This window comes from Myotis lucifugus, unplaced genomic scaffold (assembly GCF_000147115.1).
Source record: "Myotis lucifugus unplaced genomic scaffold, Myoluc2.0 scaffold_18, whole genome shotgun sequence".
NCBI lineage: Eukaryota > Metazoa > Chordata > Mammalia > Chiroptera > Vespertilionidae > Myotis > Myotis lucifugus.
Genome location: NW_005871066.1, coordinates 7,743,059 through 7,807,756, shown reverse-complemented (window position 1 = coordinate 7,807,756; position 64,698 = coordinate 7,743,059). Strand labels below are relative to the sequence as shown.

General features: G+C 38.9%; 1 protein-coding gene across 2 annotated transcripts; it reads right to left on the bottom strand.

Moving 5' to 3' along the window:
* Positions 1–18,385: 18,385 nt before the first annotated feature.
* Positions 18,386–49,533, bottom strand: PNPLA8 (patatin like phospholipase domain containing 8). Of its 2 annotated transcripts, none has more exons than XM_014452790.2 (10): positions 49,404–49,533; positions 40,314–41,325; positions 40,014–40,163; positions 36,505–36,656; positions 33,805–33,899; positions 32,022–32,193; positions 29,141–29,198; positions 28,248–28,442; positions 22,721–22,916; positions 18,386–19,397 (listed from the first exon to the last, which is right to left on the bottom strand). In XM_014452790.2, the coding sequence occupies exons 2-10, from the start codon at positions 41,070–41,072 to the stop codon at positions 19,123–19,125; spliced, it is 2,052 nt and encodes a 683-aa protein (XP_014308276.1). In that variant the 5' UTR covers positions 41,073–41,325; positions 49,404–49,533; the 3' UTR covers positions 18,386–19,122. The 2 variants fall into 2 exon arrangements, with proteins under 2 accessions (XP_014308276.1, XP_014308275.1); XM_014452789.2 differs by having other exon boundaries at positions 40,314–41,460; positions 49,404–49,516.
* Positions 49,534–64,698: the final 15,165 nt, after the last annotated feature.

Here is a 64,698-nt window from a genome sequence, read left to right as displayed (position 1 = left end):
CCCCGCGTCGCTCCCCCTCCTCCCGGCTCCCGCACTCCCTGGCGTCCCCCGCCCCTTCCCCTCCGGGCCAGCACCCTCCCACCCTGCTGGGCTGGTGACAGTCGCCAGTGGATTCTGGCCGCCTGCGCCCTTGGGGGGCTGGGGAGTCCTCACCTGAGCGGCCACGCAACTACCAGCAACGTCATCCCGCGAGCCTGTGAGGTGGTGGGGCGGGCGGTGAGGGGTTGTGGGGGCGGGGATGGAGGGTAGGAAGGTTCGGGGGAGGAAGGTTCGGGGGGATGAGAGCGGTTGGGATTTGGCTGCCAGAGATGTTCCAGAAATTAAATGGCTGGTTTTTAAATGCCACGGTCCTGGGTTTCCATTTCTGTGCAACGTCTGTGGTCTTTTTCTTTTTTTTAAATTCTTTTTCTTCTAAAACATTTGATTTCTTGGAAACTCACCAGTTGGGACGATTGAGACGATTTCCTTTTCTTTTGTTTGTTTGTTTGCTAGCGTTATTTCCAAACAGCCCCCAGAAAGGGAGCCTTCAGGGGAAGGTATATGTTGTCTATTCGTGGTAGGAATTGGCTTTCCTAGTCCTAGAGAACAGGATTAGTTCAAGTTTGCTTTTTTTTTTTTTTTTTTTCCATTTTAAGAGCCTTATGGAGAACGAATTGAAATGTAAAAAGAGAGTTCAGATTTTCTAAATATGTAGTATTTTAGCAAACACACTGCAGGCTGCATAGGTCAGGTCCGGAGACTTCTCTCCCCGGGATCCTAGATGGTGTCCAAGACCCTGGGCCTGGCACTCAGGTCCTCAGGACTCTCCTCTGCTACCTGCTCTCCCAGAGGTTCCTCCCAGCTGCCAGGTGTCCCTGACTGGCCATTTGACCATTTACTGCAGGCTCCGCGCTCACTCCGCTTAACCTGAGCTGTTTCCCTCCGTTCTCTACTTTTAAAAAAACATTTAATCAGTTGTTTTGTCATATGAATATATACTCCAATAAAAAGAACAAAGAAGAGGAGGGAAGCTTTAGAAGAAATGGGACCACAGTGACAGCACCAAAAAATAAAATTAAATAATTTTGATACTACATGATACTTATATAAAATTATTATGTAGTTCGAATTGCATTGCAGCGCTACATGCTGGGGATTAGTTCCTGAGAGGATGAGTGACAGGAAGAACCAAAGAGCTGCTGCATGAGGAGCTGAAAAGAAGAGAGCATGGGGGGAACAAGGAATGATCCGGAAAAGGATTAGAAAGATGCCCGAGTGGGCCAAAGGACTATCCATTTGATTTGCTTGGTGATGCACAAGGCATTCTGATTTGACGACTTATGGGCACGCCTCCTTACCTAAATTGCCACTCTTTATTGCATCCCTAAGCCTTACCTGTCCTCCACTCCAAGCTTCCCTCCATCCTCGAACCCAGTTTAGGGCAGAGAATAACATTAGTCTGTTTTCCCCATCGGTTGATAATAAAAGAATTTTCCATGTGCCCAGCACTATCGTCAGCACTTACATTGATGAACTCGCTTAATCCCAGGGCAACCCTGTGCATTGTATACTAGTAGTACCCCCATTTTAGAAAACAAGGAAAGAGGGGTTAAGTGACTTGCAGAGGCCACACAAGCCAGTGGCAGGGCTGGGACGCAGGCCTGGGCATTCTGGCTCCAGAGTTCACAGTCTTACCCACTGTGCTCTGCTGCCTTCCTGTGACAGTACACTCAGTGTGTGTGTGTGTGTGTGTGTGTGTGTGTGTGTGTGTGTGTGTGGTGCCTCAGAATGTCATCGCATGAAAGCTGCTGTATCAGAAAGTCATGGAGCCCTCCAGTGGCACCTGCAGTGAATGTCTTGAGCCTTTCTCCTTTCCTCTGCGTTTGCAGCCCTGTTTGTTTCTTCCTCGGAATGTTCCCGCTCCTCTTTTTCTCTTTCACTTTTTTCTTCCCTCACCTTATTTATTTATGTCATTTTATTTTTAATCCTCACCTGAGGACATGCTTATTGATTTTTAAAGAGAAAGGAAGAGAGAGAGTATGTGCCCCAACCGGGGATCAAACCCACAACCTAGGTATGTGTCCTGACCAGCAATTGAACCCTCGACCTTGTTTTCTCCATTCTTGTTTTCTCCTTTTTTAAATTTAGCATATCCTATCTAATAATAGACAAATAGGGTAATTAACCGTACCTCTGCTACGCTTCCCATTAGCTAATCGGGGCGATATGGAAATTAACTGCCAACCAAGATGGCGGCTGGCAGTCACGCAGCTGAAGTGAACATGAGGCTTGCTTGCTCTAGTGATGGGGGAAGCCAAGGTTCCCGGCCTGCCACGGCCCGGCTCTGAGCTCCTGAAGCAACAGCTCCAAAAGCAACAATGTGTCAATTATAGAAGCTAAACAAACCCCAGATACCTGCTTTCAGCCAGCCATAGCCTCAGAGCTGGAGCCGGGCCTCAGAGCTGGAGCCGGCTCTCAGCTCCAGTGACAGCTATAGAAGGTAAATAAATCCCAGAATAAAAAGAAAAAGAAAAAAGGAGAGGCTGGGAGCTTTAGTCGCCCGCCAGCCTGAAAACGGCCCTCAGCCCCTCACCCAAACTGGCCAGGCACCCCAGTGGGGACCCCCACCCTGAAGGGGGTGTGACCAGCGGCAAACAGCCATCAGCCCCTCACCCAGGCTGGCCAGGCACCCCAGTGGGACCCCCACCCTGATCCGGGACACCCTTCAGGACAAACCAGCCGGCCCCCACCCGTGCACCAGGCCTCTATCCTATATAGTAAAAGGGTAATATGCAAACTGACCCTAACAGCAGAAAGACTGGGAATGACTGGTCACTATGACACACACTGACCACCAGGGGGCAGATGCTCAATGCAGGAGCTGCCCTCTGGTAGTCAGTGTGCTCCCACATGGGGGAGCTCTGCTCAGCCACAAGCCAGGCTGATGGCTACCAGTACAGCGGTGGTGGTGGGAGCCTCTCCTGCCTCCTCAGCAGCGCTAAGGATGTCCGACTGCAACTTAGGTCTGCTCCCCGCTGGCAAGTGGACATCCCCCGAGGGCTGCCGGGCTGCCAGAGGGATGTCTGATTGCCATCTTAGGCCCAATCCCCCGGGGAGCAGGCCTAAGCCAGCAAGTGGTCATCCCCCGAGGGGTCCCAGACTGCAAGAGGGCACAGGCCGGGCTGAGGGAGCCCCCCCCGGACCCCTCCCCCCCGAGTGCAAAAATTTTTGTTTACCGGGCCTCTAGTATGTATGTATATGTATGTATGTATGTATGTATGAATATATATATATATATATATATATATATATATATATACATAATTTGATTTTTAGAGAGAGAGGAAGGGAGAGGGATAGAGAAAAACAATGATGATAGAAAAGCATCACCAATTGGCCCCCTCCTGCACGCCCCCTACTTAGGATTGAGACTGCAACCCCAGCATGTGCCCTGACTGGAAATCAAACCAGGGACCTCTTGGTTTCTGGGCTGAAGCTTAATCACTGAGCCATGCCAGTTGGGGATCCATCCTAGTTTTCTTGATCTTCATCCATGGTCAGGCCAACCAGGGAAGGCAGTGCCATAGGCCCTGCCCTAAAACTAATGTTTAGTTTACCAAAATCTACCACGGACCCAGCCACGCTAGTACCAAGCTGTGTGTCCATGAGCAAGTTATTTTCCTCCTCTTAGTGTTTCATACTGTGAAAGGAAGGAGTTAGGCTAGTTGAAAACAAAGGGTTTTTTAGCTGTGTACTTTATGATTCTGATGTACAGAGCTTTTTTTTTTTTTACTGCTATAGTAAAACTCATATGAAAGCTGGCTGAATTCTAGGTAAGAAAGAGTAGATCACTAAAAAAAAAAAAAAATGTTCTATAGTAGTATAACAAGGTTGCCTGCTATACGTGGCTCACATTACTGTCATCGTTGTCATAAGATAATATTCCATAGCTGGGCAACATGCATTAGGTTTCTGACAGGGATGTGGTAAAGACAGTAATTTTTAAAACCCTTCTATTTGAAAGGACTTGATAATAACCCAATGTTATGAAAAGGCATAGTTGTTATGGTGGGCAGCTTCTGAGGTGGCTCCCAGCAGTCCCCTCTTCTGGGTGTTCATTCCCTAACCCTCCCCTTCAGTACAGACCAGAGCTAGTGACTCACTTCTAATGAGTATAATACGGAAAGAGTACTGGGATGTCAATTCTGATTTTATTACAAAAACTAGAGGCCCGGTGCACAAAAATTTGTGCACTCGGGGGGGGGGGGGGGTCCCTCAGCCAGGCCTATGCCCTCTTGCAGTCTGGGACCCCTCGGAGGATGGGGCCCAAGCTGACAGTAGACATCCCTCTGGCAGCCCAGCAACCCTTGGGGGATGTCCACTTGCCAGCGGGGAGCAGGCCTAAGCTGCAGTCGGACATCCTTAGCGCTGCTGAGGAGGCAGGAGAGGCTCCCACCACCACCGCTGTACTGGCAGCCATCAGCCTGGCTTGTGGCTGAGCAGAGCTCCCCCATGTGGGAGCACACTGACAACCAGGGGGCAGCTCCTGCATTGAGCGTCTGCCCCCTGGTGGTCAGTGTGTGTCATAGTGACCAGTCATTCCCAGTCTTTCTGCTGTTAGGGTCAGTTTGCATATTACCCTTTTATTATACGGGATAGAGGCCTGGTGCATGGGTGGGGGCCAGCTGGTTTGCCCTGAAGGGTGTCCCGGATCAGGGTGGGGGTCCCGCTGGGGTGCCTGGCCAGCCTGGGTGAGGGGCTGATGGGTGTTTGTAGGCTGGTCACACCCCCTTCAGGGTGGGAGTCCCCACTGGGGTGCCTGGATAGCCTGGGTGAGGGGCTGATGGCTGTGTGCAGGCTGGTCAAGCCCCCCCAGTGGGGACCCTCACCCCATGGAGGTTTGGCCAGCCTGGGTGAGGGGCTGATGGCTGTTTTCAGGCTGGCCACATACCCTTTAGGGTGGGAGGTCCCCACTGGGGTGCCTGGCCAGTCTGGGTGAGGGGCTGATGGCCGTTTTCAGGTTGGCCAAGCCACGGAAGCTCCCAGCCTCTCCGTTTTTTCTTTTTTTTTTATTCTGGGATTTATTTACCTTCTATAATTGAAACTTTGTAGCCTTTAGTGGAGCTCAGAGCCAGTCATTGCAGGCGGGAAGCTTGGCTTCTTCCATCGCCAGGGGCAACCAAGCCTCCTGCTATCTCCAGCTCCGTGGCCACGGCCGGCTGAAAGCAGGTATCTGGGATTTATTTATCTTCTATAATTGAAACTTTGTTGCTGTGAGTGGAGTTCAGAGCCACTGCGACAGGCGGAAGCTTGGCTTCTTCCATCACAGGGGCAATCAAGCCTCCTGCTTGCTCCAGGTCCGTGGCTGCCAGCTGCCATCTTGGTTGGGTTAATTTGCATATAGTCGCTCTGATTGGCTGGTGGGCATGGCTTAAGGTATAGCAAAGGTACGGTCAATTTGCATGTTTGTCTTTTATTAGTGTAGATACTCTGGCTTCGTCTGTTTTGCAGTCTTGCTCCTTTGCTAGCTCAGAGGGTAGCCAGCAGCCATGTTGTAAGCTTTCCCAATGAGTGGCCCTCACGTCACAGAAATGGGGGATGCCTCTGGCCCATGGCCTGTAAGGAAAGAGGCCCTCAGTTCAACAGCCATGAGGAGCTGAATCCTGCCTCAGTCACCTAAGGGAGCGTGGAAGCAGAGTGCCCCTCAGTCGAGCCTTGAGATGACTCCAGTCCAGGCTGACTCCCTGACTGCAGCCTTTTGAGAGACCCTGAGCCAGAGCACCCAGCTCATCTGTGTTGGAAGATAACTAATGTTTCCAGTTTTAAGCTGTTAAATCCATCACTGATACAGTTATGTAAGTGCGTCTCAGAACTCTAAATTTGCATCTGATCACACAAATTGTATCTATTTTCTGGATGGGAAAGGAGAAAATTGATTAAATGGTGGTTGTCATAAGATGCAGATATGGTGCTGATTAAAGAAGCACTTGTGGAAAACAGATGAGACATCAGAATGACCTGTCCAAGGTTAACCTCAGCAGCTCCTGGTTCCAAACCCCAAAGATATATTCCGCTCAGACAGCCAAGCCTGGGGTTGCCCATCCACTGTGCCCACCCAGACCTGCTCCTTTCTTCTGGATGCCAGCCACAGGTTCAGCTGGCCCACACCTCCTGAAGTTTCATAGTTGGTGATTAATACCCACCATGGATAATCATAGGATGTGCAGTTATAGATAATATGTCAATAATAAAATGTGCAGCTTCCTACATTGCCTGACCAGTGAGCAGAGGAATGTTACCACTGATGCAAAATATCAATTGTTCTCTCATGCCTCCCCTCGCTGTCTGCCAAATAACCACAGAATTCTGGTGCCTGTCTGGTGCCACTTGGGCATGTGTCAAATAGAAACCAAAAATTGCAACCCATTCCTTGCCTGATGCTTAGCAAGACAGTATCCCTACATCTATCTAAAGAATGTAATGCTCAAGCAATTGGAGGGAGATGCGATTTTAGTGGTTGCCATATGTGGATTTCTTCTCTAGAAGCCATGAGTCACCAGGACCTTCTGCCCACCCCCGTGCTTGGGGAACCAAGCTGGGAGGAGGCGGGACATAATAAGCATATTCCTTGCAGCCAATTCCTCCATCTGTTCCTACAGTTTCAATCTATAAGGATATATAAATCCATTCTGCTGAATGGATTTCACACTAGCCAAGGTCAATGTGCAATCAGCTGTTTCAGTTGGGGTCATCAGGGACAGAAAACTGTTGCTCTGCAAAACGGAGATGCTGAGCAACACTCTTGCTATGTGCCTTTTGTTTCTGGCTTAAGAGGGAACAGGTACAGTGAAGATGAACTCACTGTGGAGAAAAGAAAGGAAATGACTCAGATACAATACTCTGAGGTCTAAATGAATGGTTGACTTAAAGTCTTTCTTGTTTTTGTCACATTTTTAAAAGAACAACAAAGGTATTAAGTAAATAGACACTGACATTGTACTTCTGTTTACATTTTCTTTTAAGACTTGACTTAAATTTTACTAGGAGGTCTTCCAATATTTTATATTTTTAAATGGCAAATTTGTATAGGACACAAGTCCAGCTACCCCGGGCCTTGTGCTTTAGAAAGCCCTGCTCTGGTTTGCCAGTAGCCCATGCCACCTGGGTACCACATCTGGGTACCCAGGATCCCAGAATCCCATTAGGAACTGCAAAGGCCTCCTCCTCATTCTCCCAACAGGGGACTGTTCTCCCAGTGTGCAAAACTGGGTGCCTGAAGAGAGTACATCTTAAAAGTTCTCTTCGGTCAAGATAGCAAAGTAGGTAAACTGTGCTCACTTCCTCCCACGACTACATCAAAATGACAACTAAATTATAGAACCACCACCCTTGAGAACCACCTGAAGACTAGCTTAACAGTACACCTATAACTAAGGAGATAAAGGAGCCATGTCCAGACTGGTAGGAGGCGTGGAGACGTGAAACAAGTTGGTCCCACACCCACATGTGGGGGTTAAGAATATCTCAGCTGTGGAGGTCCCCCTGAGGAGCAAGGGGTCCCAGCCCCACGTCAGCCTCCCCAGCCTGGAGCACCAGTACCAGGAAGAGGAGTCCCCACATCTAGTTGTGAAAACCAGCAGGGACTCTGTCCAGGTGAGATGAGAGCTGTGAACCTAAGTGACCTCTTAAGGAGCCCAAGCACATTTCCACTCACTCACAAACTCTCGCTCGGAGCACCAGTGAATGGACAGCAGCTCAAAAAGCACCAGGGACATATGGGGAGGAACTAAACTGAGTGACTTCAGACCAAGGGTCGGGGGGCAGCTCTGTCCCAGGCAGAGTGCTGGCAGGCACCATCGATCCTTTGTTGAACCCTTTCTACACATTCCTGGCAGGTACATGTAGGTGCCCAATCTGAGTCTTCATCAACCTGGCTAAGACCAGTGGACCCATCCTGGTGATTACCTGAGACTCTGCCCCACCCACTCAGTGCACCATCTTAAACCTCCTTCAGTGGCTGTTCTCCACAAGCAGCCAGCCTCTGCTTGTGCTGCAACTTGCCCAAACTCTCTGAAAGGACCACAAACCCCAAAAAAGCAGTGAGCACAAAACAGGATGTGCACTATTTCTGCAACTCTAAAATGCACACAAGAGAAAGACAATATGCAAATGAAAATAGTTCTATTAAGATGACAGAAATATGGGGAATTTTAACCATTTGTACGCCATCAGCGTCTATAGATGTAAGCGGTGGACCTTTTTTTTAATTGAATTCAAAATATCGTGGCAGTTAACTGGTTAAAATCATTTGTCTAAAGTTTGACAAGACTTATATTTCCAATAAAATACTTTAAATCAAAATCTTGGTCTATTTTCTAATTTATCTTTTCTTCCCTTTTCTACTGTCAGACCGTGGTACCTGGTGGGCTCCTGGGCAATGGTTGGTCTTGGCACTGAAACTTGGAGCTGAGGTTGCTAATGTTCATGCTCCCATGTCCAGGAGTAGAGGGGCCTTTGCATGCTGGTGATCTTCAAAAGAGGGTCCAGAAATATAGTACATCACCATCCTTCAAGCTTACAATAAGGGAGGCCCACATGGGCAAGGCAAAGACTATGTACTTGCTTAAAGAACTCCTGGACTTTGGCCCTTTAATGATTCTCTTTGGAAATGTATATTTTGAAAGAGAAAAACTTAAAGGCAGAAATAAAAGCCAAATATGCTGGAGACGTTAACATACTGTTGCTCACCAATGCATGCTTCTATGTAAGTGCACAAAAGTTCTATGGGATCTAGAAGGTATTTCTGATTAAAAAGCAATATTGAGGCTTATTTAATTTTTTAAGTGTCTAGATAAATTTTTGTCAAGTAAGATGGGCGTTCAATGTCACTGATACCATTTTGGATTAATTAAATAATAACAAAAAATCCTCATGACCATATGATTTTCCATTGTTAATACAGCCTTACAGACCAAGAAACCGAAACGTGGAAGGTTTAAATAAATTCCTGAAAGGTTGTGTGTTCTCAAACTCAAGTTTGTTTTGTTTCAAAGTTTCAGTTATTTCCACCACAGTGTTAGTAAAGAAATTATATAAAATTAAACATATGCATAGTTATTTTATATATATAAACATATACGTGTCCTGGCTCAGGAATACAGTTCCAAGGGAGGTCTCAATGGGAAAACCACTGATAAAACTACAAAGCTTAGCAGAGCTTGGCCTGCTTTCAAGACCAAGAAACTCTCTTTTGGATGCACATGGTCTGGTGCTTTGGTGCTTTCACCACTCCGCCTAACTGTTCTATTGTAATTTCTTGAATATGTCTGGCACATATTAGACTGTTAATAAATATTCACTCAAGGAACAAATGAAATGTGAGTACAGAGAACTCATCGGGCTCAGGAACTACGGTCATGGCATGTGTATGTCAAGGGGAGAGAGACTGTTTAGTGTGAGCCACAAGGAGAACACTCTATTAAAAAACAGTGAGTTTAACCCAGCTGGCATGGCTTAGTGGTTGATTGTCGACCTATGAACCAGGAGGTCACAGTTCTATCCTAGGTCAGGGCACATGCCCAGTGTGGGGCATGCAGGAGGCAGCCGATCAATAATTCTCTCTCATCACTGATGTTTCTATCTCCCTCTTCCTTCCTCCCTGAAGTCAATAAAAATGTATTTTTTAAAATAAAAATAAATAACAATGAGTTTAAAAACACAGGAGACACCAAGACAGTACATCTTTTTTCTTCAGATACAAAGGAAGATTAAATCCCCAGATCCAGGACAACAAAAGCCAATGTGGACTCTGGAAACTGTTCCTTCCCTGCCTGCCAAAGCTCCTGCCAGGTAAGGTGGACCAAGCTGGAAGTGCCCCACTCTTCCCCATTTTCTGATGGAGCAGTTAGTCTCTGAGGGAAGGAAGTAGACTCTGAGGTCAGCAGTCTCCATCTGAGGTGGTAACAACAGTAAGGCTGTGATACATTTCTTCACAGCTAACTGGTTTCATTTCACATAGCATGACCTGCACAGTTAGTAACTTCTGCAACCTAAGGGAAATATAATTTGCCGAATATCTTACAACTAGTAGCCCTGAGCACGAATCCATGAGCCAGTAGCTGGCCAGTAGCTCGCTGTCGTCCTCCAGTAGCTCTCCGCCCACTGCCCTGCCCTCCTGTAGTTCCCCCCGTCTCCCCCTCATAGCTTGCTGCCCTGCCCCTTCCTGTAGCTCTCTGCAGTCCACTTGTAGCTTGCTGCCCCCACCCTCCTGCTGATCCATGATCTGGTTGTTATGCAGTCGGTCGTTCTGCTTCATGGCGTAACGACCATTTGCATATTACATCTTTATTATATAGGGTATCTTTTTAGGCATAAATAAAACATTTAAGGTTTACACTCTAAGTTTGTACTTGTTGTTTTATTTTAAAATCAATTTCAGAAACAAGGGCATTGAAAATTGTTTAAAATAATTTGGAAGTAAATAACATGGAATGCATTAATTCATGTTCAACAAGAGCATTTGTCTCCAAGATCTATAACATTATCTTCACATCGACAAGAGTGGGCATCATTTATATCCTCAATTTATATCTAATACTAGTACTAATGTTTTTAGCAATGCACCATATGATACAATATAACAATAATAAAAGATAATGCAGAAAAATACAAAGAGGTCCTATCAAGTGATCCCATGCTCCTTTCAAGGATTGGGGGGGAGGACTGTGGCACAACTTAGAACTGTGACATTGTATTTGAGAAACACACACTTTGATTTTAGAAGAATACATTGCAGTAAAAATTAATGTACTTCCCTCAGTGTTTCAATTGCCCAGAACACAAAAATAACAGCTATTATTTACTGACTACCTACTACATCCCAGGTACTTTAACCTCCACTATTCTTAATGCTCACAGCAACTGTGCATTTTTCAAATGAGGTAACACTCAGGGATGTGAAGTAACTTGTCTAAGACTTCACTTTGAACAAAAACCATCGTCTTAAACACAAAACCTACTGCCTCCTGTGGGCTAGGACCGCAGGAGGGACTTTAGAGAAAGTAAGTACAAAACGGGATAACCCTACTCCAACCTTGTTCCATTTGTGTACTTCCAAAGTGGATAGGATTACTCACTGTACTCTTATTCCATCCAGATCGTCACAGAATCTTTAGAGGTGAAATCCTATAGAGGTCATTCAAATTAAGGTTGATGATACAAACAGGCACTTACCAAATGTTATTTAGATGATGAGGTACTCCCATTTTAGAACTATAAAATCAAATCTCACAGAAATACAACTCTTGTGCAATATTGGGAAAGAATACAAATCACCACCATGATCAAACATATTTACTAGTATTGCATCCAATCTCCTTACTCCAAACTATTATTTGGAAAGCAGTGGAAAGAGCCCTGGGCTGGGAACCCACTGGCTCCAGCCATCTTATTTAACAGGCTGAGGTCATACAAGCCTTTGGATATTTCAATGCAATGCTTTCTATATATTCCTTGTGGGATAACAATGCAGGCCTTGCCAAACCCACAGAATGGCTGTTAGAATAAAATGAAGAAGTATGTTTAAAGGTGTTTTGGAAAGTAAATAAATGCTGTATGCAACTATAAATGTTATATACAAATTATTATTTATTGAAGGTACAGAGTTCCTTACCTATAAACTTACAAAATTAAGGTGTATCTTTAAGGGTTTAGGCAACAAGGTAGCCCAAAAAAAAAGCCTCAATGTGACAAAATGAAGAAGACCCCAAGGTAGGGGGCAGTTATGAGGAAAAGGAATATGCTTTTAGAATGAACAGATACTGATCAGAAAGAGGTAGGAAAAAGAAAAAGTTCACATTTCAAAAAAAAACAACAACCCTTTTTTTTTTTTTTTTTGCCCAGAGGGTTGTGTTTGAGTCCCTGTCAACATCTTAAGACATGCAAACAGTGTGAACAATGTTTAGCTCAGGTGCTGGGTGGGATGAAATTACTGGCTTTGTAAACTGCAACTTTTATTGTCTGGAAAGGGTCTCACTCAACGTGGAGGAAAATGACCCAGCCGTGATTCTACAACCAGCATAGAGAACAAACCCCTTTTTCAGATTTTAAAAGTAAAGTGTTTCAGAAAGTACCTTTTAAAGCATTTTCATTTTGCCAATCTCCCCATAGTGGTATAAGGCAGATCATTCAATTAAGCCTAACTTAAGAAAAATATTTATTAAGGACCTATAATGCACTTAACAGGGTGCTAGACGTTATATTCTCAAGAAGCATATGAGTTGGGAATGCATAATATAATTAGATAAAATAAAGAAAGCTACATTATTTCAATTAGTTGTTACCCGATGACTGTTTTCCTTTATTTTCTCTAATGCTTCATAAAGAAGCACATATAATAGTTTTATCTACATGTTTTAAAATTGTAATCATGACTTTTGCAAATGTTTTCAAATGATTGCAGTGCATTCAAGATACTTATTTTTAAAGTAACTCTGGTTCTGAAAATTACTCTAAAGAGCATTGTGGTTGAGTTATTATTTGAGCTGATTATTATGCTTGTGATGAGATGGATGTAAGAGTACTTTCCCACTTTTCCAGACACATAGGATACTGTCTGAATATCAGGACATAGCCACTTATCCGTGCTTCTAAAAAAAATGATACTGGTATAAGCCGTGTACCATGAGAAAGAAGATGCCTTCCCAGAAGGGCTTCTGGTGCCAACTGTGCTAAAATTTAAAACAAACAAAAAGCAAACAAACAAAACAGCCTAGCAGCCATTTCTAGACAGGGGCCTCAGGTAAACCACACTTGAGGGAGAAGCCTGCAATGCAGTTGTCTGCCTCCTCCATTGAACGGCCTTCCTGCACTGTGTTTCTGTCATCTGAGTCACTTCTTACAAAGGAATTCCTGGAATAGTCTTTCAACTAATAGGACTGAGGATCCCTCCCCACTCCCCACAATTGGATCTGCACACCTTTATCCCCATTTGCACCGACCAATTAGAGCAGCTCCATTCTGACCAATCAGGACAGTGCCTTTTGGACCAATCAAGCTGGGATTTGGACTCCTCATCTGCTTGAGAACAGACCAATCAGGAACCAGGTCCAGGAACTTCTGTTTATACTAGTGACCCGGTGCATGGATTCGTGCACATTGAAAGGAAATTAATTAGAAGGTGCTGGTGGGGTGGGACTGGGTGAGATGGGCGGGACACGCCCTGGAGCCAACCTCCTGAAGTCCCTCCCCAGCATCTGTGGAGTGAGTGGGGTCCCTCTGGCAGGTGGGGTCCCTTGGCATGGCCTGCAGGGATCAGGCCAAAACTGGCTCTCCTACATCCCCTAAGGGGTCCCGGAGTGTGAGAGGGCACTCTGAAAGTTGCCGTGGCACAGGGTGTGGAACGCAAACACAAGTGTGGAGTAAACCTCAGGGCTGACAGTGCCCCAGTTACAATGTAATCCATGGCCAAAGGCAGAACTGTGCAGCCTTGCGAGGAATCAGGCTCCCTCCTCTCTGTTTTCGGGGTGTGTCAACTGAGAACCGCCACTGCCAAGTCACTGCAGCTTGGCAGCTCCTGCGTTGAGTGTCTGCCCCCTGGTGGTCAGTGAGTGTCATAGTGACTGGTCAGATGGTTGGACACTTAGCATATTAGCCTTTTATATATATATAGATAAGTCCCCCTGGCTCAGAAAGTACACTTTCCTTTTCCCCCAAAGACTGATGACTAGATTTCCTTTGCTGGAGCTGAGGCATCTTGGAGCAGACTGGCATAGGAAGAGAGCAGTAGAGACCAGCACAGGGCAGAGCAGAGCTGTCTAGCAGGAGGGCTGCCTCACAGCTATGCTGTTTCACAGCCATGCTACTTCATAATCGAGTTGTAATGCTACTGAGCTGTTCCTCAGCCTTGCTGTTTTCATACCCATGTGTCATAATTGAGCTGTTTGCACTAAAAGTTTTCTTCACTGTGCCCCAACTTGAAGATTCCTGTTGGTATTGAACTGCCAATAACTGTTAGTTGACAAAGCCTGTATTAAAATTCTAAGTATCTAAACTTCATTAAAACCTTAAAGCATATATCTCATTGTTTTATTCTATATGCATAAACACATTATTTTCATTATATACTAATTATAAAGTTCCATTGCTTCTACAGTGTTTGAGTGTCAGCATTGGGTACTTTCCCCATAATTCAAATTGGAAATGAATGCCTAAAGGCATGTTTAGATGTGTATGGATTAACTGTATCCTGATACCAAATGTGTTAATCAAAATAAGCAACATAAGAGCACCTGTGATTTATAAGAATGTGGCTTTAATGACTGACTCAGGGGAAAAAAGCTATTTTAAAAGACTCTCATTCTACTAGTTTTATAAAAACTTATTTTTTTAAACAAATCTGAAAGGCAGAGAAGAGTGTAAGTTACACTGATTTTTAACAAAATAAATTGATGAATAGAAACAGAGGCATGGATACATGGAACGGACTGACAGCTGTCAGAGGAGGGGAATTGAGAGACTGGATGAAAGGTGAAGGAATTGGCCAAAGAACATATATACATAACCCACAGACACAGACAACAGTGGGGTGATGGCCAGAAGTAAGGGGGGAGGGAGGATGTGGGGTGGGAGCTGTGTGGGGATGGGCAAAGGAGGGGGGATGGGGACAACTGTGATCGTGTCAATCATAAAAATAAAGTTAAAAAATAAATCTGAAAGGCAAAGCAAGGTTTAAGTTACACTTGCTTTAACTTTTCCTATTTGAGAAAATTCTGATGAAGAATTCCTTATTGTTCAAATGTTACTACACACACATAATTGGAGTGACTATGTATGTTATCCTAGAACATGTTTTCAAAAATTTGATCCAATTGGACAAAACATAATGAAAGGTGAGACTTTCTTTTGCAAGACTGCTATAGTGAGTCCTAAGAACTGTGGATCTTGGCATAGAACATTTGGTGACTTATATTTTTCTCTTTTAATATTATTCTGTTTGGTCAGGTATCAGTTTTTAATTAAATCTTTATTGTTGAGAATATTACAGACTCCCTCTTTAACCTCTCCATCCAGTCCCTGCCACCTCCAGGCCTTCACCAAGCTATTGTCTGTGTCCATAGGTCAGTGATGACGAACCTTTTGAGCTCGGCGTGTCAGCATTTTGAAAAACCCTAACTTAACTCTGGTGCCGTGTCACATATAGAAATTTTTTGATATTTGCAACCATAGTAAAATAGACTTATATGTTTGATATTTATTTTATATATTTAAATGCCATTTAACAAAGAAAAATCAACCAAAAAAATGAGTTCACGTGTCACCTCTGATATGCGTGTCATAGGTTCGCCATCACTGCCATAGGTAATGCATATGTGCATATAAGATCTCTGGTTAATCTCTTCCCGCCCCCAACCCCCTTCCATCTGAGATTCATCAGTCTGTTCCATGTTTGCATGCCTCTGATTCTATTTTATTCATTAGTTTACTTTATTCATTAGATTTTTTGTTCATTTGATTTTTCGATTTAATTGTTGATAGGTATGTATTTATTGCTCATATTTTTTATTGTTTTCTCCTTCTTCTTAAAGAATGCCCTTTAACATTTCATGTAATATTGGTGTGGTGGCGGTGAACTCCTTTAGCTTTTTCTTGTCTGTGAAGCTCTTTATCTGACCTTCAATTCTAAATAATAGCTTTGCTGGGTAATCTTGGTTGTAGTCATTGCTATTCATCACTTTTGAGTATTTCTTGCCACTCACTTCTGGCCTGCAGTTTTTGTTGAGAAATCAGCTGATAATCATATGGGCACTCCCTTGTAGGCAACTGCTTTTCTCTTGCTTTTAAAGTTATCTGTCATTAACCCTTGGCATTTTAATTATGATGTCTTGGTGTGGGCCTCCTTGGCTTCCTCTTGTCTGGGCCTCTGCACTTCCTGGACTTGTAAGTCTATTTCACCAGGTAGGGCAAGTTTTCTATCATTATTTCTTCAAATAGGTTTTCAATATCTTGCTCTCTCTCTTCTTTCTGGCACCTCCATAATGAGAATGTTGGTACATTTGAAGTTGTCCCAGAGGCTCCTTATACTATTTTCATATTTTTGGATTTTTTCTTTTTGCTCTTCTGATTGGATGTTTTTATGCTTCCTCATATTCCAAATCATTGATTTGATTTTTTGAATCCTTTACTCTGTTGAATCCCTGTAATATTCATTTCAGTTAGTGTATGCTAAATTCCTGACTGCTCCTTTTCCATGTCTTTGACATTCTAAGATCCTTGGAAGTCTTACTAATCCCTCGATGCTCTCATTAATTCATTTGAAGTCTCATTAAGATCCTTGAGTAACCTTAAAACCATTTGTTGAACTCTGTATGCAGTGGTCTGCATGCTTCCATTTCTTTCATTTGTAACATGTATCTTTGTCTACACATTTTGGCTGCTTCCCTGTGTTTGTTTCTATGTATTAGGGCAGAGCTGCTATGTTTCCTGGAATTGGTAGCATGGCCTTGTGTAGTAGGTGACCAGTGGCTCAGTCTTCCCAGTCACTTAAGCTGGGTGTGCAGCCCAGGTATCAGTTTTTAATTGCATTGTTTTTAATAATTATTTTGATGGTAATTTAAATAAAATGCTGCATTAAGTACTACTTTTAAAATTTTTACTATTTTTAAAATATATTTTTATTGTTGAAGTATTACAGCTGTCCCCCCCCCCCCTGCCCCCAGGTCTTCACTCCCTTATTGCCCGTGTCCATGGGCTATGTATACAAGTTCTTTGGTTTACTCTCCTTGTCCCTCCAATCCCACATCGAGGTATCTCAGTCTGTTCCATGCCTCCATGCTTTGGATCTTATTTTGTTGGTCAATACATTTTGTTCATCAAATTCCATCAATAAGTGAGATTATGTAATATTTGACTTTCTCAGTTTTTCTAGCTCTAATACTTGTGTAATATTCAAAACTGTGACTAGGATTATTTCTAGAGCATAGCAAGTTAGGTAAAATTTTGATCTTTGAACTCTAGAGGTCCTAGCTACTTCAGTAATTAGCAGCTCTATAATAAGTGAAAAGGAGAGGCAGTTGACAGGCACTGTGCTGGGAGGGCGCGGGAGCGGAAAGGGAGTCCTTCCAGCATACTACCAAAACAAAGCTGTAAGATCCTCCTCTATCCCTTCAGACGGCAGGCAGACATTTTGTGACTTCCTTCTCCACTCAGAAGATCCTTTGATATCTATTTTATCCTGAATAAAATGAGGCTTGGGAGGGGAAGAAACACACAGTGTAATTATAATCCCCAGGGGAAATCCCAGTCAGCCCATATGCCTCTAGGGACAACTCTATCTGAGATACTATTAATAAAGAATAATATCTGCAGCAAAAACAGAACTGAAATATCACCAGCATGCCATTTATTACAGAAATAAGAATTCTGAGACATCCAAGAAGGCCTAAGCAACAAAACAATTTTTATACTCTTTATTTTTATATAATTGATGAGTTGGAGAATTTAATCACATTTTATTTCTAAGATAGACTCTTCTTGGTTTCTTTAAAAAGAACAGATCTTTTACTTGTGTAGGACTGAAAATTCATTTTTACAACTCTTCCTATCTTTTGCTTGTACATTTGCAGAATTTACTTTTTAGGTTACCATCAAGAAAAGTAAGTAAAATTTTAGAGCTAGCTTTCCTCACTTTACAAATAAAGTATCTGAAACCGAGAAGCTGTCTGCCCTCCTCCAGGTCACAAATGGGTCTCTCCTCCAGGTCACAAATGGGTCTCTGCATCAGAGCCTGAGCCAGGAGCACCCCCTGAACCACACCATATCCTGTGAATCAGCAAAGAGCAACATGACAACCTGGGAAACTGTAGTTTTAGTTTATATGTACAAAGCAAAGGACACTTACCTTTTTTTTAATTTTCTTGACAAATCTAAACATGATATAAGGATTAACAAGGCAGATAATACAACAAAGATGAATTTGATTGGTATAAACAATGATCTGAGTTGGTTTGTTATTAACCTCTGTGAAATCCAGTTAAAGGAGTTAATATGGTAAAACAAGCCTAACTTATTTTTTAAAATACATATTTTATTGATTTCAGAGAGGAAAGTAGAGGGAGAGAGAGAGAGAGAAACATCAATGATGAGAGAGAATCATTGATTGGCTGCCTCCTGCATCCCCCCTACTGGGGATCAAGCCTGCAACCCAGGCATGTGCCCTTGACTGGAATTGAACCCGGGACCCTTTAGCCTGCAGGTCGACACTCTATCTGCTGAGCCAAACCAGCTAGGGCAAGCCTAACATATTTTTTAAAGCATACTCTTGATAGGTATAATCAAATGCTACAAAGAAATGGGGAACTACATTACGAATAATAAATAATCTTAAAATGACTTTAGCCTTTTAACAATAAATTATTTCAATAGTTTATTTTTGTTAAGAATATTTTTTAGTAAAGTAAAGTAATTAATTTTATGACATTGAATAATAAGCTAGAGCTAGAAAAGTTAACATACAGCATTATCTTGAAATTTCAAGGGTGAAAAGTGATTAACTGGAATCTCACCTATGATTTTGAATCAATTAAGTTTGAATAGAAAACTGTATCTGGTTCTTACATATTTCCAATGTAAAAGTCCTTTGACAGAAAAAATTCCACTTTTTTGTATGTGTTTAAATGATATTACAGTAAAAGGCAACATTTGGATAGCAGAATGTAGCTCGTGAATACATGTGATGTAAATTTAAAAAGAAATTAGCTTTTCCACATGGAAGAAAATCAATGATCAAATAAATTCAACATGATTATGGTGACTAAAGCAAAAATATCAAGTACGATATTTTTTCAGTTGTTTGGCATATATTAATATATTTTCAAACATCAAACAATATTAACACCGATATCTACTACAACCAACTAGCACAATAAGATCCTTAAAATATAGCTAATTATTAACATCATAAAAACCTAATTCCCTTATAAATTCTGCCTCTGTGCTGTGCAAGCTAGTCCAAGCACCATCTTTTTCAGGATTCCCCAGAATTCATAAGTATTTCAAAGTTAACTCATGTTGAACCCTATGATTTCTCACTGGGTCTGCGGATCTTCTGAACAGGCCTTCATTTATGGGAATATACGCACACACTCATCACAATTTTGAAAAGAATGAAAGGCCTTCATACATGTCAGATTTTAATTTTATCCAGTCATTAATTTTCTGCAGAGTTGTTTTTTCTTGACGTAAAATTTTTGCAAGTTTGTTCATTTTTTCTTCATTTCTTTCTATGTATCTCAACCCTTCCAACTGCAGTTGATCCAGCTTTTCATTGCGACTTTCATCTAGAGGTATGTTTTCACACATTACAGGATTGAATCTAAAATAGGTGTCAGGAGGTAACAGACCATCAAGCATTACATGGACTTCTGTTAAAACAAACAGAGACAATAGGGTGGTTAAGAAAAGTTATTCTACGGTGATCCAACGTTATATTTAAAAAAATATATATATTTTATTGATTTTTCACAGACAGGAAGGGAGAGGGATAGAGAGCTAGAAACATCGATGAGAGAGAAACATCGATCAGCTGCCTCCTGCACACCTCCCACTGGAGATGTGCCCACAACCAAGGTACATGCCCTTGACCGGAATTGAACCTGGGACCTTCCAGTCTGCAAGCCGATGCTCTATCCACTGAGCCAAATCGGCCAGGGCTCCAATGTTATCTTTTTAAAAAATTATATTCTTTTAGGAAAATTATAAAGCCTTGCTTATTTTATCATTCCAGCTAATTAACCTTAGAAAAGGAATCCGTAATAATAAATATACTATAAAATAAAATTCACCTATCAGAATTCTTCATATAATTCTGTTAAATTAGGATACTTGCTCTAGTACTTTCTTCTGTTTTTGGTCATACTGTTAGCCACTGCTGAAACGCCTTTTCAACCTCCATTTAAAAAAAAAAATTTCTGGAGTTATCTTAATTGAGGCATAATTTACTCACAATAAAATTCACCAATTAAGAAAAAGCCAAGTTCTGACACATATACAATGTAACCACAACAATCATGACACAGGACATTTCCATCACTTAAAAACTTCCATCATGCTTCTTTATAGTTGGTTCCTCTTACCATTATCTCTTCTAGAATTTCACATAAAATCATAAGGATATAGCCCTTGTATGCCTAGCTTTTTTTACTTAGCAAAATGCTTTTGAAATTCATCTATGTTGTAGCATATATATATAAATATATATATGTATATATATATATGTATATATATATATATATATATATATATATATATATATAATTCCTTTCTTTTTACTGCTGACTAGTATTCCATTATACAATTCTATATAATAAAAGGCTAATATGCAAATCGACCAAACATCAGAATGTTGCTATGACATCCACTGACCACCAGGGGGCAGACACTCAACGCAGGAGCTGCCCCTAGGTGGTCAGTGTGCTCCTGTGGGAGCGCCGCTCAGCCAGAAGCTGGGTTCAGGGGCTAGCAAGTGCAGTGGAGGTGGTGGGAGCCTCTCCCGCCAATGCGGCAGGCAGACATCCCCCAAGGGGTCTTGGACTGTGAGAGGGCGCAGGCTGGGATGAGGGGACCTCACTCCCGGCCCCTAGTGCACGAATGTTGTGCACCGGGCCTCTAGTATAGCATAATTTGTTCTCTCCTGTCTAGTTCTCTTCAGTTTTTAGATATTAGTAATAATCCTCCTAGAAATATTTATACCTAAGTATTTTTGTGGATCGATGATTCCATTTCTCCTGGGGATGAAATTGCTGGGCATAAGGTAAAAGTATGTTTTTTGTTTTTTAAAAGAACTACAGTACTGTTTTCCAAACCATTTTCTATACCATTTTGCATGCCAACCATCAATACACCAGAGTTCCCACTACTTCACATTTTTGCCAAAACTTGGGATTATCAGTCTTAATTTTAGCCATGCCAAAGGATGTGTGGTGGTACCTTGTGGCTTTAATATTCATTTCCCTAATGACTCAGGATGTTGAGAAGTCTTTCATCTGACTTCATGAAATGTCTGTTCAAATATTTAGCTCATTTTTTTTTTTTACTTAATTTTTTTCTTCTTTTATAGATAAGAATTCTCTCTATATTTTGGATATGATTATATATTTCTGGTAATGGATCAGATACATGGTTTACTAATATTTATTTCAATTTGTAGCTTGTCTTTTCATTATTCAAAGTATCTTTGAAATATCAAAATTTGTCTTAATTTTTCTTTTTTGGTTCATGCTTTTTGTGTTCTATCTAAAAAATCTTCACGTACGTCAAGGCCATTTCTTAATTTTTCTCCAGGGTATTTTTTCTAGTAGTTTTACAGTTTTAGCTGTTATAATTAGGTCTATGGTCCATTCAAGTTAACTTCTGTATATAGAATGGTCAAGGTTCAATTTTTTGAATATAGTTATCTGGCTGTCCGAGTACCATTTGTTGTAAAGAATATCCTTTACTCATTGAGTTACCTTTACCAAAAGTCTTTTGAGCTTACGTGTATAGATCTATTTCTGTATTCTCTTATTATGTACCACTGACCTATGCCTATTTTTATGCAAATAACATAGTCCCTTGCTTACTGTATTTGTATAGTTTTGAAGTCAAAGGGTGTAAGTACTCCAACTTTGTTCTTTTTATTTTTTTAATATATTTTATTGATTTTTTTACAGAGAGGAAGGGAGAGAGATAGAGTTAGAAACATCGATGAGAGAAAAACATCGATCAGCCGCCTCCTGCACACTCCCTACTGGGGATGTACCCGCAACCAAGGTACATGCCCTTGACGGGAATCGAACCCGGGACCCTTCAGTCCACAGGCCGACGCTCTATCCATTGAGCCAAACCGGTCAGGGCATTGGGTTATCATTTAATAGATGAAAGTCCTCAGTGGGTTGTTTAAGATCCTCCCATAGGCTAAGGACTTAATAAGATGGTAATATGGAAAAAGTGAGATTCAAAAGCAAGGAGCTAAGTGGTAACATTCTTTGTAAAAATTTAACTGACTTCACATAAGACTTAAAAATAAAACAATAAAGAGATCTAGCAAGTTTGGGGAACAGAAAAAATGAAAGTGTAGCCAGCTACACTTTATAAAAGGGACACATTTTGAGGGGGGAAGGGGAGGAATAGATATATTCGAAAGCTGGGTCTTACAGGGCCTGTAAATTTCAGTGAATAATATTTCTGGATTTGGTTCTAGGTGTGATAGGAAGCCTGGAGGGTTTTGAGCAGGGTAAAAAACATGATTAATGTTTTAAAAAAATCACTTCAGCTTTTATATGAAGACTAGATTATTGGGGCAGAAGAGTGAAGAACTTATTCTAATTCCAGTTTGCCTCCACATTACTAAATAATCGAATTCTGTAAGTATTCTAATTCTCTCACTGTTATGTGTATATTTGAACCACCCTGACTCCTTTTCTTTTCCGTTTCGCAACTGGCAGAATAGTCCCCAACCAAGCCTTTGTGCTAATCCAACTGTAAGTAGGCAAAGGTAGCACTAACTCCCGCATGGAGAATAGCCTCTATCCTAGGGTCATTTAGAAGAAATGAATGAGGAGAAATAAAAACAGAGGACTTGCTCCCATGTGCTTCCTAAGCCTACACAAATACAGACATAATACACTCTTTTGCAGTTAGCATGAGCATATTCTACTAAAAGCTGAATTTCAGAAGTTAAAGTGCTCTAAAATAGCAAACAACTAACCTTCTGTATCTGTTGCACTGTTGATAACATTAGACAGTTTGGCTTTCAAGCTTGTAGATGTCATGGTGTTTTTCACATCACTCTCATAACGTCCAGTGCCTAAGGACACTATACACTCTAGGGGGACGTCTGGCCAAAGACATTTACATTCATGCATTGCTAAGGCTGAAGGGTTATTCAGAAGCAAACCTCCATCCTGCAAAATATAAGTTAAGAAAATATAATACAGAACTCTTAAAAGTGAAATGCTATTTTACAAATATGAAAAGAAAAATTATATTTTAAACAGGTTGAAATTTACTCATAGGAAAAGCTGGATTATATAATAAATTCAACAACATATTACTTAAAAACAAAAGGTTCCTTTAAGGTGAACTGAGTTTATATATCACAGATACAAAGAAGTCATGCAAAAACTCACAAGCCTCACTGGCCTTATTAAGCTTTCATTTCTTATTATGAAAGTTCTTTGAACTTCTTGGATTGCTTTGCACATTTTGCTCAAAACTACTAAAATGAATTAAATTACTTTTTAAAGATATATTATCCTTGTTTAATGGTTAATATAGCTCCTATATAAAACCTAAGAAAAGAATTATGGCTCTGCCCAGCTGGTGTGGCTCAGTGGTTGAGCATCAGCCTATAAATCAGGAGGTCACAGTTAGAGTCCTGATTAGGGCATATGCTGGGGTTGTGGGCTCGATCCCCAGTATGGGGTGTGCTGGAGGCAACGGATCAATGAATTTCTTTCATCATTTATGTTTCTATCTAGCTCTCTTTCTCTCCCCTCCTCTCTGAAATAAAAATAATTTAAAAAAAAGAATTATGGTTCTCCTAAACAATTAAAGCTAATAATTCTTTCACAAGTCAAATATAACCAAATTAATTCAATGAAATTTAAGCTGAAATTTTGTTAACAGTATAATTTCAAAGTTATCACATTCATTATAATGCAGACATAACCTAAATAAAGCAGGCAAATTTTGTACTTCTAAGCATTTATCAATTATCAATATTATTTTGAAGAATTCAAAAGAGGGTAAAAAATGCTGATAGAGTACTATAAAAATGTAGTAGAATGTAGTGCAAATTTCTCTCTGTAACTTTTTTTTTATTGCTTAAAGTATTACAAAGAGTATTACATATGTCTCCTTTCCCCCCGCCTCCCCTTGACATTCCCCCGGCCTCCCCTACCCCCCAGTGGCTTGTGTCCATTGGTTATGCTTATATGCATGCATACAAGTCCTGTAACTTTTACCTATTAATTCTAGAATTTGCATTTTGAAGTTTCACAGAACTGGTCATCTTCTACTCCCACAATGTAGCCATTTGTGAATTATTTGCAGTTTTCTGAATGAGCCACCTTCTCTGGCCTTCATGCCTTTGCTCATGTTGTCATCTCAAAACACACTTTCCCTGGCCTTCTTCTTTGCTCAACTAACCCCCACTTATTCTTGAAAATATGGCCCAAGAGTCATTTATTCTATTAAGAACCTAACTGAAATAATACTAACATACTGAGTAGAAAACAATCCATTTCTACTGAAAGATAAGACATTACTGAATTCTATAGTATATTGAAAAAGAAATTTGAAATATCTTACCCAATAATAGGAAGAGAAATATAACCTTAAATTGTCATTCAATAAGGCAGCTATGCTCACCACTATACCACCAACGCCAACGCAACACATATTTTAAATGAAGGTCCTGTTATCAAAGGGGAGCGTGGCTCGTCTCCCCCAGATGCTGGTGGAAGATGGAATAGCATTTCCAAAGGCCCAGGTGAGTGCTGGAATATGTACACAGAGCTCTGGCTGATCACAGGATTTCAGTTCTCTCTCCAGGACCAGCTGCCCTGAGTGTTATCGATCTCGTAATTTGTTGTCTGTCTCTGGCACCAGAGCTTCCCAGTACCATATACCTTCGATCATCCACACATTCTCATTGCTTCAGAGATATAAGCACATGATCTGAGGGGAACTATTTCGTCTTGTTACTGCCAGGACTGTGTTTCTGTGTAAAAGTTCCCTATTAAACTCTTTAACTTACAAGCTGGACTTATCTGCCTTGTTCTTTGAACTCTCAGCTCCTTCGGCATTTGGGGGCTACTTTTCCATACACAGCTCTTCCAAAACACACCTCTCATACTTCCTAATTATAGCCCTACTTGCAATAACTGCTTAAACAGAATATTAATCTATAACACTCTACTAATTCCAGAAAGGATATAAAGTAATTTACATTAAAACACATGTCAGACATGACAGTCAAAGGGGTTTTAAAAATGAGAATGAAAATAACTGAATATTCCAAGAACTTATCAAATAAGATTTTAAGTTCCACATTTTAGTTTTAAACTTCTTGGCAACTACTGAAAGATTGGAAAGAAACTTGCTTGAATGTTTTCTTTGTTTAAGCAACCAAGATCATTCACACCTTAGAATATGCTAATCAACCTTTCACAGTGTCTTTTGAAGAAAAAAATACCCCATTTCTTCCTCAAATATTGGGAGAATATGCACTAAAAAATATGTACTTAAGGTTTGTGTATACTCTAGATTCCATTTGAATATCCTTATTAAATTCGATGTGCCAATCTTTCTAAAGTCAAGTCAATGTTTTACATGAAAACATATTCTTTGTACACATAGTCATGTGCTTTACACAAAATTTATAGAAGTTATTTCAACCTAAATTCAAAGATTATGGGCATCAATACAAAAATGGCTAAGCATGAAAAGAAGTATCATTGATCTATCTCAGTGGTTCTCAACCTTCCTAATGCCGCGACCCTTTAATACAGTTCCTCATGATGTGGTGATCCACAACCATAAAATTATTTTCGTTGCTACTTCACAACTGTAATTTTGCTACTGTTATGAATCATAATGTAAATATCTGATATGCAATATGTATTTTCATTGTTACAAATTGAACATAATTAAAGCATAGTGATCAATCACAAAAACAATATGTAATTATATATGTGTTTTCCGATGGTCTTAGGCGACCCCTGTGAAAAGGTCGTTCGACCCCCAAAGGGGTCGCGACCCACAGGTTGAGAACTGCTGATCTATCTGAAACGGAAAAAGAACCACTAAATTACTTTGGTTTATTATGTGTATTCTACAAGGTTGAATTAAACTTTATAACTACTACTTCTTAGATAGATAGCAAATTAGGTCACTTCTTTTGAAGTCTGGGAACAAACATATGACCCTGAAATGCACTGATTTACCATTTGAGACTTTCACTAATATTTGTCATAACAGCAATTTTGTAGCATGACAATCATCTTAAAGTTGTAAGACTTAACTATTACATTTTGAATACGCTGTTACTTCTCATATATGACATGGCAAGAATGTGGAGAAACAGTTGTTAAAAAGAGCAAGCTACATCTATATATATAAAACCCTAATATGCAAATAGACCAAACGGTGGAACAACCGAACAACCAGTTGCTATGATGTGCACTGACCACCAGAGGGTGCATGCAGAACATGGCAGGTGTCAGCCACAGTGGGATGGTGGGGCAGGTAAGCCAGGGCGCCAGACCAAGGCGGGGCACCGGTTGCTGTCACAGGGTGAGCCTCTGGTGGTTGCTGAAAATTCTTTGCTCCCGTGTGTGCCGTGGTCCCGCCCAGCACTCGCACCTGCTGCCAGCCCCGATTGCCCCTCAGGGGTTCTCCACCTCCCCCTGGCTCCTGAGGGGCGATCAGGTTGGCAGCCGCCTCTTGCACCTGCTGCCGGCGACAGCCCCGCTCACACCTGCTGATGGCGCAGAGCGATTGGGGCCGGTGCTGGCAGTGTGTGGGAGCGGCAGTGGTGGGAGCAGGGCTGCTGGTAGAGAGGGGACCGAGGGCCACAGCAGGCAGGGCTGGGCAGGGGTGTGGTGAATGGCACGAGACCTGCCCCTGTGCTCATTGCAGCCTTGCGGCCCACAGTTCCTTTCAAGGTGCATGAATTCATGCACTGGGCCCTTAGTATTAAAATAAAAACTTTATTTTGACCAATAAGGCCTGAAATCAATGTGAGAAAACCTTTATAGCTAGCACCTTTTGTCCTGAGTGGGGGTAAAAGAAAAAAGAGAAAGGAGAGAAGGGTGTCTTACATAATCAACAATGACTGGTTTGACAAAGAAAGTCTGAATTTACTCCAAAGACAAAAGAAATCCTACTGTAATCTCTTAACTACAAAGATAGAAAGTGAGATAGCTGACAGTAACATTTTAAAATATATTTAAGCTAATATAAAAATATAGGAAAAGATAAAATTGATAAAAATGCTGTAACATTAACACATATAAATTAAAATTACATAGTTACTATATAATTTATATATGATATTTTGAATAACACCTGAAAATTCTTTCAAAATATTAGTGTTTTTCTTAACATATATCTGAATAACAAATAAGAAAACATACCATACATCAGTGACTAAAGAGGAAAGGCTACAGACTGGATCAAATGAGACTAATATTAAGTGGGATATCATATAAAAAATTAAGCATATATAAAAATATATGTATTTCAGAAGTATCAGCTCAAAACCTTTATTGCCTTAATACTTACTATAAGTTATGAGTTAAAATTTCCATAGTGGGAAAAACTTAACAGAGAAAAAAATTTGTAAGTAAATGAGTCTATATAATAGAAAAATAATAATATTCAACTTTATATATCATTTAGTCCTAAATTTTAAAACAGTATAATTATTGAAAGCATCTTGTCACTTAACGGTTGTGATCCTAGTCGATACTTACCCTTTATTAAGATACAAATTTTTAATTTGTAAAATGGAACTAACTCTATTTCATAAGCAGTGATGGTTAAATGAGATAATACATGCAAAGAACTATACAAGTGTCTAGAACATAGCTAATTTAAGTGTTTATTAATATTTTATTATATCCTCTCTTTCAAAATATGACCACTAAATGTAAGGTATAGCGTAGGGAATAGAATCAATAATATTACATGACTATGTATGGTGTCAAATGGGTTTTACACTTATCAGGGTATCATTTTGTAAATTATGTAGTTGTCTATATATAAATTACTAAATTACTTTTACGCGTGAAACAAATATAATATATGTCAATGATAACTGAAACAAAAGTTATTTTAAAAAATCACCCAAACTGTCAAACAGATTGTATTCTGCATTTCCAGGGACTGGGCTTCATTTGTAATTTTTACCACACTTAGAAAGCCAATCAGATGTACTACTTCATTTTTTCTAACAATAAGACTATCATAATTGGCTATGTCAATCACTTTATATGAAATACTGAAAAAAAAAAATCTTTCCTAAAATATGCTCTTCAAGCCAGGCAGCTTGTTAAAGAAAACCAACAATTAAACATAGCTTCTACTGCACATCTTCTGCCACATGGAGACATAAATAAGAAAGTCTCCTTGGTTGATGCCTCTAGTCTATAAGGACAGTGACATTTAGTAAGTGCTAATTCCTTTTAGTCACGTAAAGGTTTACAAGATAGGCCATAGACTCAACTTACCTGATGAAGATCACTTCCCAATGCATACTCTGCGAAGTAGCCGGGGGCAGCCGACGAGGCTCTAATGGCTTGCCACATTTTGTACTGACAGCCTCCCAAATAGTGAGAGTTGATTCCAGGAAAATGACCATAGTTTCTGAACACAAAAGCTTTTGGAATGACTCCTCTGTTTACGATGGTACTTACTGCAGCTACCTAGTAAATTAAAAAGTGAACAATATCCATTTTAAGTAGCAATATTTGGAATTTGTAAAAATTAAATATTATTTAGTAGTATGAAAGAAAATATAAATAAGCAAGAGTGAAAGAGCACTAGAGGGAGCTGTATTTGATTTTTCATGGTTTCAGCTTGTTATCCAAAAATAAATACAAATTGCATGGAATTCCTAGGTGCAGAAATCCTACTCCTTAATCAAATAAGTATTATCAAAGAACATGGAACTTAAGCAATACTCAGATCACTGTGTTTCAAACAAAATCAAAAGAGAAGCCATGCTGAGACTTATCCTAGAAACAACTACATTTTGAAAATTGGGATTTCATTTGTATACAATATATATCTAAGATATATATATATATTTCTTTTTAAAAATCTAGGAGAGAAAATGACACAATTTTTCTTAAGTCACTGGATTTGATTAACCCTTATGATAAGTCTTCCTTATCTTTAGTCTTGGTTTTCCATGTTTTTAAGCTTTTGTTGTACTTTTACTATACACAGAAAAGGTCTAATGATCACATCCCACATCTTCATAGACTAACTCAATATATAAGGAACAATACAATCCTTAAAAAGAGGTTCCTAAGAAATTTTTCATTTAATAAAGGGCCTTCAGCGTAATTATTTTCACCTAACCTTCAATTCCAACAGGTGTTAAATACTTGAAACTTACCTTAGGACATGTGGGGTCTCTTGCTGTTTCAATCATTAGTGAAGAACCCATTTTATCCCTTTATTAAAGGAGAAAAAATAAATTATATCAAAATTATCTCCTAACATTAGGGAATATATGCTATGCAATCACTGCTTGCTCATGGCTTTATCAAAGTGCTATGAGGGAACAAATTAAAAAAAAGTATATGACTCTCCTCTAGGAGGCTTATCATCCAATTAATGTACATGAAACAATATGTGGTTAGTATTTATTAACTGATTACTCAAACTACAAGTATCTACTGTAGTATCTGGGAAAGATGCATGGAGGTGTAGCTTGAAAAAGACTCCAAAACATGGCAAGTAACACATTCAAAGTCAGGACCTGAGAGGGGAAAGGCACAGAGGCAGAATCAGTTTGTTGTTTTCAGAGTCCCCCCGACAGAATAAAGCTGCTGTGCTGAGATTAGACCGTAGAATGGGTAGGCTAGTTACAGAGTAGTCCAAAAACCAGATCAGGACAGTCAGCCTTTAAACTTGTATTAGCAATACAGAGTCGCCGAAACCGGTTTGGCTCAGTGGATAGAGCATCGGCCTGCGGATTGAAGGGTCCCAGGTTCGATTCTGGTCAAGGGCATGTACCTGGGTTGCGGGCACATCCCCAGTAGGAGATGTGCAGGAGGCAGCTGATCGATGTTTCTCTCTATCTCTATCTCTTTCCCTTCCTCTCTGTAAAAAATCAATAAAATATATTTTAAAAAAAATACAGAGTCAATGTCACCCCACAAAAAATGTTTGTTAAGTCCTCTGAGTTGGCATTTGAATTACTGCAACATTACAGAAATTGTGCTTTGGGCAGCAATTTTTACAAGTTCATTATAGGGGAATTTTATTTCAGTGCAGATTATTTCCTGACTTAAAAATTATGTTTTTCCCTTGTATCCTATATAATAAAAGGGTAATATGCAAATTGACCCTAACAGCAGAATGACCAGAACGACCAGAATGACCGCTGGACCAGTCACTATGAGGCTCACTGACCATCTCTTGGTCCCTTTCCCCAGCCAGCAGGCTCCGATCACCTGATGGCCACCTGAGGCAGGGGCAGGGCCAAGGAGCGGGCGGTAACAGCCTACCTCTTGGTCCCTTCCCCCGGCCATCAGGCACCTATCTCCTGATGGTGACGGGGAAACCAGGGGTGGATGGGGGCGAGGGGTGAGTCTAACTGCAGGCAGCTGGGGAAGATGGCCCTGATTGCAGGCCAGGCCTAGGGACTGTACCCGCACATGAATTTTGTGTGCTGAGCCTCTAGTTGAATATAAAAACTATGTTTTTTACCAACCTGCCTCCATAAGACAACTACATTTTTCTCAAAAGATACTCATATTTTTCAACTAGAATGTTAGTGAATTCACCTAAGGGTAGTATTTACAAATTAGGTAGTGACCTACCCTTCACAATCTTTTAAAGACATCAAAGTAAAATACTTTCTAAAATGGACAAGATCTTTGTCTTTCCCAACTTGACCTATGATCTTCTGCATGAAGATCAATGTAATTTTATCCTTTATCTTTTCATAGAAATTTAGAAGCTGCTTTCACAGTTTAAGCAAAATTCGCATTTGCTTTTTGTTTAAACCTTGATTTATTAACTGAACTGAAATGCTTAGTGAATTAAGTTATAAATATAAATTCAAAAATAAAGTCAGGAACATTGTTTATTTCACAGAGATGTCAAAACACAAAAGAAGTTTCAACATTTCTAGATTTTACTGATGCTATAATTAAAAATAATGTCCCTAAAATAAAATAATCACAGAAAACACCGATAAAAATAAACAATGAGAGAAAAAAAGAAAAAGTCCAGAGAGTAGGTGTGGCAGATTATAATAATAATGGTCTCCAATGAATCACACTTCCCGATATCTATATCCCTGTATATAGTTCCTTTCCACATAACCCTGAGTTAGAGTGACTTTGGTCAACTGAACATCAGTAGGCATACCATTAGCAAAAGCTTTTAATTTTTACAATCTCTACTACTAATTTTAATTGGTTCATGTAAGGTAAAAGTTGAATCATACACAGCCAAGTGTAGGAGGATTTGTTTTAATGAACCCAATGATAGTTTTGATTATGAAGTTTAAACTGTTAACTAACCATTTTAGACTTGTGGCTTTCTTTCTATGGTTTGTTTGTTTTTGCTTTTACTTCTATACTACACTAGTTTGCCATGTAGCAATTGTACTGTGCAATATTACAAAAAGAAGTGGGAAAATTTTTATGGATATCATGTCCATTATAGTTTGCCATAGTATTTTTCTCTAGTTCTCTGTGATTTAATATTACCAAGCTTTCTGTACTTTGTTACAAAACGCCGGTTTACCAGGTAACAATTTTGGTGAGTGTCAAAAAGAATTTATGGTGTATTTCTGTCAATTCACTTTGAATTTAAATAAATAAATAAATAAATAAATAAATAAATAAAATAAACGGAGGCTTGATAAGTACTTTTACACTGGAGCTTTTATTTTTGGAAAGTGAGTATAATGCTTTGTTGTGTTTTGGGGAAAAAATGTTTAAAAATTAATATTTTAGAAGAATATCTGTTAATGACTCTGGAGAAAGACTAATGTGGTAAGTAAAAACAATAGGATGCAAAACATGGTGTATATACAATATGGTCTCAAATTTTAAAAAGGCAATTGCAACTTTTACATGAAAATCTCACATGCATGAACCCAAGAAAATAGTGACTACAATAGATTCACCAAAATATTAAGAGTGATTATATCTAACTAGTACGATCAATAATTTAATATTTTTCAGCATTTTTTCAAATTAATATGCACGTTACCTAGATCATCAAAATGTTTTTTAAAAAGAATAATTATAACTTACTTAAGAATATTTTCCCATGTTTGACTGTCATAAAATGCATGGCTCCAACTCATTTTGACTGTCCCAACAATGACATTTTGTGAAAATACATCTGTTCCTAATTTTCGATAAAGTTCTTCACACTCATCCAGGGGCATATGAAAGAATCCCAGCATGAATGCTAATATAGCACCTGAAAGAAAAAATCTTTTGTTTTTGTCAGTGTTGATGATATAATACTGTAAGATATTCTGAATCACAGACTTGGTTAAAACTCTGCCTTTGATACTTTCAAACTGTGTCACCTGGGACAAACTACTTAACCTATCAGAGTCCTACTTTTTTCATCTAAAAAATAAGGGTAATTACAACAACTAAAATTTATAAATTTCTTAAATTAGGATAACAGATGTAAAGGGCTTTATTTACTAGGCCTCAATAAGGATACATAAATGGCAACCAATGATGATAATGCAATTTAAAAACATATAAAAATGTGTTATTTTACATTACATTAATTAAGATATATAATTAAGATACTGTGGTACAGAATATCCTTTCTAACCTTAATAAATTCCTTAGTTTTGGTCACAGAATACAGTATATTTAACAATTTACCAATTCATTAAAAAAATTGCTTCTTCAGATTGGTCCCGGGAACCAATGTAATTAAAGAAATTAGGTCTCTGGATGTCCTTTTAAATAGCAGATTTCATATCCTAGCTGCAATTGGTAGGACACACTGCCACCTAGTGTACATAATTAGCCTAATCCTGAACTAACAAGAAACTGGAGAAAGGTTAAGGGAATGGGAAGAGGGTAGGGCAAAGCAAAGACCTGTATAGCATCACTGCTTACTTTGAGATTGCAAAGAAAGAAAAAACACAAAACAAAACAAAAAAACCCCAGAAAATTATTATCATAATGTATTTTAAATATTTTATATGTTTTATTACAGTAAAAGTCTTATTCTAATAAAGGTAAGATAGCATGCACTGTATGGCATAAGTATATAATAGAAATTGCTACTTTTCAATTTGTGGAAAAGTTGTAATTAACATAAGAAATAACTTGCCAAAAATTTAAGTTCCTTTCCTTTTAAGCAGAACTACTATGAAGATGAGCAGACATTTAAAAAACTGAATTTTATCGAACTGGTAAGTACGTTACCCTTGAATTAAGTATAAATTTATTAACTTTTCAGAAATTATGAAACCAAATTTCTATATTAGAATATACAAAATGGAAAAAAGAAAAGTACTGTATTATAAATTAAATTTTAACATAAACTAGAAAACAATGGAAAAGATATATTGTGGTTAAAACAGAAATGTACGTATTTCATAAACTGATATTCTATGCCATGAGTAAATCTTTGTGATTTAAAATTCTCTTTCATGAGCACCCACCTACTAAGAATAGTGCCTCACAGAGGGACACCTCTCAAAAATAAGTACAATCTTATCCATCTTTAATATCCTATTGGTTCAAGTACAACTTAAGTACCTACTTTCCTTACATTTCATCACTGAAGGTGACTATACCATAAGGCAATAATTCATAACTCATAACTGGTCACTGTGACTTTTTAAAAAATATTAGACAACGCAGTACAAACTATTCTCTTAGTGTTAATTTATTCCCAATAAATATTTTTAAAAGTTAATTAGGTAAACCAAGGGATTATTCGTCAAAACATGAAATTAATACCCATTATTTCAAAGAATGATCTTGAATATAAGTGCTTAATGTTCTTTTTCTTAATGCACTGCTGGGGATGCAGCATTCCCATAATGATAATTACCTGTGCTTACACCACAGATGTAATCAAACAGCTGGTGAACTGGCTTCTGAGTAAGCTCAACTAATTTTCTCAGTGTCTGAAGAGCAACCAAACCCCTACAGAAAAGATAAAGACAAAATGAGAATTCATGTTTCAAGGAAAGCTAAGTTATTGAACAAAACAATCCTAAAAATGGCATTTCTAGCTTATATGCAAACTTGAAAACTAATAATATAATTTAGCATCAGTAAAAGTTGCTTAAGTTTTTAAGGTAACTTTTGAATATCTGATATTTCCATTTTTTTTTTAAATCCTCACCCAAGGATATGCTTTTATTAACTTTGCAAGAGGAAGGGAGAGAGAGAAAAAAACATTGATGTGAGAAAGAAACATTGACTGGTTGGCTCCCACACACGCTTGGACTGGGGATTGAACCTGAAACCTAGGCATGTGCCTTGACCAGGAATCAAACCCACCACCATTTCGTGTTTGTGAGTATGCTCCAACCAACTGAGCCACACTGGCCAGGGCTGAATATCCAATAGCTAAGTAATGGTACAAAACCTGTGCTATAGCTGCACGTCTTTAAATTTATACTAAGTATTTAGACTACAACGATATGCCAATGTAAGATTAACAAAATATACCCCAACTGGGAAAATACCTAAAGCCTCCACTCACCAGTTTTGGGAGGCCATATATTGGTTTCTTCTCTCACCAATGTAGCTGGTCACTGATGCTTCTATATGGCTTTGTTTTATATATTTTGTCTTATTTTTTAATCTTTTATTCATTTTTTAAAACTTAACAATATTAGGACAATACTCTACATTAAGGATGTATTAATTTATGCTACTGACTTTATTCATTTCTGGATTCTTGCCAAAGGTGGCAAATAGCTTCATAATGAATATGAAAGATGAAATAGTCTAGGAAGTGTAGGCAAATTCAGGGTTAATGTAACAAGTTGATAATTTTTTTTATTTTAAAAAATTTATTCTTCAATTATAGTTGATGTATAATATTATGTTAGTGTCCTGTGTAAAAACAGTGATTAGATATTATGTAACTTACAAAGTGCTCACCCTGATAAATCTAGTAACCTACCTGACACCATAGTTACTACAGTATTTTTTACTATATTTCCTATGCTGTATTTTACATCCCTGTGACTGTTTTTAACTACCAATTTGTACTTGTAAATCCTTTTACCTTTTCACCCATTCCCCTAACCACCTCCCATTCAGCAACCATCAGTTTGTTTTGTGTGTTCATTGTGTTTTTTAGATTCCACATGTAATTGAAATCACATGGTATTTGTCTTTGTCTGACTTATTTCACTTAGCACAATGCTCTCTAGAATGCAGATAATTCTTAATACTAGGAGAATATACAGAAATAATTAAGCATTATAATCCCAACACAAGGTGTGAGGTAGAGAAGTCCTGGAACACAATGGTAGCCAGACACCACAAAATAAAATTTGGAGTGCCAAACTGTGCTTTGATACTGTGAAAAGGAAGTCACCAGAGAATATTGTAAGATTCAAGTAAAAAACCAAAAACATTGATTTTTTTAATTGCAAGAATGTGGATTTGAAGAGTAATATGAGTACATAAGATGGCTTATAAGAGAGATACGTTATGAATTCAAGGTGAGACATGAAGAATTAAAGGTAATGCTGAAGAAAAATATATTTAATAATGTGACCTCCATTACTTATAAAAATGAAATAAAACATGTATATATATATCATAGAAAAATATTTGAACAAAAATATTAAAAATAATCTTGAAATTCTGAGCTATGATTTCTTCATTTATATATTTTTTTCCCAAGTTTTACTTGTATAATGAGGAGAAACTATTTTAAAATGCTATATTTAGCCCAGTAGTGTCGCTCAGTGACTGAGCGTCAACCTATGAACCAGGCAGGAGGTCACGCTTCTATTCCTGGTCAAGGTATGTGACCGGGTTGCAGGCTGGATCCCCAATGTGGGCATGCAGGAGGGAGCCGTTCAATGATTCTTTTTCATCATTGATGTTTTTATCTCTCCCTTCCTCTCTGAAATCAATAAAAATATATTTAAAAAAAATTCTTTTATAAACATTACTTTACCAAATGACTAGATGACATATGGGTAAGACAAATATAAGAAAGCAAACATTGTAAAACACTGCCAAGATTTTAAGAGAATCTTGGTTGATAAACTGTCCTAAACTGCCCAAAATGTCTGAAAAGACCAAATAAAATATAAATACTGGTCAAATTAAAGAAATTCAGATATGTTAAAGAAGCTTTGAGATTGATAAAGAAGTAAATTTAAAAAAAACTATTTCATCTTTTATTTTAAAAATCTGATTTTGTAATGATATAATTATACCAAATTAGTTTAAAAAAATTACTTTGACTGAATTGGAACTATAGTTTTTTTGTGTTATTTTTTTGTTGATCCTCAAATGAGGATATTTTTTTCCCATTGAATTTCCGAGAGTAGAAGGGGGACAGAGAGGGAAACATCAATGTGAGAGGGACACATCGACTAGTTGCTTCCCACACTCACCCTGACCAGGGCCAGGGATTGAACCTGCAACCTAGGTACATGACCTTGACCAGGCATTGACCCCTGACCCTTTGGTGCACAGGCCTACGCTCTAACCAGTGAGCAACAACAGCCAGGTTGGAGCTATTAGTTTTTAAAAATCATTTTTCTATTCTTACCTTGTTCCTCCACCGTCAATTGTGAGAATTCGGATTCCTCTTCCTTTCACTGGATCCACATAGCCAATTAAAGCCAAAATTTCTCTGACTGCAGCTTGAAGAGTTTCATCCTTAATTTGTCGCAATCGTAATAAATATGGAATAATTTTCTCCTGGATTGAGAAAAAAAGACTTTTTGTTGCTTTTGTGAAATCAAATGTGAAAATGTATGACTATTTTTAACCAACATGTGTAGACCTCCACAATCAAGGTGCAAGTGTTTATTATTTTCTAAGTAATCTTAAATGATACATTAATTTTTGACATTTTAATGTCAATTACTATCTAGAATATATCTGTCCTAATATCTAGGTAAAAAATTAACCTATATCCAAATATTTCTTTTAAAAAATGGAACGCTTAAGAATTAGAGAAAATGTAATTTGCTTAACACAAATTTATAAACTATTAATGTTACAACAAAAGGTTACTATAAATTTTATACAATATTTTGTCTAAATTCCAAAGTTAAGAAGAAACTGCTTCATAGTAATTATTAAACTTGCTATTAAAAGAAAAAAAAACATCTCGTGTACACTGCACATGGGACACAAGGGTACCTCACTATGAAATATATAAATAAAATTAAAGTAGAAGGCAAAAGCTGACCATTACAATTAAAAAATTAGTTTAAACAAATCTGGGAATTCAAGATTTTAAGCATTCAACTTCAGACTATTGATCAGAGGCAAGAACTTAAATCCTAGGGTGCTATGTTGAGTTTCTCAAAGACGTTCTAGGTTCTGTGCACTGAAGTATCTTACCTGGTCAGTACCCCAGATTTAAAGTTTAAAGGAATAAGTTGAGTGGCAGCTACACTTGTGCTGTGTAACCTCCAGTAAATCAAATAACTTCCCAATGTAGCATTCATTTTGTTTCTTTTTTATAATAAATCATATCTAAGATACATACTATTGTTCTAATTTTTTTCAATTTTTTTGCTTTATTTACTCTGGCTTAAAGGCCCCACTAGAGCAGTGGTCGGCAAACTGGGGCTCCCGAGCCACATGCAGCTCTTTGGCACCTTGAGTGTGGCTCTTCCACAAAATACCACATGCGGGCGCGCATGTACAGTGCGATTGAAACTTTGTGGCCCATGCGCAGAACAAAGGACCAGGGGGCGGCATGGAACAAAGCAAGGCCCCGGCCAGCGGCCAGCAGCCAGTAGCCAGCAGCCAGGGGAAGGAAGGCCCCAGCCAGTAGCTGGGGGAAGGAAGGCCCCGATTGGCCCTCATTGCCAGCCAGGCCTAGGGACCCTACTCATGCATGAATGTTGTGCACCAGGCCTCTAGAGTGTGAGTGTGTGCGTGTGCGTGCGTGTGTGTGTGTGTGTGTGTGTGTGTGTGTGTGTGTAACAATTTCTGAAATATTGTGGTAAATTATTACTGACGTTCACTAATACCCAGTTCACTTCCCCTTCCAGACACACAAAGCAAGTACTTCTCAAGTCAGTACAACTGGGCAGGACAAGAAAGTTTTGAGAAGAAACCTGTAGCATTTTCTGCTGAAATACTCTTACCCTGATATAGAAATGACATAGGAGATATAGGAACAGGATCAAAGTAGCCACCAGATGGAAGTACACCTGTACTACTGGGATTATTTGTAATATTTAATAAACAATTTAAAAACATAATGAATAGATGATGTTGATATTTCATTGGAGTCACCCACAACCACCGCCAACTTTGCATGAGTGACAAATAAACTCCTGTTGTGTTAAGCCACTGAATTTTTGGTATTGTTTGATATTAGAGCCTAACTCAACTCAATCTGACTAATATGAACAGGCACTAATACATTAATTACAGTGGTAATCTCAGGGTAGTAAAAATATGTTCTTATTTTTGCGTTTCTTTTTAAATTTTCTACAATGTTCATGTGCTGTCCTTTTGTAAAATAATAAAAGGTTACTTTTTTATTTAAAAAAAATCATGAAAGGAAATAACCTCCACCACCAACAGTGAAAAAATCATCAAAGGTAATTTCCTAGACATGGCTGCCAAAGTGCAGTACACAAAATACATATACACAAAAAAACCTAGTTTCTTTTAGGGCATTAGATACCAAAGACAACTTCCTAGATTCGGCCACCATAAATATGGTACACACACAAAAATAAAACTCATATAAATGTCTTTTAACAAACAATTCTAACATTTTTAAAAGCTCAATTCTTGCTAATAATTAAAAATTTAGTTGGGAAAGTTCACATGAAAGTGTACATGCTAACATGTCTTAAGCAATTTATCAAATTCAATAAGATGCTCATTATTTAGGGAAAGAGAGCTTTCTTTAGACTACTTACATTTTCATTTATAACTGGTCTGAATATACATTCCTATAATCACATTTCTCCTGGATATTGAAGGGTCCTTAGTTATGCAAAATAAGAATCCTCAAAATTGCTATTAGCAAGACTATTCATAATAGACTAAAACTGAAAACTACTCTGAAATCCATCAATAGTACAATAAAGAAATAAATTATGGTACATTCGAACCATGAAATATAAAAGCAAAAAGAATGATATACAACTACCCACAACAATATGAATGATTTCTACCAATATGCTGAATGAAAGAAGCCAATCACAATATTTCATATAATACATAACATCAGGTAAAACTAACCTGTGATTACTTTTTGGGGAGAATGTGATTTGGGGCACAAGTAAAATCTATTCTTCAACTGGGTGTTTGGTTACATGATGTGTTCAGTTTGTAAAATTCAGTGAACTTTATAATCACAATTTACTACAATAAAATGTTTTTAAAGAGTTCTTTAAAATACAGAATTCTGTTTTAGGTCTCTGCTTTCAGTATATCACTGCAATGTTAAATGGACTTAGAGGCATATCTATCTTTATTTAGAAAATTTATCTTTTGGGTAAGAGATCACATCTATGTGAAAGATAAACCCAAATTTTATGAACATGATTTATACACTGTAAAATTACATTACTAAAAGACTTAGATTAACATACAATTTTCTGAATGGCAAGTTAAAAATAAGCACTACAGATCTCCAATGAAATGTCAACATCATCTATTCATTGTTTTCAAATTGTTTGTTAAATATTACAAATAATTCTAGTAGTGCAGATGTACAGAGACTCAGCCCAGACACATCATTCATATTTTATAGTACTTCTCTAAAAACAGACTATTTAAATGGGTATAAATTCTTTTGACTATTTTATATTTGACAAAACTGAGGCAAAGAGAAGCTAACACACTGAGATTTATCTCCCATTTTAAAATGTTTAATCTCAAAGTATAGATATCAGTACCAATAGCATAATTTATATAAAAGGGAGCATTTAGGATAATGTATATCATAGAATAAATGGGGCAATTACTGGATATTACAGATCAAATGTATGATAAAAACAACAAAAATATTTAAATAAATAGATTTATTAGTATTTTTATTCCAAAACAAAACCAGAGTAAATAAATTAAAATTACCTTGACAGCCACTCCTTTTCCTTCAGGAAATTCTAGAAGATGAAAAGTCAGTTCTTCAATCCTATTAATGCAGAGTTTTGGGTCAGTTGTTCTTCTTAATGCCTGAACTAATGCCCGGGTTCTGTTATCAATACTCACTCTTGCTATAATCTACAGAGACATATTTAAATATATATGATTATAAAATGAAACTGCTCTAGTAGTACTAACAAATGGTTAAAGTTTCTAAGGTCCTATTAGAAAATAGAACATCAATTTGACAAAAACGAAAACTTAAAACCACCATGAATAACAACTTGCCTTTTCTCTCTGAAGAATTAAATGCTTTTTCTCCAATGCATTTTTATCGTTGCTGTCAGCCTGCTCAGCTTTGGTGGCTTCTTCCTGTTCTTCTGACTGACTCTTTGAATCATACTTGAATTTGGGGACAAGTCCACCAATGTATCCACCTACTAAAGCTTGTACACCTTCAGTAGGATGAGAAAGAAAACTAGCAATACTTTTTTTAGTAGAAACTGGGAGGACCTCAGGTGTCCCACTGGGACTTTTGGCCTTGTCCACAGTATCTGAAGAGGATTCTGAGCCTCGCTTCTTGTCAGTCAGCACACCAGGAGTTGCAGATGTGGATTTCCCTTCTTCACCCTTTTTATCTTCAAGCTTTGACTTGTCCTGGAAATCTTTGTTTTCCTTTTTTTGAGACATTTTCTCGACACGTTTGAAGTATGAATTAATATGATTGGATAAAAAGTAGAATGACTCTCCAAATTTCGTGGTTATACTATTTGTGTAAGGTAAAGGGCTTTGTTTACCACTGTCTTTATCTTTATCTATAACGTCACTTTGCTTTTCTAAAACAGAACTCTTTTCTGATTTGTCACTATAGGTTTTCAGAGATTTGATGGTTTGTTTAACGTTTTTCTGTTTTAACCAACCACCATCTGATACTTTTCTTAATATTTCAGAACTTGGCTTAAATTGAGCTAAACGTGAGATCATTTCATTCTGATTTCCAAAAACAGCCTTTGAAACAGAGTTCAAAGTACTTTTTATACGGGACATACGAATGCTCACTTTTGTAAGTCCTTTGGGAGCAGAAGTGCTAAGTTTCAAAATTCCATGTAACCCATTGTTGCTCGGAGAGTAACAGTGCTTACTGCAAGAATGCGCTTCACTTTTGGTCCATTTACATCTTATTTTGCTTGTATGAAAACCTCTTTGTAGACTGATGTGGCTTATCTTCCAGTAATGTTTAGGTGAGCACAAGAAATGTAGTTGCTTGCTTTTCTGCTTCCCATAAAGACTTCGGGCATTACTAAGGAGGTAAATATATATATCTATAGTCAAATTAATAGACATAACTTAAAAATCACTTATTTTCTATCTGTTATGACTGTCACTTCAGTCCTGAATGCTTCATTTAAGAAATGCCATAAATTCATGGTCTTACCTGAAATGGCAAGAAAACAAAAATTAGGATTCAAGGGATAACTGAAATTGGGTATAAGAAAAAATACATCACTACATGAACTAAACTCAGCAACTTGTTTCAAACCGTCAATCTACAGTGGGAAGGCCAGGGAGGGTTGGGGGTGGGGGTGGGGGTGGGGGGTAAGAGATCAACGGAAGGACTTGTATGCATGCATATAAGCATAACCAATGGACATAAGACACGGGAGGCCAGGGGATTGTCAAGGGCGGGGGGAAAAAATGAGACATATGTAATACTCTTTGTAATACTTTAAGCAATAAAACAATTAAAAGAGTATTTCCATTATGATTGATACAGATTTCACTTTTAAGCTAATAGAAAAGAATTCATCTTTCAGTACAGAAGTCAATGAAAAAAGAAAGTGAGTAGTAGGATGTTTCATGAGCACTAATTTAGAGAAGCTATCCAAAGGTAAGTTTTTATTTTATTTTATTTATTAAATATTTTTTTATAATTGACTTCAGAGAGGAAGGGAGAGGGAGAGAGAGATAGAAACATCAATGATGAGAGAGAATCATTGATCAGTTGCCTCTTGCACGCGGGATCTAGCCAGCAACTGGGGCATGTGCTCTAACTGGGAATTGAACCGTGACCTCCTGATTCATAGGCTGAGCCATGCCAGCCCAGCTTTATTTTTTTTTGTTAATCCTCACCCAAGGATATTTTTCCATTGATTTTTAGGGAGAGTGAAAAAGAGAGGGAAAGACAGAGAGAAACATCGATGTGAGAGAAACACATTGACTGATTGCCTCCTGCACAAGCCCTGACCAGGTCCCTGGCTAGGAGGAGTCTGCAACCAAGGTGCGTGCCTTTAACCGGAATCGAACTCGGGACCCTTTGGTCCACAGGCTGATTCTCTATCAGCTGAGCCAAACAGGCTAAGGCCAAAGGTAAGTTTTTCTACAATACTTAATTGAATATGCAAATATAGATACAATGCTGTTTTTCTTCCTTATTGTTAAAGTCTTGACAAATTTATGTGATGCTAGACTTTACATTCTTTGAAGAGGCAGGTCTTATAATTCATTCATCGCAAATCATTTATAGAATATTTAATCTATACTACAAGTTGCTAGATGCTGAGACCGTAAAGACAAACAGGATACTAAGGAACTTTAGTATAGAGCTAGAGATAGAATTTTACTATCTAGTAATAAGTGCTTATTAAATTAAAGAAGTCAGACTAGAAGAAGCTATATGCAACAACTAACAGCTCAGGGGTTTACAACCACAATATAAAAAGAACACATACAAAAAAATAAATTTAAAAATAAAAGAAAAAGAACACATATAAATAAGAAAGGAAATAATAATCCTCTAGAAAAACAGGCAAATGACATAAACAGGCCAGGCACAGAATAATAAATACAAACAGTAAAATTATGAAAACATCCTTTCAATCAAAGAAAAAGGCCAATTAAAATAGGTATTTTGTTTTTGCAATTGGTAAAAATTTAAATGATTGATAATATCCAGTACTGATAATGGATGGGGGGAAATGGGACTCAGAGGGCTTTTTCACAGTATCTAATGAAATATTAAATGCAATCTATGACATTTTAAAGGTGCATATTCTGTGATCAGCAATTTTCCTATTAAGAATTATTTGCATAAGAATGCAAAGGTATATACACACAATCCCTGCTGTACTGCTTGCAATAAAAAAACACACTGAAAAACAACTCTAAATGTCTTCTGGCAAGGGATGGTTAAATTATGGTACATACATACAATGGAATGAATTACCATACCAGTTAAAGAGAACCAGATGATCTGTGTACACTGACATATCCTCCATACAGAATACAGTGAAAAAAGAAAAGCTGTAATACTATATGTAGTACAGACATATGAAGACATGGAGATGTAGACATTATTTAATAAAAGAAAACAAAAACCTACTTATGTAGTTTAAATCTGTGGCTACAAGTACACACACAGACACAGACAGAGAGAATGATTCTGAAAGGATTAGCACCAGTTTATGTATTCTTATGAACTGAGGAGCAGGATCAAAAGAGAACAGAAGGACTCTTACTTTTTATTTTTGTTATGTCTGATTTTTTTACAATGAGCCAGGTATTACTTTTATAATTTAAAAAAATCAAACAATTTAAAGCACTTTAATAGATGGTGCCTTGTGAATGGAAGACACGAGGTGAGAGTAAATATGCAGGTAAGTCTGAAAAAAATATGCTAAAAACTGGGCAAAGTTAAAAAGAAATTCATCGTGGAATAAAGATGAGAAGGAAAGGAGAGAATTCTAATTAATGCAGAAAAAATAAACACAAAAAAGCATACACAAAATCAGCAAAAACTGCAAGTAGTGTAATTTCGCTCCAAGATCTGAAGAGAATAAATAGGGAGAGGTAGAAGATGTTATTACAAAGACAGTTTGGACCAGATCATGAAAAGTCTTATAAATCTTGCCAAGCAAATTGAAAATCAAACTATCAATAACGTATTTTAAGCAAAGGGATCACATTAAAAGATGATTCCAGGAGATCTGTGCCAGAATGGAATAATGGGACAAAACTGAGAAAGACAGAAACCGAGAAGTTATTGTGACTGTTCAGAAGATGGTAGCCTGAACTAAAAATCTTTCTAAATTGCATGTGAGCATATTATTTTAAAATGACCAATTTCACAGTGGTAAGGAGAGAAAAGAAGCAAACATACCTGGCTCTTCTGAACTCCTTAGGACACAGTCAGTGTAATAAGCTGAAATAACATGAAAGCTCTACAATCCCCAACACAGAAATATTTGATAAAATACAATTAAAGTACTTGTGGATTAAAATGTCATGCTCAAAACCAATTATGGATTCCTACAACTCAACAACAAAAATCAACCCAATTAAAAATGGGCAAAAGGGCCCAGCTGGTATGGTTCAGTGGTTGAGCATTAACTTATGAGCAGGAGGACATGGTTTGATTCCTGGTCGGGGCACATGCAGGGGTTGTGGGCTCGTTCCCCAGTAGGGGGCATGCAGGAGGCAGCCGACCGATGATTCTCTCTCATCACTGATCTCTCTCTCTCTCTCATCTCCCTTCCTTTCTGAAATCAATAAAAACATATTTTTAAAAATATATTTTGATTTTTTTTGCAGAGGAAGGGAGAGGGATAGAGAGTTAGAAACATCGATGAGAGAGAAACATCGATCAGCTGCCTCTTGCACACCCCCTACTGGGGATGTGCCCGTAACCAAGGTACATGCCCTTGACTGGAATCGAACCTGGGACCCTTGAGTCTGCAGGCTGACACTCTATCCACTGAGCCAAACCGGCCAGAGCTAAAAACATATTTTTAAAATATCATAAAAATGGGCAATGGACTTGACTAGACTTCTCTCCAAAGATGATACACAAATGGCCAACATGCATATGAAAAGACTAGAGGCCCAGTGCATGAAATTCGTGCACTCAGGGGAGGGGGATGGGGGGCAGGGGGTCCCTCAGCCGGGCCTGTGCCCTCTTGTAGTCTGAGAGCCCTTGGGGGATGTCCAACTAACAGGGAGTGGGCCTAAGCAGTCAGATATCCTTAGGGCTGCCGCGGAGGCAGGAGAGGCTCCCATCACCGCCGCTGCACTTGCCAGCTGTGAGCCCGGCTTCTGGCTGAGCAACACTCCCCTGTGGGAGCGCACTGACCACCAGGGAGCAGCTCCTGCATTGAGCGTCTGCCCCCTGGTGGTCAGTGCACGTCATAGCGTCTGGTTGTTCCGACGTTTGGTCTATTTGCATATTAGCCTTTTATTTTATAAAAATGCTCAACATCATTGAGCACTGTTCGTGGAACTGAAATGGTGCAGCCACTATGAAAAACAGATGGTGGTTTCTAAAAAATATTAAAAATAGAACTAGTATATGATCCTATGAATCCTACTTCTGGGTATATCACCAAAGGAATTGAAAGCAGGGTCTCAAAGAGATATTTGCACAACTATGTTCATAGCAGCACTATTCACAATAGCAGAGGTGGAAACAACCCATGTCCATGGATAGATGAATAGATAAATAAAATATGCAAAGGAATACAATAACAAGCAGCCTTTAAAAAGAAAGGAAATCCTACCACATGCTATAAAACAGGGTAATGTGTAACCAGGATTTAGAAATAACAGAAAAAATTAAGTAGATTGACAATGTCAATGATATAACAGAGGGAATAAAAATAATGAGACAAAAAAGAGAGAACTATACAAAGAGTAAACAGGAAAAACAAATTTTTGAAATGAAAACTTCAGTTACATAGTAGTTACTAGACACACCTATACCATAATGACAAAGAATGGGACGGAAAATAATGGAATGTGAAAAATAATATTCCAGGCAGACTGGTATACTAACCAAAAGAAAGCACTTTCAAGCAAATTTAAGGCAAAATCATGAAATAAGGATTTTTTAAAAAGGGTTACTACATAATAGTAAAAGGAACAATCCATTTATTTATTAAATCTCCAGGAGTCTTTTAGGCCTTGGAGAACAATACAATCTATTAACAAATAAAGAACTAATATAATGTATAATATCAGGTGGAGAAGTGCCATAAAGAAAAATAAAGCTGGGAATTGGGGAGAACGGGCACAGAGTGCTATTTTAGTAGAGGAGGGGAGAAGAATTGAGTTGACATTTTATTGACAAACTGAATAAAGTGAGGAAGCAAATTATTCAAAGTATATGGGTAAAAGCTTTCAAGGCAGAGGAAAAGCAACCAACCTTTGGAGACAGGAATAAACTATGTCTATTCAAGAACAGCAAAAACAACAAGGTGGTTGAAGGGAAAATGGTAGAGATTGGCTAAGAGTCAAGCAGAAGATGAGCTACATAAGCGCAGACTACAGTAAGGGGTCTGAATTGTTTCTTTCCAACAAGATATAACCCTCATGACCAATTATAAATACGCCTATAAATCTGACATTGAGATATAGTATATAAAGCAAAAAAGGGGGGAACAATTTTAATGTACCTCATTAGAAATAACAATTATCAAGCAAAAAATTACTAGAGAGAACTATTAACAAAACCAACAAGCTTAATTCAACTGCTTCCAAATCACAAAGCCAGTAAATGCAGATAAGAGTTTTGAGAGTAAATTCAGCTGGGAAAGAAGTTAGCTTGCAAAAATATACCGAGAACAATGTAAAGTGAGAGGTACCATCATCAACTTAGAGAAGAACAGGGAAGATTAGATGATTTTTTTTTATCAGTGTACCAATGAGTCTTTACTGAAGACATTAGTAATGTATTGTTAATTAAATTTAAAGTATTGTGGGAGGGGTGTTCTAGTCTCAAATTTTCTCTTTAGACTACCTATTTATACAAAGACAGTCTGTATAAATACAATGGAGGTATAAATAGAATGAAGAAGAAATGTGGGAATTTCTAAGTGGAAGCTTTGCTGAGGACAGAAAGAATGAATTTATAGGGACTTCACTTAGTTATTGCAATAATGCAGGCATAAAGTTACAAGGATGTGAATTAAGATGATCTATAATAATAAAAGCGTAATATGCTAATTAGACCGGACAGCCAAATGACCTTCTGGACATCATTCTGGACGTCCTTTTGGACAAAGCCGTGGTGGCGGGGACAGAGGTGGTTAGGGGTGATCATGCAGGCAGGTGAGCAGTTAGGGGCAATCAGGCAGGTGGGCCAGCAGTTAGGGGTGATCAGGCAGGCAAGCAGAGTGGTTAGGGGCGATCAGGTAGGCAGGCAGAGTGGTTGGGGCAATCAGGCAGGCAGAGAGGTTAGGGGCGATCAGTGCAGGCCAGGCTGAGGGACACCCCCTTGCCCCCCACCTGTGTACCGATTTCATGCACTGGGCCTCTAGTAGTACTATAATGGAATAGAGGGCTACTCTTAGCCACACTTTGAAAGTGGGGAAACAACAACACAGGGCAGAGAAGAATGGCATAAGGAGAGGGAGGTGTCAAGACAACTTAAGGATTTTTAATCAGAGACACAAGGAGAATGTCATTTGTAAATATGAGATAACTGGGAAGGGGTCCAATTAAATATGAAAGAAAAACCTCTTGTATTTACAGTGGGACATTCAAGTGTAGGAGTACTATAGGAACACAGGCTGTGGATGTACATTTGGAGTTATCAGCACAGTGACAGCTGAAATCATGTTTGGATTTACAAAGAAAGGTTTACAGGAATAATTATTGAGCATTTGGGTATCACAGAACCTGAAAAAAAACTCTTCCTTGAAAAGTGCTTATTTGCATATATACACTACATTTTCCATGACATTTCAGGATATTCATGGACTTACTAATATATTCCTTTGGTTTCAAATGTTAAAACTCTGGTTCAGAAAGAACAGGGTAGAGCCTTGACTGCCATCCAGAGTTAGAGAGAGGAAGTCTTCCAGAAAACAAAAAAGCACTGGGGGAGAGAGAGCCTGAAAAAAGTCAGGGCAATGAATACAACAGCAAGGCCTAAAAAGAGGTGGACAACGAACAAAGTAAAATGTAAGAAATGGGAAAGATGAGAACTAAGACATGAGGGGCCAATAACTCTAACGCTGACGTTTTCATAAACATATGACCCAGAAGTGAGACAATATGTACCCTCAGCACAATTCCTTTGTCGTTCCTGAGCCAAAAAAACAAGTCAAAGTACAAGCGGTACTTTTAACTTTGCATGTTCCTGGAAGTAAATACATACACTAGTGAAACTGATCCTTTCATTCAACATCACTCATTCAAAGGATATTGCTTTCAAGATTTTTATTTAGATCTCATATAGAAATAGAAAACAGTAGCAACGTTAAGAAAAAATTTGATTAATAAAAATTATGATGGAGGGGATCAATGGGGAAAAAAACAAAGGGGACATCTATAATACTTTCAACAATAAAGATAAACTTAAAATATTTTAAAAATAAAAATTATGAAGTCAGAACATGTTCTTACACTGAAAGTACAACTAACTTGCACAAACAATTTAACAAAATAACTACAATTGGGGCTTGAAACAACGGCCTCATAAGAGGCACAAACTCTCAGTTCACAGTTTAACATTCTTTAAAAATTTATATTTTACATTCTTAATATTTCACTGTTTTAATAGCATTTCCTCGATACACAGAAACAGTGTTGTCACTTCTGAAACCTCAGCCATTAGGACTGTTCCTGGAAGTAACAACACCACTTTAAATAGGATCACAGGACAGTCCCCGATGCCAAACCTCTCGGCTGTTCCTAGGAGTCACCACTCTTCTCTGACATTATTGCATTAGGCACAGAAACCAGGTTCCTCCCAGTGTGATGAGAGAAAAGACAATGACGGGAAGCAATGCAACATAATGATTCATAGAGTTTCACCTTTTAATAAGCACACACCTGAGCCCGCGTAAGCAGCCGTAGTTGGGGACAGAGCTCCACGTAGGTGGCGATCAAAAGAAGTGGAAGATAAATAAAAGGACCAAGCCACGGGGTCACCCGGAGCACTGACATTCGGGAATGCGGCAGAACGGGAAAACCGTTGTTGACCGTCACCAGCAAACTGCTGGAAAACCCTACCGTCCGGGAGAGCCAAGCAGACTCGGGGTAACTGGGCCGGGAGTCGTGGGGGTGGGACAGGAAGCGCGGGGCCGGACCAGAGGAACCAAAACAACCTGCACGTCTGGAGCCAGCAAAACGCACGGGGGCGGGCGAAGCGAAGGGCACCGCGCAGCCAACAGCCTCAGCGCCCGCGAGCTCCGGCCGGTGGCCGGCGGCCTTCCGGAACCTCGGTCCCGGGGCCTCCCGCAAACTGGGAGTCTCCCCGCCCTCCCTCTGGAAACGCCCTTCGCGGACAGAGGCGACCAGAAGGGCCGGACAAGCGCCCGGGGCTCCCAGGCTTCCAGCTTCCCAAACTCATCGTTCCGCCTCGATCCCCCAGCGGCCACTCACCCGAATGAAGGCCGCGACTACTTCGGTGGCGGCGGCACGGACTTCCACGCCAGGTGACTCGCATCAGCTGAGCTCCCAACATAAACCTGGGAGGCAGCAGCCGGGCTCCTCCCCTCCCCGCTCCGCCCCGCCCCGGCGGAAGTGACGCGCACGCGGCCCGCGTCGGCCCGCCCACCCGGGGAGGAGCGCTTCCGATTCGCTCGGGCCTCTGCCGCCCCTTCGGCGGCCGCGCCTCCCCCGCCCGGAGACATGCGCAGTAGAGCATGACGGAACCGCGAGGCGGCGGCGTGCGAGTGGGCGTGCGTGTGGGCACGCGCCCGCCAGCGCCTGGAGCGGCGCCACGAGGGGGCGGGCGAGGGAGTTTGTTTTCTTCTGTTTCTGGGCCTCCATCCCTCGTCAGCTGACCTCAGCCTCCGTGTCCGTGTCCTTGAGGGCCCTGGGTGCGCTTTGTCTGGACCTGGGAGCTGGACGCTGGGTTTGCTGACGGCCCAGGGGGTGGCGAGCAGCAGGAGCCCGCGCCCCTCACGCTGAGCTGTCACCTTACCCGGGCTTGGCCTCCAGACCAAACATCGCTGGGAGACGCCTGCACATATATTAGCTCATTGAAAGGGAGCCTGCGGGGTTAGCATGTACCGCCCCGCAGAAAGCCCCACGCTTAACACTGACATGTTCCTAATGCTGACATTCTGTGCACACCAGGTCAGCAAACTAGAGATGGCCCGTAGGGCAAATATGGCCCACTCCTTTTTTTTTTTTTTAATCCTCATCCGAGGATACTTTTCTATTGATTTTTAGGGAGAGTGGAAGAGAGGGAAAGGCAGAGAGAAACACATGGATTGGTTGCCTTCTAGACCAGGGCCCCAGCGGGGAGAAACCTGCAACCCTACATGCCCTTGACTGGAATCGAACCTGTGACCCTACAGCCCGCAGGCCCACACTCTATCCACTGAGCCAGAACGCTGGTGTGTGTGTGTGTGTGTGTTGTGTGTAACGTCTGTGAGCTAAGAATGGTTTTTACATTTTTCTCAGTGGTTAAAAGAAAATAAAAAGAATGTTTTGGGAGACATAACAATGACATGAAATTCAAATTCATTGTCCATAAAAAAAAAAAGTTTGATTAGAACACAGCCATGCCCATTCTTTTATATGTCAAGCAGCTTTCATGCGACAGCACCGAATTTGGGGAGTTACAACAGCGTCCCTTACTCTCTTGAATTGACCTTAAAAATCAGCGGAGGTTAGGAAACACACAAAAGTGTCATTACTAGACTGCAAACTAAAAAGGTTACCATGCCTGTTATTCTCTCCCCCTAGACCAGTGATGGTGAACCTTTTGAACTTGGCGTGTCAGCATTTTGAAAAACCCTAACTTAACTCTGGTGCCGTGTCACATATAGGATTTTTTAATATTTGCAACCATAGTAAAACCAAGATTTATATTTTTGATATTTATTTTATATATTTAAATGCCATTTAACAAAGAAAAATCAACCAAAAAAATGAGTTCGTGTGTCACCTCTGACACGCGTGTCATAGGTTCGCCATCACTGCCCTAGACTCACAAGTCTCATGGGTGCTAGCTTTAGCTCCCTGTAAAATTATATAAAGCCTTTTAGGAAGGAATTGTATGAGCTGCCAAACATAGTGTTAAACTGACATTACTGTTATTATTACTCATTATTATTTATTATGAGGTGACAGCCAGCTTGCTAGGATCTTGGGGCACAAATGGATGGATTGTATACTTCATAATGCCTGGTAAACCCCTGCAGTACATAATCCAGACATGTTATTTAGCTATATAATAGTTAAAAGATATATGCACAAATTAAACTTTAGAGGCATATGGAAGTACCTTTAGTTTTGGAGAAATGTTTCTCCCTATTATTAAAGGAAAAATTATTCCTTTACCTTGTTATACTTTAGACTTGTTAAAATGACAAGGAAGACTTCATTTAGGACTAGTGGCTGTAGGTGCCGATACTGTAATAGGGAAGACAGTTGAGCCTCAATCATGAATACAGCAAAGACAGCTGGAGATGTATAGCCAATGAGCAGAGTGAAAGAAGTCAGTGGATGGAAAATAACTAAGAGGGGACATTAAGTGTAGGGGTGATTCTTACTACACAGACCTTACAGAATTCTTGCTGGTGATAGACCAGTGTGATCAGATATTAAGGGTGAGAAATGAGGGATTTGATCAGATACCAAAGATGATAAGATAGCAAGGTGGGAAATTCTCTCTAAACTGACTTAACAGGATTCTTGCTAAAACTGGACTTGGCAGGCCAAAGACAAGACCCAGGCAAGAAGTTTAAAGGTAGGTTTCATTCTGAAGCCTCTTCTCTTGGCTTGTAGGTGGCCACCTGCTGGCTGTGTGCTCATGTGACTTCTGCATTATGCGTCATGGCTCAAGAGTACAAATACCAAGAAAGGGAAATTACCCTGGGTGATCCAGGTTGGCTCAATCTAAATCACATGAGCCATCAAAACAGAACTTTCTCAGAATGGAAGCAGTAGAAGCGTGACAGAGGGTAGTCATAGATATTCATGAGTGGTAGGGGTGGTGGGGGACAATTTGACAAGAAATGCAGGGGGCTTACAGAGCTAAGAGATGTGTTCTGGCTGATAGCTAGCAAGAAAATAGACACTTTAGCTCTACAGTTACAGGAAGCTAAATTGTGCCAACAACCTACATGACCTTTAAAAGAATTTATTGCACCAGAGCCACCAGATAAAAGCCTAGGCTGACTGATATCTTGACTTTGACCTTGTGAGACCTCTTGCAGAGGAACCAGTTGACCCTATCTGGACTTCTGACCTGCAGAATTGTGACATAATACCTCTGAGCTGTTCCAAGTTACTAAATGTGTGCTATTTTGTTTCAGCAGCAATAGGAAAATTAATATAATTACCTTCATGTAGTTTGAGAAAATGAAGGCAAGGACTTTGTTTTGATCCTTAGCTCTTAGGCCTGGCATTTAGTAGGTACTCCGTAAATGTTTTACGAATACATCTTGATTGAATTAGATTCATTGATTCAACAGTTATATTCTGAGTACCTATCAAAAAGCATCAAGCAATTTGATAAAAAAAATAAAATAAAATTGAAGAATCTTCACAGAATTCATGGCATACATTTAAGTAATTATACTACTAATGTGGAAAGAGTTCTAATAGGGATATGCACCCAATATTGTAAGAACTCAGAGCAGGTATACCCAGCTCAACCTGTGGAGTTAGGAAAACTTTCTTGGAGAAGGAATTTCTGAGCTGAGTCTTAAAAGATGAAGTTGTTAGCAAGACAGATGACAGCAGTGGAGGTGGTAAAGGTGTGGAAGAAGAGAAATAGCTTTACAGAGAGAATAGACAAAGGCAATGAGATAAACAATAGTTACTGAGTACTCACAGGAATGCACGAAAGGAACTATGATCTTTTCCATGTTTCTGGTCCTGGAAATGTGATATAAGAGTTGAGGGTTAGGGGGAACTGAGGCAGAGCTTGCACTTAATATTCTGGGTAATCAGAGTCATTGTTAGATTTTTAAGGCAAAAGAGTACTATGGTCAAATTTATGTTTTAAGTAGATTTTTTTTGGCATCATGAGAGGTCAAGATTTGGAAGAAATGAACTCTGTTCTTGTTATCTATTTTCCTATTTAATCTATTCTTTCTTCACCCAAGAGTTTGCCTGTATCAACTTTGAAATAGTTTATCCAACTTCCTGCTGGGACATCCCCCCTGGAGCTAAACCAGTTGTATTAGGTAATTTCCTGCGTGAACAAAGAATAGTTTTAATAGAAAATTTCTATCCCAGCTTTTAGCATAAAAGTAACAACACACAATTAAAATCTTAAAGACACAAATAATCATATTTTAACTTGCTTTTGAATCTGAGTTATATTTTACTTTTTATATAATATTTTTGTAGATAATTTCTTTACTTCATACATATTTGTACACCATTTTATCCAGTTAAAATTTTACTTTATTTTAAAATATGTTTTTATTGATTTTTAGAGAGAGAGGAAGGGAGAGAGATAGAAACATCAATGAGAGAGCTGCCTCCTGCACGCCCCCCACTGGGGATTAAACCTGTAAACCAGGCATGTGCCCTGAACCGGAATCAAACTGATGATCTTGGTTCCTGGGTCAATGCTCAACCACTGAGCCACACCAGCCAGGCCCCAGTTAAAAATTTAGCAAAATCTTAAAATGCCCTAATATTGAATTTTATTGCCGTTTTCGTATAGACTACTATCAATATTTCTGTTCTTAACTTCAGAGTTAAGACAGGATTGGAGCCCTAGCTTTATTTATCTTTTACTGTTTGTGAGACTTTGAGGAAATAACTTCTGCAAGCCTTTCTTTTTTCATCAGTAAAAGTTCTCAAAATCCAAATTTAATCACCTAAGGTTATTATGATCTACAGCCAGGGGATGCGGTGCTGTAATTGGACAGCATGGTAAGGCTACCTCAGGATGCCCTAGGATGTTGGGTTATTTAGAAAACAGCATCTCCCACCGAATCTGTATTGGCAGAAAGGTTTTGCCCAGAAGAAGGAGAAGAATGCAGAAAAACAAAATGGTTAAGCAACACAGCAAGCAGATAAGATATGAATGAGTCAGTACCTACATGCAAGTACCCTTATCCTTTAGTGGTTTTACAATCTCTAAGCATTTAAAGATTTGTCAGAGATTAGCACTGGAAAGTACATCACTTGTAAAAAGCATGGGCTTTGAAGCTGGACAGACTTAAATTCTTGTTTTTGCTTTGCCACTTACTTGAGCAACTCTAGGGATGTTATTTGAAGTAAGAAGCTAGCCTGAAGCAATGCAATAGGATGCTAAGTTCTGTTCAGTACAAGTTATATTTTTGAGCATTGGCTATGTGCAAAACAGTGAGCTAGGTGCAGTTCACGCCTTCAAAGTGTTGATATAGCCCAGACAGTGTGGGTTAGTAGTCATCGGTTCCCTGTCAGGGCACATGCCTGGGTTTTGGGCTTGATCCCCAGTAGGGGGCATGCAGGAGGCAGCCAAATGATGTTTCTCTCTCTATATACCTCTTCCTTAAGGGGTGGCAGGAGGTTGGGAATTCCGGGAGTTTCACTGTGTTGAATATTCAAACATAATATTGTTTTAATATTGAGATCATGTTTCATTTATTTTAATTTTGGGGGAAAAAGGGAAGAAAGAATATAAAAATCAAGTAAATTAGTCTTTTTTAAAAATTTTATCTTTATTGTTGAAAGTATTACAGATGTCCCCTTTGGGTCTTTTTCCTCATTCACCCCCTCCACCCCGTACCAAGCCTTCACCACACTATTGTCTGTGTCCATGGTAAGATAGTCTTACTGTAAGTATTCTCTTGAAATAACTTTAAAGTACAAACAACATTAAGTTTTTGAAGCATTAGTGAATCAAGCAGAAAGTCTATATGTTTCTTAGTTACACAACTCACAGAAATAATTAGGCATAAATTTTCATGATTTCATGTCATTTCAAAAACAGAACCCAGATTACTTTTCTATAGCATCTTTAAAGAACTGTGCCTTCACTTTCCCTTCCAGAAGGGAAAATGTTAGAGGTGCAATGTCGGAGAAGAGACTTGATCAAAATGGAAAGAAAAAAGAGGTTGGAAGAAGGGATATTTGGTTTCAAAAATTTAACGTGAGAAAAACCCAAGTTAAGAAATGCAGCTACGTGCATCTCAACACAAAGGCTGAGATGACATAAAGCAAAGACTCCCAGGGCCTGCACAGGAGGTGCTGTGCTGGGAGGGAACATGCCCAGTGTTTTAGAGGAAGATGAATGGAGATACAATTAATAGTGCTCAGAGCTTAGCTCTTTGACCATAACTTTACTGCCATCATTTAATAATGGGCAGACCATAAAGAATTTATGTAGTAAATTGTACAGGGACCTGCTTCCTGCATTTAGAATCCTTTGTTTGTGTTACTGAGAGGAAAGATGAAGACAACCAAGGTTGCCTCCTGGAGAGGCGTCCCTACTCCTTCCTTGTGCACTGCAGCACAACGCATTGCAGTGCTGCAGGGCAGTCGGCTCAGGGGGGCGAGACCCTTCTACAGCCACAGACTGTAAGGCTCTAAGATGTGTTGTGGAGTCAACACATATCCTATTCTGGCCAAAGAGGAGTATGGACAGGTCTGCTGGAGGGCTTCCAGAAATGTTTTTCTCCCTGATAAAGAGGCACTAGGGCAGCGGTTCTCAACCTGTGGGTCGCGACCCCTTTAGCGGTCAAACGACCCTTTCACAGGGGTCCCCTAAGATCATCCTGCATATCAGATATTTACATGACGATTCCTAACAGTAGGAACATTACAGTTGCGAAGTAGCAACGAAAATAATTTTATGGTTGGGTCACAACATGAGGAACTGTGTTTAAAGGGCCAGAAGGTTGAGAACCACCGCCCTAGGGGGCTACAGTCCCTTTTTTGGTCTCTCCGTAAACTGGTGTGAGAATCTGAAAACTGAAACAAATGCTGCCATTTTGTAGCCATGAGAGGAAGGAAAGCCATGAAATTCACAGGGCTGCCAGGCCAAAGCTTCACCATCACTCAGTGCTCAGAAGTAACCTACCCTAGTTAAAACCGCTATTCACACTCTGAACAAGGCATCAGATCTTGATTAACAAAATCCCTTGGGGCTTGGCCTCTCCTGGAGAAGACAGTTTATTTTTGAAGGTCAGGTGAGATGTTGAGTAACCAGACCCTGCAAAAGATCCAAGAGGTCTGTAGTCAGTGGTATAATAAGACAAAGCAATTATTGGCCTACTTAGCCAGAAGGAAATGTGAGGTTTCTTTGAAGGCTTGAGATGTGCACCTCAGAATTGAAATCTTTCATGACTGTGGCAGTTTTTTTGTAAGAGTTTACTTGAGTCGAACTGATGACATATGCCTGGAACAAGATCTCAAAAGTGCTTGATGACTGTGCTATTTATTTGAGTTCTTCAAACATTTAAAACATGAACTAGGTCACCACAAGTCCCATTTGACTTCAACATTCAAAACCAAGATATCCCTATGGCCAGTCTCCTTTGTGGCCCATGACTGGCATTTTCAAGTTTTATCATATAAATAAGCAAAAATCTTATTTGGTCCTCATTTGGTCCTATATTCCACCAACTATTGCCCTCTTCCTCTACCCACACCTTCACAGTCAATGGACAGTTTTCAAACCTTAGCTTGTGTGTCCTCTTGGCAACATCTGACACTGTTGACCTTTCCGTTCTTGAAATCCCTTTATTCTTTGGATTCCTCAACAGTTCTTCTCCTGGTTATTTTCTGTCCCATCTCCCCCCAGTTCCAAATACACCTGCTTAACCATTAAGTGCTTGCCATTCTTCACATAAAAGCTGGCAGCGTATCGCTAGGAAAGAGAGGAGGTAAGATCACGGGGAGTAGGAATTATTTGATAAAGTGTGCTTTCTTTAGTAAAGCTGTCCAATAAAACTTTCTGTAATTGAACACTTGAGATGTGACTAATGGAATTGTTAAGTTGATTTAGTTCGAATTAATTGATACAGCCACAGGTGTCAAATGTCTACCATATTGAACAAGGCAGTGTAAGTCTTGTACACAAAGTGTGGTCCATGGATCAGCAGCTTATGTGTCACCTGGGTGCCAGTTAGAATCTCAGGCCCCTACACAGACCTACTGAATCAGAATCTCCAGGTGATTCAGAACCATAACTTTGATAAACATTGCTCTAGAAGGTTATTTTTAAAGCACTACAATGACAAACACATGTGTGTGGCCTAGTACAGCTTCTGGATATTATTATACCATGAAAAAGGTTCTGTCTGTGGATTTCCATGTCAGGAAGTCCCTCTGGATATTGAAGTACTTGATATCTCTCATTTCAGAAAGCAGTTGAGTTTAATCTATTGATCTGAGTTACATCTTATTCTTCAGTCTAGCATGTGATATGTCATGTGTTAGTTAAACAACCTGTTCTTTTTCTGTGTTCTGAAGAAACATTATCTTCCTTTCATAAACGAGTAGTATAAAGCAGAGCAATAATAATAATAATAATAATAATAAAATTTAAACCACATTATACCGTAACCTCCAAAGAAGTAACCTACTTTTTAGATACTAAAATCAGATTGGTATTCTAAGGCCCAAAAGATGATTTATACAAAGCACTTAGAGATCTGAAGCTAAAAGAAAGATTGTAGGAAAAGTTTATGTTGAATAAAATATTTCCTAACTATTGATTGAATGTCTCCATGCTCTGAAATGCTTCTGTACTGTTAGGAGACAAATTACCTAAAACACAAGACTCTTGAAATATGGTAAAGCCTCCATTGTTGTGACCTGGGAGATGGTCAGATGGTCACCTCTGGTGGCAGAGCAGGTCCCAGAAAACTTGTAAAAAATAAAGGTAAATATGAAAACTATCTTAGGCTAATCACCAATGTTAATTTCTTATTCTAACATTTTGTGGGGCTAGGGCAGAGAACTATATTGAAAGAATAATTTTAATTTGCTAGGATTTCAGAAAATAGTTTTACTTAAACATTAAGGCCCATTCCAAAAATAAGATTCCAGATATTGCAGAGAAGAAGATGGGAAATTAAGCCGTAGATTGTTAAAGGATCACCAGAAATGATCTCAGGTTCACCATGAGTTCATCATGGTGCAGTAGACATGAGGGCTTGGAACAGGGATGTGGTTTTCACCTTTGTCTGCTCCCTACATAGCCCTATGGTAGTTTTCTAAACTCCGAATTGTGGTGGCTTTATTTCTTCAATAAGGGGGTTGTACTATCTAGACTAGTTGACTTCTAACTCTCATATTAAGGCTTTGTTATTTCTCTTTAAAATCTGGCCATTGCTTATGGGGAAAAAACCTGAATTCTGACTATAGTGGGAAAAAATATGGAATACATGCATTCTTCTAACTGTGCTGTAAATATAAATACATACAATTCAGTACTTTGAAATCCTTACATAATCAATGTGAACATTTAATTTGTGTGCTGGCCATAGTTCCAAATTATAACTGAATTTCATTTTTATGCTCCACTCTTGGTCACTTCTATCTCGTTGCCTCGTTTAGTCCTCGATCAGACAAGCCATCTCTAAATATTGCCTGGTTTTAATGGGAACATGCTTTATTGCGCTGATTCCAGGAACACGTTTATATCTGTAAAATGAATCCTGCCAGAAAATATACCCAAATCCAGAATATAACCTAGATTTTTTTAATTTTTGAATTAATATAAGGATATATATATATTATATATAGCATCCCCCAAAATGTATACGCACTTTGAATAATTATATTATATATAGATTATATTATATTTTCCCAAAAAATGTATGCACACTTTGAATAATTATACATTCCACTGGGTTAAATCTGAAAAAAAAATCAATTGAGCTCTCAGCTATTAACGTGTGTATGTATTGGGAGTTAATGGGGGGGAGGAGGACACATTTGTAATACATTAACCAATAAAGAAATTAAAGAATAAAAAAAAAGGTGTGTATGTATATTTTTGGGACACCCTGTGTGTGTGTGTGTGTGTGTGTGTGTGTGTACGAACTTGCTTTTGATAGTAAGAATTAGAAATTGCATCTTCTATTGAGAGTTTTCCTTGAAATATGGCTCCATTAGGTTTTGATTCGGTTTTATATCTCTGTGGCTACAAGCACTATCAGACATTTCTATAGCAGATAATTCAGATGGTGATGATTCTCATTCTTTTCCAAAGCAGATGGAAATATCAGTTGTTACCTTAATGCAGGCCATAATGAGCTTGCTATACAGGTGAAAGAGTCGTGGTCCTTTGGAATTCCTGTAGCTGAACAATAATATGATTGGGGCCTGGGTTTGCCTGAAACTTCTGAAGATATGTTGCTTTCCTACCCTTTATGTATACAAAACACAATACTTCCTTAAAAGTATGCTAGAGTTCTTAGCCCAGCTAAAGATGATTATGAAGTTAGTGCAGGAAGTGAGAAGGTTGATGTAAGACAATGAAAGATTTTGAGAAAAATGAAATGAATGCTCTTACTGAAGTGACATTACCAGAGGGTCAAGCTTCGAAAGATCCATATCTCCACATGGCAGTTAATGAAGGAAGACAGTCTTTGGAAATTGAAAGGCAAAGATAGAAATATTTTTAGTTTATTGACGAGAATATGAAAGTCTCACAGAAAGTACTTCTCCAGGTCATTCTTATTTTGAATGTGAAACATTTGGGGTAAAACATATAAATGTGATAAAAACAAAACAAAACAGCAGCATTTGAAAGAAAACAACCTGTAATTTTTTCACACTAATAGGAGAAATTCTTCCAGATAAGTCTTTGATAGAGAAAATGCAAGTTGTTACTTATAGAAATAATGTTGGAACTGTTTAACCACAAGCTATAGAAATAAACATCCGTTTGTGGTCCAGTCAGTTTATCTGGGTCCTCCATCTTGACTGTTTAACTTCAGAAACCTCTGTCCACAGCTTGCACTATTCTCCAGTTCATCATTCGTCTCAGATCTCTCTTGACTGTTGTCGGTATCGGAGCCTTGATTATAGCAAACTGCTCTTATTGCCTGCGTTGGTGTGGATCATCAACAAATTACAGGGGTGCCTTGAGTCCTCCACCAGAAGCAAATCATAAGAGGAAAAGAACAAGTAAGTAGTTTGGGTAGTAATTTGTTTCTTCATAGAAAACAGATCTAGAAATTTCAGTACTTGTTTTTTTGTGTGTGTTTTTAAGAATATTTTAAATTGATTTTTAGAGAGAGAGGAAGGCAAGAGAGAGAGAGCGAGCAATACTGGTGCGAGAGTGTAACATGGATAGGCTGCTTCCTGCACGCCTCCAGCTAGGGACTGAGCCCACAACCCGGGCATGCTCCGACCAGAAATCCAGGAATCGAACCAGTAACCTTTCTGTGCATGGAACGACACCCAAGCAGCTGAGCCACACCGGCCAGAGCTTAGTACTTGGTTTTTAATGAGCAAAGAAATTACAGGCTATTGAAGGATAATGTTGGGGCTGTGGTGGTCATAAGGGTAAGATCCAACTTCTCCCTTTCCTGCGAATTTACCACTACACATTTAAAAATCCATAAGACAATCCTGAGAAGCAACTATAAAAGAAAGGGATCTGATGTTTGTGAAAGATCTTTGTGCACATTAGAGGGGAGAAGTAGCATTGACACTTTGATGACCTATGTCAGTGAGTCTGTTATGTTCTTTGTAGATACAATCTAACGTACTTCTCACAACATTCTTGGGAAATAGATCTTCCTATTTTCATATTTACAGCTGAAGAGACAACTTGATAGTTAAGTATTTGTTCCAGGATTAGCCAGCTAGTAAGAGGCAGTGCAACCTCTTTCTCAAAGTGTATCCATTCAAAGTGTAGAACTGATAAATAGAGTAATTTAGATTTTCAATGCTTTAAAACAATTTCAAACTTAAATCTTGTCTGCTTAGACTTGAGGACTGCCAAAATGTTAAAACTAAGTGAGTATCTTACTTGTTGTATAAGCAGTATATATTTCACATATGTGTACTTTGTTAAAATGTATATTTCAGCACATAAAATTTAGGTTGTTATGCAAGTTATAAATTGTGTTTTTCAGCTACAATAAATCCTTATTTGAGGGTATTAAATCTGCAAGTTGCAATATAATTTTTCACAAACAAAACCAAATTATTCTAAGACGATTGTAGCAGAAGAAAAATATTAAGATATTTAGATGTTCACTGTGGAATAACTTCTTCCAGGTACAAATGCTCAAATTCTGCTCTGGCCAGGTGGGCAGGAGATACATGAGGAAAATGGACACAGACACTTTCTGAGGGGAAAGTCTGCTGTGCTGATGCCTGGGTCTCACACTGTCTAATCAAAGGTCTGAAAAGTATTTTTTAATTGTCAGATATTTATTAAATGCTTATTGATGCAACAACAATTTTATGTAACATAACTGTGTATCTACCCCTATGTAGAGTAAGGAGAAAGAGGTAAATAATGTCTTTTTGCTTTTATTATTTCACCTTAAGAATCATCACTTTTTAAAATTTATCTTTATTGTTGAAAGCATTACAGATATTCCCCCTTCCCCCCCACTGACACCCTCTACCCCTTCCCCACCCTGTCCCCAAGAATCATAACTTTTATATGGCTTTTAAAAAAAATATTTTATTGATTTTTTTTTTTTTTTTACAGAGAGGAAGGGAGAGGGATAGAGAGTTAGAAACATCGATGAGAGAGAAACATCCATCAGCTGCCTCCTGCACACTCCCCACTGGGGATGTGCCCGCAACCAAGGTACATGCCCTCGACCGGAATTGAACCTGTGACCCTTGAGTCCGCAGGCCGATGCTCTATCCACTGAGCAAAACCGGTTAGGGCTATATGGCTTTTTATTTCAGTTATAAAGCTGTCTCAAACACACTAACTCATTTAGTTTTCCAGTAGCCCTTTAAAGTAAGCAGTATGGCCATTCCCATTTCATAGCTAGAGCTCCATGCACATTCCCGCAGCAGCTAACCGGCAGGGTTGGCACTTACTTGCAGGACGGTAGATGGCCAGCACTCTTCCTGCTACACAGTCACCACCCCTTATGCATCTGTACCTGGAAAACTCAAATAAAAACTCAATAGAACCTACTCTCAAACCCAAACTTTTTACCAAAATGTTAACACATCAGTCTAGGAAAAGATTCAGGGTTAGGAAGGAGAAAAGAATGTCAGTAATATATATTCCTGCTCAAAAATTATTCACAGAAAATATTTTTAAATGTCGTCTGATACATCTTCTTACAAGAATTACACATGATTGAGACTGTCTTCTCTACACAGACTGGGCTTTCTGACAATAGGAGGGATGGCCTTTATAGATCTGACACAAATATGCACTGTGGGTATACTGACCTGGCCTTTATTTTAAAAAATTTTATTTTGTCCATTATGAATTTTTTGCATTGATTTTGATTTTTAAAAGATATTGCATTAAAATAGTATTCATTGTGATGACTGAGTTTTTGGCCCTTCTTTAAATTTCATGCTAGAGCTAACATGTCTCAGGCTGATCCCGGCTTTGATACTTGAGCCTAGGCATACAGTGGGGCCTTGATTTACGAGTGTCCCGACTAACGAGTTTTTCGAGATACGAGCCGTCTCTCGGCCGATTTTTTGCTTTGAGTTTCTAGCTAAAATTCGGGTTATGAGCCAGCTTCAGATACCCCACCGCTAGTTGGCGCAGCGAACGTCACAGTGAACACCACAACATCAGCCCAGCATCACGTGTCTCACTCGTTCACTTTTTGATTTGACATACGAGTAATTTGAGTTACAATCTCTGTCACGGAACGAATTAAACTCATAAGTCAAGGCCCCACTGTATAGGTTAATAGAATACCTGAGTGTACAGCCAAATTTTATATTAAAAAACCCACTTATTTTCATAATTTTGTCCCATTCAACTCTGTTTATTCAATATGTTTGGATAATCAAGCGGAGCCTCTGACAGTATTTATTGGATACACAGTTTTAGGTTTGTAAATAATTGGCTAGGATTGCAAAACGCAATACTATTAATGTGCAGTTGCTGTAAAGTTTCAATATGTTCATTATACTTTTGTAAAACTTCTCATTTAAGGGTTTGTGGTCTTCTAAGCATTTTGTGGTGAAACATGGATTCAGTCAATGCAACCACCCCATCAAACATCTCAAAGGCACACCTCAGGATGATTCTGATAATACTCTACGGCATGGTTTTGCTTGGAGGTACTATTGGAACAGTATTGATATCACGTTTGATGTTCAAAAGGAAGAGCCGATCAGTGATCGCCACTATTGTTCTTAATATCATAGTGCTACACTCAGTCCTCTTGGTCAGCCTTCCATTCCGCCTCAGCTATTATGTATTAAATGTCTGGGAGCTTGGATCCTTTACCTGCCGATTGGTTAGCAGCATAGTATACTATCATATGTACTTCACCTTTGTTTTCTATGTGGCCATTGTCATACTCCGATTGCTCATCTATTTTAAGAAACTCCAAATGCAAGAGTTACAAAAGTACCATGCGGTAGTTATAAGCATTTTTATTTGGATGGTGGGTAGCCTAATTTTTCTGCCAATATTTTTTTTACTATATGGCATAGATCAAAGTTACTCAGGATACCGATGCTTTGAGTTCTACAAAGATCTCAACCGCTGGAAAGTCATTATGGTGAACTATTCTATGATTGTCATTATGATCACAGTAGTCATGACCCTCTTTCTGATACAGGTGGGTGTCATTGTTCAACTGATAAAGGCTCTTAGGCCTGGTATGTGGACCCATCAAGAGTTCAGAGCTCAAATCAAGAGCTTCTTTTTCCTTATAGTAATAGTTGTCTGTTTTGTACCCCACCATGCATTCCGGGTACACTTTATTCGAAATTATTCAGGGACAGAAAATTCTGAGCTAGTTCTTTATAATGAAATTTTTGTTGCTTTGTCTACTTTCTGTTGCCTGGATATGCTGTGTTTCATAGGTGGAGTTATTCATTGAACAATGTTATGTCACTTGCTTTGTAATCAGTTTTCTATCATTGTAACAAAATAGTTTCAATTAAATGGATTCTACTATGCCTTCAAATTTTCTGCTCTTAGTCATCACCAAATTATTTTTCCATGAAAAACTGTGAGAATTGATTGTTCTCTTCGTCTCAAGAGAAACTTTGTCTGTTCTCTGTTAACTATATAACATAGTTCAATGTCCTTAGCTCTATACATCCCTTCGAGACTTAACCCCTACCTCTTTTTTCATGCACTATTTATTTCTGCTAAGCACAGCTATTGGCTTTCCCTATACACCATCCAGGCTGTTCTCCTTTTTACATTTACTCTCACGGAGCTTTAATCTTACCATCTTCTTTGCCTCCATCTCCAAACTATCTATTCTTTGGGGTCCATAGAACCTCAAGATAGTGACTCTATAGAAACGTTAACTCATTCAATTTATGTTTATGGAAATGACTGATAGCTAATGAATCTACTGCTGCTGGCTGTGATATTTGGAGGAAAAGAATAGCTCTGATAGTCAAGAGATTTAGAGGAAACCCTTTCAGAATTGAAGGGAAATTGATGTACTTTGATTCTTACTAAGACATAGTAGGTATCAGAAAGCTGAGAATGCCTCCCAGACATGGATCCATTAAACAAGAAAATGTAAAAGGTGGAAGACATCTGGATGTAGTCTAAGCTTACTCGAAGACTGTATTAGAGCCCAAAACCTTGAGCCTGTGGGACTGTTATTAACCTGTTCAAGTT

Bases quoted from the DNA above. Each gene is read 5' to 3' on its own strand.
- PNPLA8 (XM_014452789.2), bottom strand. From the start codon at position 41,369: ATGTCTATTAATTTGACTATAGATATATATATTTACCTCCTTAGTAAT. The intron at 33,900-36,504 runs GTAAGAATAGAA...TCTTTTCTGTAG, and splicing joins ATTGACGGTGGAGGAACAAG to GGGTTTGGTTGCTCTTCAGA. The intron at 19,398-22,720 runs GTTAGTTGTTTG...TTGTTTTAACAG, and splicing joins CAGTGCAACAGATACAGAAG to AAGTCCATGTAATGCTTGAT.